At 39.3% G+C, this 72089-nt stretch overlaps 1 long non-coding RNA gene across 1 annotated transcript; it reads left to right on the top strand.

Annotated features, from left to right (window-relative positions):
* Positions 1-20040: 20040 nt before the first annotated feature.
* On the top strand, positions 20041-70951 carry LOC123936018. Its single transcript, XR_006817057.1, has 3 exons — positions 20041-20155; positions 69481-69552; positions 70892-70951. It is a non-coding gene; the product is annotated as an uncharacterized LOC123936018 (long non-coding RNA).
* The last annotated feature ends 1138 nt before the right edge of the window (positions 70952-72089 follow it).

Here is a 72089-nt window from a genome sequence, read left to right as displayed (position 1 = left end):
CATCTTCTCCAGTCTTAGGTAATCGGTACCCTGTCCTAATACTACAGAAGACTGGAAATTCCCTATCTAGGAATGTTGAAATCTTTCACCAAACAATATGAAAATTCTCCCAACTTCACATGTACATAATCAGGTGGGAGAATAGAGAATCACTGTCAGGGAAAAATCTGCCAGTGGTGAAAAAAAAAACTGGAGAAATACTGATATTTGTGTGCCCTTCAATGAAAAAGCCAGCTTATTGTTAAGTGATGTCCACCAGAGACTTATTCTGCTCATGCAAATTGAACTCTGAACACGAAATACAACAAGAAAATTTTTTAAAAAAAGCAAACAAACTATTTAAAAAAACAACAACAGAAAATGTAGGGGTACATGGGTGGCTCAGTTGATTCTCTCTTTGGCTCAGGTCATGATCCCAGGGTCCTGTGATCAAGAGCCCTCTGCTTCTTCCCATGCTTGTGCTCTCTCTCTGTCAAATAAATAAATAAAATCTTTAAAATAAAATAGAAAATTCCAGGAGGATCAAGAAACTTCAAAAGATATTTTAATAGGATCTTCACAGAGGTGCAAGATGATATTGCATCCACAAAACAAAAATGGAATGTTATTTAAAAAATTACCAAGCCTAAGAATGGGCTTTTGGACACCAAAAATACATGAGAAGTAGGAGGCGTGAAAGGTTAAGTCAGGAAAATCTTTCTGAAAATGGATAAAAAGGAAATGGACAATAGATGAAATTTAAATGGACAATAGATGAAAATTAAAACAAATTTAAAGATCTGTGTAGGAGGTCCAATATTTGAATGCTATGAGTTCCAGAAAGAAATACAGAGGAAAGTATGAAAATGCCTTAAAACAAAAAAATTCCTAGAACTGAGGAACACAGGTTTCCAGATTAAAATGACTCACTGGGGGTGCCTAGGTGACTCAGTCAGTTACACACCTGACTCCTGATTTCAGCACAAGTCATGATCTCAGGGTTGTGAGATTGAGCCCACATCAGGCTCTGCGCTGGCCATCGAGTCTGCTTGAGATTCTCTCTCTTCCTGTCCCTCTGGCCCTCCCTTTCTCTCCCCCCCCAAAAAAAAGAAGAGGAAAGGGAAAAAAAAAGACCCATTGAATGTGCAGCCATACGAATAAAGAAAGGCAAATAAGGACAAAAAAATCTTAAAAATTTGAGAAAGAAAAAAAAAATCAGGTACTATACAAAAGATAGATTCCACATGTCATTCATAGGAATTCTGAGCAGCACTGAGAAGCCCTGTGATTTAAGGAAGAGCACATCCAATATAGAATTTCTAGATGACAGGGAAATCCCTTCATGGAGGCCATATAGTAAGGAAAGAAAGGACGTGAAATGTGTCAGGAGTCTTGATTGCTGTGATACCTGAGGTAAGCAGTATTAAAAGGCATGATGAACTCATGACTGGCAATAGAATGGGCAATCAGCCTGGTCCTGATATAGCCCTTTGTATGGCGGGGCCTTGGCCAGCTGTTGTTTGTTCCTGTATCTCTGCTGAGGCAGACAAAGGTGGATTCTGTGCTAATGAAACTAAGCTCCAGCTATCCAGTGGAAATTACCCCCACTGGGATATAGTCCTCTCAAGTCTTATTTTTGACAGCTTTCTAATATGTGATCGCCAATGCCACCAAGAATTTCCTAAGGTGGAAACATTCCCTCATAGGAACTACCTATTCCACAACTGCCTTTAGTCTCCATAATTACAGGTTACATGGAATATTATACCTTATATGACATGGGATTTTCAAGCAATTGGTTGTTTTCCTTTGTGACAAAGGCACACATTCAAAGTCCTAATGGAATTTATGTATTGGGCTTATTTTCTTAACAACCGGCACCAGAGAGAGGAGTCAAGATGGTAGAGAAGTAGCAGACTGAGACTACATCAGGTAGCAGGAGATCAGCTCGATAACTTATCTAAACATTGCAAACACCTACAAATCCAACGGGAGATCGAAGAGAAGAAGAACAGCAATTCTAGAAACAGAAAATCAACCACTTTCTGAAAGGTAGGACTGGCGGAGAAGTGAATCCAAAACAACGGGAAGATAGACTGCGGGGGGAGAGGCCGGCTCCCGACAAGCGGTGGAGCAAGGGAGCACAAAATCAGGACTTTTAAAAGTCTGTTCCATGGAGGGACATTGCTCCAGAGGCTAAACCGGGGTGAAGCCTGCGCAGGGTCAGCATAGCCCCAGGTCCCGCAGGGTCACAGAAGGATCGGGGGTGTTGGAGTGTCGCAGAGCTTGCAGGCATTACAACAGGGAAGCCAGCTACAGAGACAGAGCTGAGGAGTGAGCTCTCAGTTCGGGGTTACCTTGAACAGGTCGCAGGCTGGGTGAGCTCAGAGCATGGCTGGAGGCCGGGGATATGGGAGTGATTGGGCGCTGTTCTCTGGGGGCGCACTCAGGAGTGGGGGCCTGGCTCTCGGCTCCTCCGGGCCAGAGACTGGGAGACCACCATTTTCATTCCTGTCCTCCAGAACTCTACAGAAAGTGTTCAGGGAACAAAAGTTCCCGAAAGCAAAGCCAAGTGGATTACTCAGCCGGCGCCTGGTGAGGGCGGTGCAATTCCGCCTCGGGCAAAGACACTTGAGAATCACTACAACAGGCCCCTCCCCCAGAAGATCAAGAGGAAATCCAGCCAGGACCAAGTTCACCTACCAAGGAGAGCAGGTTCAATACCAAGGACAGCAGCGGAATTCCAGAGGAAGAAAAAGCAAAGTACGGAGCTCATGGCTTTCTCCCCATGATTCTTTAGTCTTGCAGTTAATTTAAATTTTTTTTTCAATTTTTTTCTTCTTCTGCTAAATTTTTTTTAACTTTTACCCTTTTCTTTTTTAAAGTTTTTAACTAATTTTCTAATATATATATATATATATATATATATATATTCTTTTTTATATTTTTTCTTTTTTAAATTTTTCTTTTTTTTTATGAACCTCTTTTTATCCCCTTTCTCCCCCGCAGGATTTGGGGTCTCTTCTTATTTGGTTAAAGCGCATTTTTCTGGGGTCTTTGCCACCCTTTTAGTATTTTACTTGCTCCTTCATATACTCTTATCTGGACAAAATGACAAGGCGGAAAATTCACCACAAAAAAAAAAAAAAAAAAAGAATCAATGCACAGAAATCAGTTGCATTTCTCTACACCAACAACAAGACAGAAGAAAGATAAAATAAGGAGTCAATCCCATTTACAATTGCACACAAAACTATAAGATACCTCGGAATAAACCTAACCAAGGAGGCTAAAAATCTATATGCAGAAAAATATAAAGTACTCATGAAAGAAATTGAGGAAGACACAAAGAAATGGAAAAATGTTCCATGCTTCTGGATTGGAAGAATAAATATTGTGAAAACGTCTATGCTACCTAAAGCAATCTACACATTTAATGCAATCCCTATCAAAATCCCATCCGTTTTTTTCAAAGAAATGGAACAAATAATCCTGAAATTTATATGGAACCAGAAAAGACCTCGAATAACCAAAGGAATATAGAAAAAGAAAGCCAAAGTTGGTGGCATCACAATTCCGGACTTCAAGCTCTACATCAAGACAGCATGGTACTGGCACAAAAACAGACACATAGATCAATGGAACAGAATAGAGAGCCCAGAAATAGACCCTCAACTCTATGGTCAACTGATCTTTGACAGAGCAGGAAAGAATGTCCAGTGGAAAAAAGGTATCCTCTTCAATAAATGGTGCTGGGAAAATTGGACAGCCACATGCAGAAAAATGAAATTGGACCACTTCCTTATGCCACACATGAAAATAGACTCAAAGTGGATGAAGGACCTCAATGTGAGAAAGGAATCCATCAAAATCCTTGAGGAGAACACAGGCAGCAACCTCTTCGACCTCAGCTGCAGCAACATCTTCCTAGGAACAATGGCAAAGGCAAGGGAAGCAAGGGCAAAAATGAACTATTGCGATTTCATCAAGATCAAAAGCTTTTGCACAGCAAAGGAAACAGTTAACAAAACCAAAAGACAACTGACAGAATGGGAGAAGATATTTGCAAACGACATATCAGATAAAGGGTTAGTGTCCAAAATCTATAAGGAACTTAGCAAACTCAACACCCAAAGAACAAACAATCCAATCAAGAAATGGGTAGAGGACATGAACAGACATTTCTGCAAAGAAGACATCCAGATGGCCAACAGACACATGAAAAAGTGTTCCACATCACTCGGCATCAGGGAAATACAAATCAAAACCACAATGAGATATCACCTCACACCAGTCAGAATGGCTAAAATTAACAAGTCAGGAAATGACAGATGCTGGCGAGGATGCAGAGAAAGGGGAACCCTCCTCCACTGTTGGTGGGAATGCAAGCTGGTGCAGCCACTCTGGAAAACAGCAAGGAGGTTCCTCAAAATGTTGAAAATAGAACTACCCTATGACCCAACAATTGCACTACTGGGTATTTACCCTAAGATACAAACATAGTGATCCGAAGGGGCACGTGCACATGAATGTTTATAGCAGCAATGTCTACAATAGCCAAATTATGGAAAGAACCTAGATGTCCATCAACAGATGAATGGATAAAGAAGGTGTGGTATATATACACAATGGAATACTATGCAGCCATCAAAAGAAATGAAATCTTGCCATTTGCGATGACATGGATGGAACTAGAGGGTATCATGCTTAGTGAAATAAGTCAATCGGAGAAAGACAACTGTCATATGATCTCCCTGATATGAGGACATGGAGATGCAACATGGGTTGTTAGGGGATAGGAGAAGAATAAGTGAATCGAGATGGGATTGGGAGGGAGACAAACCATAAGTGACTCTTAATCTCACAAAACAGAGGGTTGCTGGGGGGAGGAGGGGTTGGGAGAGGGGGAGGGGGGTTATGTACATTGGGGAGGGTATGTGCTATGGTGAGTGCTGTGAAGTGTGTAAACCTGGTGATTCACAGACCTGTACCCCTGGGGATAAAAATCCATTATATGTTTATTAAAAAATAAGAAATAAATAAAAAATTTAATAAAAAAATTTCTCATAATCGAATATAAATAGATGTTGCAAGTTAGGTTAATCACTACTATTTAAATAGGGACTACTATTGGATGGGTTATCTTACAACTGCCTTCCAGCTCACATGTTTAATCCAGATAATTTCAATGTTATTAAACTATTCCAGATCACAGATTTTTTTAGATGATTTCTCATTTATGGTAAGAGTTCAGGTTAACTTTAATAATAAAATTTGTTAAGGAGAGCACAAAAAAGGAAAACTAGGGATCCAATGCTTTTATGAATATGGATGCACACTCAAATAGAAAATATAATCAAGTAGAACCCACTAATTTGGTACCACATTTTAAAAAATAAAATATGACAGAAATGCATACAAATGTGAGAGAACAGAATGTAAGAGCTGAGAGAATTCTGCCTGGGATATGCATATCCCCTTCCAGCTTTTTCTTTTTCACTCTCCCCACATCCCACAGACTACACATGTCAACCTGACCTGGGGTGCAACTGTAGAGCACTTTCAAAGCAGCAGCCAAACATAAGAAGTGGAAATACACAGAACCTCCTAGGGCTTCACAGTTGTTAAAGTGAGAAAATCCTCTCTGGCAGCTACTTAGGGAATGTATGAATGAGATCCTGGAGGCAATGGGACACTCTTCAGGGATCCAGATGTTTGACTTCCAAGGCAGGCCCACAGATCATTCTGGGTGGCAGGTATGGCGAGTGTCAGAACTCAGAGTACTTCCTAAAATTCTGGCTCCTCCACTGGACATTGACTTTTCTCTCTTTTATAGATGATTTTGCAGTCAGAGCTGTTCTTGTTACCCCCAAAACTACTGTGCTTCTAATGGCAGGGACACACAGTCTTTTCCAGATCACCTGTGAATTCTGTGCCTTTGCCACCAAGGTGGGGCCACATACTCTCCTCTTCTTCCCCGTTTGTCCTTTATTTCTGCCTCATGTCTTCTGTCTTTCCAACTTTACCTTTCGGTTAGACCTTCCCTATACCCTGTTCTCAGTTCAGTTTAGGTTGGAACGCAGTCCAGCACTTTGGCAGTAGCTGCAGCTCACGCTGAAAGTCATGATTACTGAAGCTATGGAGTAGTTTCATAATGTTGGCAGCAATGGCTTGAAGTAATGGCAGCAGCGATTAGGTAGACTCAAAGGTGACAATTCTAATAGTTGCAAGTTGGGCAAAGGTGCCAGCATTTCCATAGTGATAATGTTGGGTTCAAGAGAAGCAACAATGGATAATGGTCATGAACAGAAACTTTTCCAAGGTGAGTTACTAGCCTCCTCCCTCCTGTCCTAGACATTGTAATTGCCTCTGTAGCATCCCCTTTACTCCTACTCCACTGGTTTCCATGAGATTGAACCCACCCTCAGTGCTAGGGATGACCTGGTTTGACCTAAGCCACTCATGACAACTTCTTGCTACACTAACTAGTTCAAGGAAAAGCAAAAATTCAGCCCTAAGCCAATCAGCATACATAATTCCTTCAGTCACATTGATTGCTGAAGGAATGAATCTGTACCATTAAAATGGTCCAATAAGAGGGTCACCTTGGTAGCTCAGTTGGTGAAGCATTGAACTCTTGATTTTGGCTCACGTCATTTTCTCAGGGTTGTAAAACAGAGCCCCATGTCATGCTGGGCGTGAGCCTGCTTAAGATTCTTTCTCTCCCTTTCCCTCTGCCCCTCCCCCACCTCTAAAATATGTTCAATTAGACACAAAGTTCAGAACTTCTCTTAGAGGTTGCTTTTAAAAATCCATTGCTCAGGGCGTGTGGGTGGCTCAGTGGGTTAAAGCCCTTGCCTTTGGCTCAGGTCATGATCTCAGGGTTGTGGGATCAAGTCCCACATTGGGCTCTCTGCTCAGTGGGGAGCCTGCTTCCTCCTCCCTCTCTGCCTGCTTCTCTGCCTACTTGTGATCTCTGTCTGTCAAATAAATAAATACAATCTTTAAAAAAAAAATCCATTGCTCAAGAAAAAAAAATACATTCCAAAACTTAGTGACTTAAAACATCAAAATTTATTATTTTCTTAATTTTGTGAGTAGACCACGTGAGTGTTTCTTCTTCTTGTCTTGCCTGAGCTCTTTCATATGGTTGCAGTCATGTGACAGCTCACTTGGAACTAGAGTCCCAGATGTTATCACTCTCATGTCTGACAACTGATGATGACTGTTGGTTAAGGTACTTTGACTCTTCTCCACGTGGCTTCCAATCCTACAGTAGGTTACTCTGGGCTTTTGTCTAGATGATGATCTCAGGTTTTCAAGAGGGCAAAAATGGAAGTTATTCTTTCTAAGGGCTTAATCTCTGGAACTTATAGATCATCACTTCTATCACACTCTTTTGGAAAAGGCAATTCACAAGGTCAGTTAAGACTTAAGTAAGTGGGGAAAAAAGACTCTATGCCTTAGTGGGAGCAACCAAATTGTGAAATTATTAAATGGTGTGGATATAGGGAATTCATCAAGGGGCATTAGCTACCTACAATCGTTGAATGAGATCAGTTATGCTGTAAAATACCACATGTTGTGTAACCCACTATCTAGTATTATCTTTAAAAACTTATGTAGGGGCGCCTGGGTGTCTCAGTGAGTTAATGCTGCTGCCCTTGGCTCAGGTCATGATCTTAGGGTCCTAGGATTGAGCCCTACATCGGGCTTTCTGCTCAGCAGGGAGCCTGTTTCCCCCTTTCTCTCTGCCTGCCTCTCTGCCTACTTGTGATGTCTCTCTCTGTCAAACAAATAAACAAAATCTTTTAAAAAAAGAGCCATTTACTATTTTTTAAAAATTATGTAAACTCTTCCATCTAGTGTATTTCAGTTCCATAACTTTCCTCTTAGAACTGGCTATTTGTTCTACCACATCTTGTGTGTATACACTTATTTAAGTGTATGTATACATGTCGTTAATCAAGATATGAAGTCACCACTAGTTTTCTCTTTTTGGTAATACAGACTTTTTTTATTTAAATGTTCCACTGGCATCAGTGTTACATTGAATTTGAAATTTGTATTTATAGATGGTACAAGATAACGGGCAGAGGGTATGTGTTTTTCCTTAATCCCTTCAAACCCCCTGCCAACGTTAGGTAAGAGTAAAAGAAAACACCCATTTCTGCAAAGGGAATGAAATAGAAACATGAGCAGGGGAGAGATTTCCACACATTTATGAAAGATAAAAAGAGGATGGAAGATTTTCAACAAGGAAAAGAGAGTGAGGCAGGTGTAGAGCAGAAAACGGGAGAAGGTCGACCTAGAGGAAAGTTGAAAGGTGTAAAGCCAACAAGAGTGAGAAGAGTGGCATATCTGAGAAGGCTATTTGCACAGCAGCCTAATGTTTTCCTCCTGACATGCTCATTTCTTTGCTTCCCTTCTCTGTGTTTTCTGATGCTTAGTGTAAAAATCAAGCATCAGTCTCAGACTAAAAACACCTAAGGATTCTTCTCTAATAAGATGGAAGCATTGATATAGGCAGAATTGGAACTTTTGGTGCCAGCACCCCAGAGTAAAGTTCTCCCATTTTGGCAGTTGGAACCTCCACAGCTAAAGACCTGTTACCTGCCTGTACCCATTAAATAATTCATTTCATTTAGACAAGTCCTAGACACCTACATAAAGGTCTCAGTAAATGTCTATTAATGAGAGAAACCAAGTAGAAAAACAAACCCACATAAATAGAGGAAACACATCCCTGCTACAGAGAGAAACAATCCCATTCCCTTTTCTTAATTGGAATGAATATACTGTCAACATCACAAAAGGACTGGATAAAAGAAAGACAAGACAAAAGAAAAAAAAAGAAGAAAAAGAAAAAACCCAAAAAACCAACAACAACAGAAAAATTGTTGCTAGAAGAAACAAAGAAATTTCAGAGAAAGATTTGAGAAGGTAGTACCCCCGAGTACAAGAGCAGAATGCTACAAGAAAGAACAGTCAAGGTACAAAGTGGAACATTTATTATATATTTAATTATATGCCAAATGAAATATTTAAAGAAGGGTTAGAATATAATGTGAGTAGTTCTCGTACAACATAAAGAAAAAAACAAAGAGATTGAATGAGACAGAGGCAACAACAACAAAACGAGGAGATTGAACACTTGAAATAGATAAGATATTCAGAGTATAATTCTAAGAGATCCAACTCAACTAACAGGATTTCCAGAAAAATGGGCATACATTAACAAAGGTAAAGAAATTTTAATAATTTTAATTAAAAAAATTTCTATGCCTAGCATGGAGTTCAATGGGCTTGAACTCACAACCCTGAGATCAAGATCTGAGTTGACATTAAGAGTCAGACATTTAACCAACTGAGCCACCCAGGTGCCCCACTAAGAGAAAGAAATTTTAAAGAAATACTACAAAAAAACTTTCGCAGAAGTCAGAAAACACTATTCTGTTTGAGTCTATCAAGTTCCTAGTAAATTAAGAGAAAATTCACATGTAAACATATGCCTGAAATCTTTCTGTCAGAACACAAAAGAAAGAGAATTCCAAAAAACTTTCACATCGATAAAACAGGTCATTTACAAAGGATAGAGAGTCAAAGTCGCACTGGACTTCTAATCGCCAACACAACTGGTAAGAGAAAAATGAGCAATGGTATTTCCAGTTCTAATGGATAATAATTCTGAAGCAAATGCATCATGGCAAAATAACTACATTTTAGAGATCCCAGGACTCGGAAAATTTATATCTCATGCACTCTTCTAAAGGAAGTCATTTGAGATATAATCCAGTAAAATAGGTGTAGATATCAAGTGTTGTCAGTTGAATTGTATGCCCCCAAAAGATTTTGTCATTCTAGTCCCCAGTACCTATGAATGTGGCCTTCTTTGGACCAAAGTTTTTCAGATCAATTTAAGATGAGGTCATTAGAAGAGACCATAATCCAATATGACTGTGTCCTTCTAAAAAGGGAACACAGACATGCACAGAAGAAAAACAATGTGAAGACATGGGGAGAACACATCTACAAGCTAAGGAATATCTGAGGATATCCAGCAATAGGAGAGAGGGATGACCAGATTATCCCTCACCGACCTTAGAAGAAATCAACCTTTTTAACCTCTTGATCTTATACTTTCAGCTTCCAGTACTGTGAGATGTTAAAACTTAGTTATGGCAGCCCTAGAAAATGAGTATACCAAGAGAAAAGACTCTGAAAAGAGAGATGGTGGAATTCACCTGAAGGCTTTGGAAAAACAATCCCAGGATGACAGTTTTTGATCAGGTACTTAATCAATCAGTCCAGTGTGGGAATGCAATCAAGGGCTCCAAGAAGAATGAACAGAATAAAGACAAAACAGAGCAACAGATAGTACCTAAGGGGCTGGAGAATATTAGTGATTTTCCAAAGAAAGGATATAGTTCTTCTTTTCACAGAAAATTAGAATCTCTACCAAAAGTAGAAAATAAAACCAAAACCTAAGAGACTGTGTAATAAAGTCATGGTTCAGATATGAAAGAAACCCAATGTCATGCAGGTCTTTCAGCAATTGATGGTGTGTTATGAAACAGAACCCATTTAACCTAGAAGAGGTCCCTGAGTGTCCTGAGTGTTATGAATTTGGACCTAAGGAGAAGGAAGTACAATTTTATTGTATTACTTATTTATGCAATGAGCATTATTTAAGTAGTCATATCATAAATACACTGTTAATTGATTTTAAACTTTTAAAAAGAAACGTGGATGTCTTAAATGTAGTTACAGAATACAAGATAAATATTATCAATCCTGACAGTACAGAACTAAAGATACCAATTAAAAGGTAAAGGTGGAAGGTGGTGAGTCAGAGAAAGAAAGGCAGAATTGTTAATAGTCTCATGTAATAATACAGTAGGTAGTCAGGAGACATTGCATAACTTTTCTGTAACAGGAAGGAGTATTTTAAGTGTGCTGCTTATTTACAGATGTCGCCAATATAAGAATTAAAACAACTATCAAAAATGGGCATACCTGGGCGCCTGGGTGGCTCAGTTGGTAAAGCAACTGCCTTCGGCTCAGGTCATAGTCTCAGAGTCCTGGGATCAAGTCCCACATCGGGCTCCCAGCTCTATGAGGAGTCTGCTTCTCCCTCTGACCTCCCCTCTCATGCTCTCTCTCACTCTGTCTCTTTCTCTCTCTCAAAATAAATAAATAAAAATCTTTAAAAATAAAAAAAAGGGCATACCCTCTCTCAACTTGATAAAGAACATCCTTGAAAACCTACAGCTAATATCATACTTAATGGTAGCAACTAGATGCTTTCCCACTAAGATCAAGAATAAGGCAAAGATATGTGCTCTCACCACTTCTATTTTATATTGTATTAAATCCTAGCTAATGCAATAAAATAAGAAAAGGAAATAAAAAGTATACAGATAAGGAAGGAAGGAATAAAACTGTCCTTGCTGTAGGATGACATGATTGTCTATGTGGAAATCCAAAACAATAACAATAAAAACCTCCTGTTACTAGTAAGTGATTAAAACAAGCTAGAAGGATACGAGGCAAATATAAAAAGCCAATTGCTTTCTTCTATACTAGAGATGAATAATTAAAATTTGAAATAAAAAACACAAGACCATTTACTTGGTAAACCTCATGTCCACACAAAAACCTTCACACTAAAGTTTATAGCAGCTTCATTCTTATTTTTAGTACCAAAAAATTATACTTAGGTATATTGTTAACAATGTATATGTAATAGCTATATGAGAAATATAATGAAACTCTGATGAAAGAAATCAATGAAGATCCAAATAAATGAAGAGATATTCTATGTTCATGGATAGAAATATTTCATATTGTAAGTACGTCAGTTCTTTCTAACTTGATATATAGATTCAACATAATTCCAAACAAAATTTCAGCAAGCTAACTTGCAAATATTGAAAAAACTATTCTAAAGTTGATATGGAGAGGCAAAAGACCCAGAAAAGCCAATCCGATATGGCGAAGAATAAAGTCAGAGGAGTAACTTTAAGACATGGTATAAATCTAGAGTAATCAATACAGTGCGGTACTGGGGAAAGAATAGACAAATAGATCAAGGAAAGAGAATAAAGAGTTCAGAAAAAGACCCACACTAACATAATCAATTGATCTTTGAAAAAGGAGCAAAGGCAATTTAATGGAGAAAGGATAGTCTTTTCATCAAATCATGCAGGAACAACTGGACAACCAATGCAAAAAACAAACCAAAAAAACCCCACAAATCCAGGCAAAGACCTTACACTTCTCAAAAATATTAACTCATGGATCATGGGCCTGAATGTAAAATGCAAAGCTAAACATCTGAGAAGACAACCTAAGAGAAAATATGGGTGACTTTGGGTGTGACAATGATAAAGCCAAACATTTTTTGGATAGAGTGCCAAAAATGTGATCTATGAAAGAAAATCTTGATAAGTTGGACTTCATTAAAATCAAGATCTTCTCTGCCAAAAGACAACGTCAAAAGAATAAAAAGATGAGCCACAGACTGGGAGAAAATATTTGCAAAAGACACATCTGATAAAAGGACCATTGTACAAGATATACAAATAGCTCTTATAGCTCAGTAATAATAAAAAAAACCTAATTAAAAATGGACCAAAGACCTTAACAGACAGATTATGAAAGAGGATATACAGATGACAAGTATGCATATGAAAAGATATTCAGTCTTGTATGGCACTAGGGAATTATAAAATAAAACAACAATAGGATGTAACTACATACCAATTAGAATGGCCGAAATCCAAAATCCTGATACTGCCAAAGGCTGGTGAGGATGTGGAACAACAAGAATGTTCATTCACTGCTGATGGGAATGAAAAATGATACAGTCTCTTCAGAACAGTTTGGCAGAAATACACTCTCATCTTGTGATCCAGCAGTCATACTCCTTGGTATTTACTCGAAGGAGCTGAAATGTTCTATCTGTATAAAACCTGCCCAATAATGTTCATAGTAGCTTTCTTCCTAATTGCCCAAACTTGGAAACATTCAAGATGTCCTTCAACAGGTAAGTTGATAAGCTGGTACATCCTGATAATGGAATTTTATTTAGTGATAAAAAGAAATGAGCTATCAAGCCATGAAAAGACATGGAGGAAACTTAAATGCAGATTTCTAAGTGGAAGAAGCCTGTCTGAAAATGTACATAATGTATGATTCCAATTATATGTCACTCTGTAAAAGACAAAACTACAGAGACAGTAAAAAGATCAGTAATTGCCAGGATGGGGAATGGAGAGAGGAGTAAATACATAGAGAGCAGGGCACTTTTAGAAATTGTTTTCTGACCTGTAATGGTAGATATATGTCATCCATTTTTAAAAAGATTTACTTTTTATTGAAGAGAAAGAGAGCAAAAGAGCAAGGTGGAAGGGGCAGAGAGAGAGAGAGGCAGAGAAGCAGACTCCCCTCTTAGCACAGAGCCTGATGCAGGGCTCAATCTCTGCACCCTGAGATCATGACCTGAGCCAAAATCAAGAGTTAGACATTTAACAGACTAAGTCACCCAGGCACCCATATATCATACATCTGTTAAAATACACAGAATGTGCAACACAAGGAGTGGATTCTAATGTAAACTATAGATTTTCATTAAAAATAATTTATACACATTGGCTGATTAATTGTAACAAGTGTGTCACACTAATGCAAGATGTTCACAATAAGAAAATCTATGTTGGGAAGGTGGAATATAAGGGGGTTTATAGGAACTCTCTAGCCTAATACATTATATATCTGTTTTCAGTAAACTTGCTTTTCTGCTTTGGTAATGTGATTTTTTTTCCTGGATTTATTATCATATATTTCGTTCAGTTTTCCATGATTGGTTTAGGAATAGTGTATATGGATTTTAATTATGTGATTGCCACATTTCAGGTGAGATGAATGGTACTTCTTTGAGAATACAAGAAATGTAATATTTGTAGTTTCTTCTGGTCCCCTAAACAGGCTCATAATTCACAGACACAGTCATTTACATATACACCATTTTTCTCTGAGAAAATAAAAGGGTATCTATCTTGCCTTCCCCTGAAGAAATGATAGAGGAGAAGCAAAAGGCCACCTCTAAACAAAGACCATTTTTGTTTAGAGATAGAATGATTAAAGAGTTCCAGTGCAATTCATTCATTCATTTGATCAATAAATATATATTTAACAAGACTGTATGCCAGATTCTGGAGAAGCTGTGGTGACACTGTCTTTTCCTTCAAGATACTGTGGTCCTGTAAAGAATTCCGTCAATTGATCTGGCAATTAAAATGAACATAACGGATGCTATGATAAGGAAGAAGGACTGTGCTATGGATCTTGGCACTTAAGAATTCTGAAAGTACTCCTGCATGGCTGGGGTTCGTTTGCCAAGGTGGGAGTGGCATGAAATAAACCCTGAGAGGCTGGGTCATAAATGACATTTGCCTTTATCCTGAGGGATTTGAAGTAGATTCAAACCCTTCTTGTATTCCAGGAAAAACTCTCTTGACCTCTTCTCTTACTCTTGATGACCATGGATGCAGTTCCTCAAATGCCCTCACCAACTTCATACAGGAACAATCTAAGAGTGCCTCACCCTTCTTGCTTCCTGACTCCAGTTTTATCTGTGCAAACCTCTAAGCATTCATGCAAGGGCACCATGCAAGTACAAGGTCCTATGAATGCCTTATGGAGCAATCCTTGACCACCTGGGGATAGGAAATAATGATTAAATGCTTCCCTCTTTCTTCCCCCAGGATAGTTCTGAGCTGTATTTCAAAAGACTACACAGAAGGTCCTGTAGAAGAGAGCATCTAGTTTCCCACTGGAATGGTCAACTCTATTTTGTATTCTTGTATTGTTTCACTCTGTTTCTCTCCTTTCTCTGTTTCACTCCTTCTTCCCTCACTCTCCCCCCCCCCCAGGATCACATTACCTATATATTATCTTCACGTTAGCTATTGTCTCCTCTCTGCTTTCTAAGGAATCCAGGATAAGACACACAGGCAATGACATGAAAGACATATAATTTTTATAAATTTCATATATTATATATAGATATTGATAATAATAAGATACTATTATATATAATATATTATATATCTCATGTACATTTATATATATTAGAATGAAAACCTTGGAGGACACAAGAGAGGGTGTTCATAGAGGCAACAAGACAACCGGGTAGAAGTTTTTACGGGGATGAGAGAAATAAGGTATAGCTTGAGGTTTATGAGGTTGGAGAGGATTTTTAAAGGGAGCTAAGCAGGCAGATGGTATGATGTAAGAATGATATTCTTCTGAGATTAACCATAGACAAAAACTGGCTGCTTATTTTGCAGGCATGGCTGTGTAAGGGCATATTTAGCCAGAGTGGCTCCACTTTGGTTGAACAGCCATTTTGTTGTTTATGCAGTAAAACTTAAACTGACCCTGCCCCCGCCCCCTCCCCCCCCATGGGAACTTACTTAAAAGCAAGTCCAGGAAACCAGTAAAATATGGTTGACCAGTTCCTGCTAACAGAGCCCAAATACAAGGGTGGGTCAGATCAGGTGGCAATAACAGAGCCCGAATTTAGGGATGAGTCGGTCAAGTGGAGACATCCAATCAGTGGAGTATGCATATTGTCTCCCTAGCTACCAAGGAGTGTGGGCCCTGCCTTTTGGGCAACTTTTGGGCGCCAATTCTGACTAAGGAGATAGACTAGTTCAAATAGCTACTATGGGGTGAACTGTAATTCAATTGGCCACCCATGTGTGACCTACCATGACTGTGCAGCTTTCTCTGTGTGTTGCAATCTCATTGGCCACCTGTGTGTGGCCATGCTCAACCACATGGCCTTTGCTTTATAAAAGTTAGTCTGTGAGGCTGGGGGTGGCCGCCCTCTCTGTAAGAGGTGGCCCTGAACGGTTGGTTTGATTCTCAATGCTCGGCGCGAAATAAAGCTTTGCTTGACTTCCGCTTTGTATCAGTCTCGCTCCTTTGATTACGGACCTAACAGCTGTAGGTCAAGTTTCCATAATGAGGAAAGTGATTATCCATTACATGTTAGATTACGGCTGTGAGGATGATTTGGGTTTGATCAAGCTAGTGTAGAAAGGACCACACTTTTAAGAACTTGAGAGTCTTCCCAAAGGAATCCTATTCAAACATTTATTTAGTTTGCTATGCCATGAACATTGTATCTAAAATTAAAATATGGCTGTGAAACTAAATTTTGTCCTTTTAGGTAATACACATTCTAAAATCCTAAAGTAATAAGTATTTTTAGAATTATTTCTTGTCCAAGACTCCTAATTATGCTTTATACAGCTCCAACATACCTATATCTTTATACTAGTATAGTCTAGAATCATCTATTATAGGCTAGAGTAGTAAAGGAAATGCCAGAATCAATTTTACTTATAAATAAAAAAGTTTGACTCCTAGAATTCTCTGTTTAACAAGATGGCTGTGCAATGAAGTGATCTTTCTTTTTTTTTTAGCCAGTGCTATTGTCTTTTGATGACTTCCACATCAAATCTGATTTATTACTTCACCTGGGCAAACACTAGTACCGGAATGGCAGGCAAGCTAAAATGATCTCTATCAGAAATACAAGCTGGGAACTCTTTTTTTTAGAGAGACATCTTGGGTTCTTCTGTCCAGGAGTTGTTCTTCTCTAATTCTGACCAAGGAAAACCTACTGTGCATTGTACTTTGGCTCTTTGAACTGTATAATAATAGATTCTAACCCGAACAAGTTCATGCATATGAAATAAACTTAATGGCTGGGCTAGTTTACCACTTAGCCTTTTCTCACTATCTTCTTTTTTTCCCATCCCCTTTTTATTGGATGCTCCAACCTCATTACTATTTCAGGAAAAAACTGGGTCTTGTCCATCATTTTTGTTGTCGCTTTCTTTTTCCTGGCAGACAGAGCTTAAAGTTTCAATAGAGGAAGTGGGGAGGGATACAACACGTTCAGAGTTTATGAAAGACCTTATTTACCATCAAAGTGAAGGTTTCCAGATATGAGGGCCCTGTTTTCTTATGCTCTCAAGTCTTTGATAAGGAATTAAGAACTCCTGCCAGGGCTACAGAAGACACTGAGAGGCGCCTGGCAGAGGGCTCTACATGGTGTTCTGAAGCTGTTTATTAATTACAAATGGTATTGAGGAATAATACACCGAGGAACAGAAGAATGGGGAGAAACTGTTACTATCATAATAATTTCTATGGGCACTTTTGAGAGACAATTGGATGTGCACACTTGAATATTTTTCTGTTAACGTCCTTGCACTTTTTTATTTTTTCAAAGCATGCCTTGCAGCTTCCTTTTAACAGAATTACTTATATTTATAACACTCTCCTACTCAATTATAATTTCTTAGAATGGTGGCTCTCAAATATTAGCAGGGCTAAGAATAATATGAAAACCCGTCAAAAGAGTTTAGGGCTTGCATCTCTGAGATTCTCCTTCAATACATCTAGGATGAGGCCCAGAAATGTTTAACAAGACCTTCGTGTAATGGTCTGTGAAATACCTTCAGAAATATTTGCCTAGAGATCAAGTCTCTGTGGTCCTCAGGCCATAGGTCCATGCAATGCACGTAGAGTTACTCAATACACACGTTTGTAGATTCAAGGCAAATGGTTTGGGTAGGTAAAACCCCACTGGAGATTCAAGCTCAATATATTACTCTCAGAGATAAGGCTGAAGCTCTAGTGGGTTGTATATAAACTAATTATTTTTGATAGAAGGATAATGGCATAAACAGCTCTCAAACTTGGGGGGGGGCAATTGGTTAGAAATATATATAGATATGTATATATTTATCTATAAGAGTGCCTGAATGGAAAGCGTGATTTATTTACTCACTTTTTACATTGGAGAAGGGTGGATGTAAGGAGGAAATGCATTCATTCCTTGTGGTACATTGCGTAAAGGCTAAACCATGTTTGATTTTCCCATTCATTGCTGGATGTGTGTTTCCTTTGTCCTCCCTTGTTTCTTTTGTTTATTGTTTACTAGGGGTTATGAGATCTGCTCTTTAATGCCCCTCCTCCTTTGTTCTTCTGCCACAAGGTGTGACGCCATTTGCTTATTTGTCCTTTGCTCAGAGCTACCTGTAGATAGGCATGCACAAAACAAAGGAAAATCATATCTTGTCCATCAGCTCCTCACACATTCAAAAGCTGTGCCCTTAATAAAAGAAGAATATTTCACTCCCTCTTTGCTCTTTGAGGGATGTAGGGATTCATCATGCTCTGAAAAGATATCTCTGATAATTATTTTAATGTAAGTAATGTGGAAAATATCTTTTATTTTTAGAGTTTTGCTAATGCTTTCAACTATTGGAAAAAATTAACATGCTACTTTCTTTCATCAAAACCATTCACTCTTCAGTATATTTAAATGTCATTAGTGTGGAGTGCTTCAAGTTCTAAGTAGGAATAAAATGACACTGAAAAATCAATGTGGATAATATAAAGACAAAAATATATATGGATTATTCTGCTTGGAATTGTAAATGTTCAGTGCTCATTAGCTTCTGATTCTGTTTCCAAGTGAGAAAAGGCAATAAATATACACATTACAATCAGGCCATGCTCTGTGTTTCTCTCCTTTTTCAAATCCTAAGAATATATCTGTATCTCTATACCTTTACGTGTATCTACATATCTTTTGATAACCACTCAATAACAGCTTTAGACAAAGCTGCTCATTTAGTGACACTGTGTTAAATCATAGCACCTCTTAGAAACAAAATTGGCACGAGTATTTTTGCCTGTGATTAAATTCACATACCATCTTGCTATTGAAAAAAAGTCATAGGCATGCAAAGCACCCCTCCAAAACAGCACAGTGCAAAGGGGGATGCTTATTCTATCTGGAGTCTGTTTGTTTGGGCCAGGGCTGTCATTTTCCCATAGTGTCTTCATTTATTATGCTAACTGACTTTCCAAGGGCAGGCAGGAGGGTATCTGCTCTGTGAATTATTCTCGGTTGGGGGGCTTTTAAAAGCAAACCTATTTTGTGCCCAAACAAAACCAAAAATCAATGTGTTTCTTTTCAAAGATGGGAGGGTTAATACCATGGTTGTTTTGTTCCCATCCAGTTATGTAACCTTGGGAACTTGTTTCTTTGCTTTCAGGATTTGTACAAAACACATTAAAGCTAAACAATAGGCGGGAGTCATAGAAGCAACCCTGGAGCTGTGTCTTGGAGTTCCTCCTCTGGGTTTGGGAATCTCCAATTAGTTTTATCTCAAGTGCTGACTCTGTGTGTGTGTGTGTGTGTGTGTGTGTGTGTGTGTGTGTGTGTGTGTTTAGTTAGCTCCAATTAGTTTTATCTCAAGTGCTGACTCCGTGTGTGTGTGTGTGTGTGTGTGTGTGCTTAGTTAGCTCCAATTAGTTTTATCTCAAGTGCTGACTCCGTGTGTGTGTGTGTGTGTGTGTGCTTAGTTAGCTCCAATTAGTTTTATCTCAAGTGCTGACTCCGTGTGTGTGTGTGTGTGTGTGTGTGTGTGTGTGCTTAGTTAGCTCCAATTAGTTTTATCTCAAGTGCTGACTCCGTGTGTGTGTGTGTGTGTGTGTGTGTGTGTGTGTGCTTAGTTAGCTGGCATGCAACACACTTCCCCAGGGTTGTTTCCTTTTTCCTGAGATTTGGCGAAGGGTAAAGTGTCGGAGTCACATGGATACAAAGCATTTGATGAATGTCCAAGTCACCGCTGTGGCTGTCGGAGCTGCCTCTCCTCCAGCCCCGGCCGCGTGAGGCCAGAGCCATGGGGCTCAGCCTACAGGTCCCGGGCAGGAGCCCTCTCCTTGTCTGCTCAGAGCCTCGCGCCTCCCGCGCCGGAGTTCCAGCTAGCGCACTCTATTCTCCCAACACCCCAGCCTCTCCCCAGCATGTAAAGTCGCCCATACCTCCTCGGACTTCTCAGAGGCAGCAACTTTCCCCTCTGGCCGGCGCGGGGCGGGGCACCAGTCGGCACCGGCATAGCGCGCAGGACTGCAGCCTTGCGTCCCGCCGCCCACCTCGTGACCGACGAGAGCCGCGGGGATGCCAGCGCCGAGAGCGCCCAAGACCTGGAGAAACAGCTTCGCCTGCGCCTGTTGCATGCTCAGCGAGCTCCAGAAGACCGAGCGGGACTATGTGGGCACGCTGGAGTTCCTGGTGTTGGTGAGTGTGTCCCCGCGCGGCAAGGCAGGGGGTGGCGGGCGGCGCGGGGCGCGGATCCCGGAGAGGCCGCTGGAAGCGCGCGCGGCATTGTCTACTGGGGACGGGGTACCGCTCCCAGCGTCGCGGGACCATGAACCCGCGCACGGACACTATGCTCGCCCGCACGTGGACCCCGGGCGGGGCTGTTTCACGCCTGGACACGCAATGAGTTTGCCAGGGCCTTGGAGATAGGCGGGCTTGAAAAGTTAGCTCCAATGGGAGAAGGCTCTTGTCCCCGGAATCCCTGCTTACCCCATCTTTCCTCACTCTTTACCCCGTCCCCGGCTGCCTTATGTAATTTTTTTACCCTCTTCTCTTCCTCCCCTGGGATTTTAAGACTTTGGCTTGGTGATTAAAGTCAGTTTACCACATTCAGGCACATTTAGTTAAAAGAAAAAAAAATCCTTGATTGCTTTAGAGCTTGAGTTCATTATTCAGATTAGATGGCAGCGAAGTCCCTTGGTTATAATAATCTTTGAAACATAGGATTCTGGCGGGGGCTAGAGAACTAGCAGCGGGGTTATGATCTCTAGCGGCTGTTGGCTATTAAAGCCACCTGTGGTGCTTACCCTGTTCTAGCTCTGCAGTCTCCTACTCCCATCCTCCATCCCGGGTTTAAATTTATTCCCCGCTCAGCTTCTGGATTCTCTGTTCACACTGAGCCCAGGAGAGTAGTATAATAAAACTAGTGTCAAAAAACTTCAAGATTTCATAGAAAGAACTGGCAGGAACTTTGTTTCAAAGTTTCAGCTTGACGTATTGGAAGGCTGCTCTGGAAACGTTTCATTCATTTTAGAGCCAGAAGGGGCAAAACTGAGTGAAAGAAACTTCTGAGACATCACTCAGAAATTGAATTTTTTCTATTCATTGTTGCAAAGACAAAAGAGCATTGGCTCCTTTCCACGCAGATGCCTGGGAGAGCATAGGACTGAGGAGCTCTTAGCCTTTGCAATCTAACTCACATCTTCAAACCTTCTGCTCCTTCCACCTCCGTGTTGCGTGCCCTCGTGGTCCAAAGGGAAATGTTTCAAAGGCCAAAACTTTCCGCTCAGTGTTCTGTAAGATGTAAACTTTCTGCTTATAATTATGGTAGAGGAATTCACTTCTTTGCTATGTCAAGAAGGAGAGAACAATGTTTCAACACAGGTTGACTTCTGGTTGACTTCTCAAATTAAAATCAGTATACCTGAGCCCCTGGGGCCACATTCTTTGGAAATATTTAGATATTTGAGAATATATGGGTAATTGGTGATAAATTGGATTGTTGTACACTTCCATGCAGCAATGTTCTAAAAAGCATGTTTTTAAGATTTGACTTTTTTACAAAGTTATTACAATTTTATTGTAAATATTGTAAATATTGTAAATATTGTAAATATTATTGACTATATTCCCTATGTTGTATGTTTCTATGACATTTTATAATCAGAAGTGTGTACTTCTTAATCCTCTTCATCTATTTCACTTATCCTCCCACCCCTCTCCCTGCTGGCAACTGCTTGTTTGTTCTCTGTATTTATGAATCTGTTTTTCTTTGTTGTTGTTTGCTTGTTTTGTTTTTTAGATTCCACTGTAAATTAAATTATATGGTGTCTTTCTGTCTGACTTACTTCACTTGGCATAATACTATCTGTGTTGTCACAAATGACCAGATTTAATGCTTTTTAATGGCTGAGTAATATTCCATTGTGAATTTCATATTCTATTCCATACCACATCTTCTAGATCAATTCATCTATAGATGGATGCATAAGTTGCTTACATACTGTAAATAATGTTGCAACAAACATAGGTGTACATATATCTTTTTGAGTTGGTGTTTTCATTTTCCTCAGGCAAATGCCCAGAACTGGAGTTACGAATCATATGATACTTCTATTTTTAATTACTTGAGGAACTTCCATACTGTTTTCCAAAAGGGCCCCACAAATTTACATTACCACCAACAGTGCATGAGGGTTTCCTTTCCTCCATGTCTTTACCAACACTTGTTATTTCTTGTTTTTTTGATACTAGCCATTCTGACTGATGTGAGGTGGAGATTTGACTTTTAATAGCTTCAGATTTGCCTTTCATGAAACTTCATTGGTGACAAAGTTCTTTGACTTTTGAAAAATCTGAGCCACTTCTTAAACTGTATTAGTTACTTCTTTCTAGAGGTATATGAAAAAAGTACTGTGCAGAGTCCTGAATTGTAGAAATAGAGATCTAACCTAATCTACATCAAAAACTAATTTGTTGATCTTTATTTAATATATGCGTTTTTCCTCTAACCTTAGCACTTGATTATTAAAATTGAAAACTTATTGCTAGATAGAGTTGGGTAAGAAATTGTGGGAGGGGATACATGGGTGGCTCAGTTTGGTTAAGCATCTGTCTTTGGCTCTGGTCATGATCCCAGGGTTCTGGGATGAAGCCCCACATTGGAGTCTTTGCTCAGCAGGGAGCCTGCTTCTCTCTCTGCCTGCTGCTTCCCCTGCTTATGATCTCTCTCTGACAAATAAATAAATAAAATCTTAAAAAAAAGGAAAAAAAAGAAATTGTGGGAGGTATAAAGTAAATTAATTATATGTACCTATTTACAAGTAGTTCATTTAATGATTTCATTCTTCTTATTTCATTCAGAAATTATGGACTCTTCCACTTTTATTTTTCTTTGTCCATTATTTTGTGCACGTACATCCAGTACTTATGCACAAACATGTTCACACACACACACAAACACACTAATTGGCCTGTCATCCTAAACAAAAGTTTACCCTGACTTATTTTTAATCATAATCATTGAAAGCCTCAGATCTACTTGTAGTACACTTTTAGATTTTCTTTTCTGAGTATTTATTTTTTCATTATTATTTATAGTAACACTGAATATGCATGTATTATTACTTGTTCACCTTCTGTTGATGTAGTCAATCTAGTTCTAACTTTAACGTAAGCTAATAATATACCAAGCTTTAAAAATATTCAAACTCTTTGGCCTGGCGATTCTTTTTCTAGGAGTCCATCTTGAAGGACTGATCAGAAATGTAGACAAACCATAAAAGTGATTTTTAAAAAAAGTTAGCACTAGTATTAAATAAGGGATACATTTGTTGTAAAAAATCTGGTAGTGCATTTCTAAGTCAAATGTAAATATTTGTTAGATTAGTCATTGTTTTAGATTTCTGTCCTTGTTTCAGCCATTAACATGCAGGAAGGGTAACTCTTATTTTTATTATGAAGAGATAGAAAATGTATTTTTAGTTTTATCGAGAACACATTTTTGACTTACAAGCCCATAAATAATCAAACAAAATGGTATTTTTTCTCTTGATGAAATGATCATATGACCTGAAGGGGAAAACTTTTCATACTAAGATCTTTTATACTTCTTTTTCTTTTAAAGATTTTTAAAAATTTTATTTGAGAGAGAAAGAAAAAGAGCATGTGATCATGAACCAGGGGAGAGGTAGAGGGAGAAGGAAAAGGAGAAGCAGAGTCCCTGCTAAGGGGAGCCTGACTGGGGTTCTATTCTAGGACTCTGGGATTAAGACCTGAGCATTTAAGTCAGATGCTTAACTGACAGAGTCACCCAGGTACCCCTAAGATCTTTTATACTTCTAATTCCTTTCTGTTCTCATTTCCAACCCTTTCATTTTTTAAAGCGAGAACAACTTTCCCACCCCACAGATAGCTGGTATATAGAGTGATTCTCGCTTCCCATGGGATCTCTGGCTTCTTTTGTTTCTTACTAGCCCTTCTATCCTTTTGTATTCCCACTGGGCTTTCAGGGCTCCATTCCTTGAGGAAACTTCATAATCCTGTCCTCTCTGCTGTCCCCCCTACCCCATGCCAGGCTACAGTGCTCACTGCTTTGTAGTTTCTTCTTCCCTGCACCAAAGGAGACTTATACATGTATGTGTTTACTTTGGTCTCATTCTATTAGAATGTAAGCTTCTTGAGGACAGGCCCATATTTTACTTGTGTGTTTTTCCACAGAATTTTGTGCAGTGCTTGTGAAATCATAGGCCATACCAAGATCAGGATGTCTTCCCAGACCCATCTGAGTGAACAGAAGAAGGGCAGAGCAGGACCAGCTTCATGGGTGTGCATGCTGTGCGCTTTGCTCTGGGCTTCGTACTCAGAAGGACCTGGAACTTGGTTTAGAACTCTGCTAACACTGTCTTGAAATTTGTGCTAGTTTTATCTTTGAACTTGTGTTTTACAAGTGAAGTCCACTGGGATAGTAGAGTGTGAGTAGAGCTAATATATGAAAGAAAGAGAAAAGCTTTATATTTTAATACCTCTTTTTTTTAAAGACTTTATTTGACAGAGAGAGAGAATGAGAGAGGGAACACAAGCACGGGGAGAGGGAGAGGGAGAAGCAGGCTTCCTGCTGAGCAGGGAGCCCAATGCAGGGCTCAATCCCCTGACCCTGGGATCATGACCTGAGCTGAAGGCAGAGGCTTAACCAACTGAGCCACCCAGGTGCCCCTATTTCAGTATCTTTAATAACACATTTCCCCCTGCTTTTTGAGCAAAAGGCCTCACATTTTTATTTTGCACTGGGCCTGGAAAATCTTGTCGACACATTTCACTCTGGCATTGTGGCCGGTTGGCTATGACCATTTTTGTCTAAAATGGGACACTTCTGAGGGTGAAAGGGAGTGTTATTAATAATTACACTGGGAAACAGATGTAACCCTGGAGTGTTCCTGGTAAATCAGAATGTGCTGTTCTTCCACATTGCGGGCACATGAGTTACATGTCTTGTCATAAACAAAAGATTTTGAAGTTTGTTACCTGTCTAGGCGCTGACCTCAGATAGCCCAGAATCTGAGTCCTGTCTCTAATTTACTAGTTAACTTTGGACACATTCCTAAACCTTTCAAGCCCCATTTTCTTCATCTGTAAAATGGGGAACCAATAGCATTTCTCAAGGTTGCTGTAAGGATGAGATGATGGATGCTTTGGGCTCTGCCCAGTCCCTGACTTACAGGAGTGCCCTATATATGGTTACTGTTATTTCTTCTGATGCTACAGTTGCTACACAGAGGTACCCATACTGGTCAGCCTTAGTGTCTAATTTTTGCATGGGTGATATTCCTCTTTACACTTTCTGTCTCTGAGTCTCTTCTTTACTTCTTCCCCCAGTGTTTCCCCTTCTTTTCATGCAGTCCTTCTTCCCATGATATTCTTATTTTTTAAAAGATTTTATTTATTTACTTGTCAGAGAGAGAGAGCGAGTGAGCGCACACACAAGCAGGGGGAGTGGTAGGCAGAGGGAGAAGCAGACTCCCTGCCGAGCAGGGAGCCCAGTGTGGGACTTGAACCCTGGAATCATGACCTGAGCCAAAGGCAGACACTTAACCAACTGAGCCACCCAGGTGTGCCCCATGATATTCTTATACATACTCTGTTGACTTAAGACTGCAAGAACACTTTGCAGTCTATAAAACAACAACCATAATTAGTATGCCATTTTACAGTTTATAGTAAATAATTGCATATTTATTATCTGATTTGGGTTGATATATATGCCTCTTACTCTTTCAAATGGTGCTCCGTAGAGTTCCAGGGTTCTGTGGTTTGGCTTCAGGGTTCTGTGGTTTGGCCCTCATAGAGGGTGAGCAGGAACTGAGTTGGATGGTTTCAGGCTTTCCACTCAACCTCTCCTAGCACAGCCCCATCTTCTTCTGATTTGTGCCTTTGCTAAAGCAGTTAGAAAAGCCTCTTACCTAGATAGTAAACTCCAAGAGAACAGGAGTGGTGCATTTTTCTCTTAGGTACAGTTTTCTTGGCCTAAATATAGTGGTGTGTAAATAGGTACACAGGGAAACAAACAAATCAAACAAAAGCAAACACACAGTTTGAATGAGTCCAAAAACAACTTCCTTCAGTCACGATCTAACTTTTTCCAGGCAAGGATAAACGAATTTAACACATTACCTTTAGGTTTGTGCTATCCCGGCTGAATTATGTGATCGTCAAATTCATATGCTGCCATCCTAACCCTCAGTATACAAATAATTACAATGCCATGTGGGCGAGGCAATGATAGAGTAATAAGCAAAGTTGCATGGAGGCATTAAGGGGCCCCTTCAGTCCGGGGTCAAGGGAAGTTTTGGGAAAGAGGTGACGGATAGCTTCTGAGGGATGAGGAGAATATGCCAGACTGGGAAGACAGCTAACTATCCATCCGGAAAGAGCAGCGTGTTCCGTGTGACCTTCATATGACATTTTGGGGCTGCTGGCATGACGGTGCATAGGCGATGCTGACAACTCTTTGTTGACGGAGACTGATAAGTTCTACATGCTTTTTGGATACTTTTGGGTATTGGTAGGAGGTGAAGTAAGTTCAGTCCAGTTTGAGAAGGATTGTGTGTTTAAGAATTCTTTCTCCCTTTCTTTCTTTCTCTCTATTTTTATTATTTATTTGAGAGAGAGAATGAGAGAGGAAGAGAGAGAGAGAGTATGAGGAGGGGAGAAGCAGACTCCCTGTTGAGCAGGAAGCCCGATGCTGGACTCGATCCTGGGACTCCATGATCATGACCTGAGCTGAAGACAGTCTCTTAACAAGCTGAGCCACCCAGATGCCCCAAGAATTCTTTTTTTATTTTTATTTTTTAAGATTTTATTAATCTATGTAAAAGAGAGAGTGGGGGAGAGAACATGAGCAGGGGGAGGGACAGAGGGAGAAACAGACTCTCCACTGAGCATGACCTGAGCCAAAGGCAGACACAACTGAGTCACCCAGGCACCCCTAATTGAAGAATCCTGACTTTAACTAAAAGTAGTAGGAAATCAATTGTGAGGGGACACCTACTGTCCTGTTAGTAGTAAACAAATTTGAGAGCTCCAAAGTTGGCACCGGAAAGGGATGTCTTGTGGGATAAAGTTACTAGGCCAAGATTTCCTGAATCACCGTCTCTGAATTTCACCTTGGGATTCCTTCTCTCTGTTCCCTATGTCTACGACCTCTCTGGTCCTCAGCAATCCACTTAAGCATACAGCGAAGACCTTTCCTTGCTTCTCTTAATCTGGGACATGTTATAATCTTCAAAACATTATTCTTGAGTAGGGAAGAACAGAGGCCAGTAATCCTAGAAACAACGTGAAACACAAACATAGTCCAACTTGTATAATAGAGATTCCTTCTCCTAACCAAGTGGCCTTTCAGGGCCGGAGACTCGGACCTATTTTTATCTTAAGCCCCAATGTAGTTCCTAACTGACCCCCTGGCTGGGCACACTCCTGGGCTGACTTGGGGGAGTGCTTTGTTTTCTAAACATTAACTTGAACATGTATGTATGAGGATGGCCTCAGGACACTGCCCTTAGGATGTCTTGAGTCTCGTAGTGAATACACCTTAGTTCATTCATAATTCAGATATTTGGAATATTAATCATTATGGCCAGAGCCTACTCCCTATACAGAGGAATGTATTTTTAGTCTTATGGTTTCATCTGCATAGTTGTACCTTATTATAATGCCATTAATATAAGAATAGTATCTACTGAGATTAGCTTTGTTTCTCAGCAAGAGAATTCTGTCAGTAGGATTGAGGAATGAAGACTGGAGTCTGGTTCCCATTGGGAGCTTCTGCCATTGCATTGGTCCAGGTAAGAAATGTGGAATGTCTGATTTAAGACAGAATCAATGAAGAAGATAAACAAACCAAAACAGAATAAAACCCAAAACAAACCACAAACAGGAAAACAAGCACCCACCAACTAGGAGACATCCTTGGTTGGAACTTTTGGTAGGTGTGTTCATTCAGAAGTGGAGGTTTCTGTAGAAGGGAGAACATTGTGTGGAACTTAAGCCTGTAGTTTGAAAACAAGATGAATACAAGGGACAGAAGAGCATTGGGAGGAGGAAAAAGGTGAATTTGGTTTTGGACTCGCTGGGCTGCAAATTCTGCTGTTTTTGAAGATATGAATATGAAAGTTAAGAAAGAATTTGGGGGGCGCCTGGGTGGCTCAGTGGTTTAAGTGTCTGCCTTCGGCTCAAGTCATGATCCCAGGGTCCTGGGATAGAGCCCCATGTCGGGCTCTCTGCCCAGCAGGGAGCCTGCTTCCTTTCCTCTCTCTCTGCCTGCCTCTCTGCATACTTGTGATCTCTGTCTGTCAAATAAATAAATAAAATCTTTAAAAAAAAAGAAAAAAAGAGAAAGAAATTGGGGCAAAAATTAGAGTTCTAGAAATTAACTTATCATATTTTTTTGAAGTCATCAGGTGGATGAGATGCCCTAAGGGGATGAACTTGAGGAAAAAAGTCATATAGACACAGGGTAGGTTGTTGGAAAGCCAGCATTTGAAGGATGGAGGAAGAAGTAGATTGCATTGGTGACCCAGACTGAGCCATCAAAGGTTGAAACAAAGAACCAGGGAAGAGTGATCTCTTGAAATCCAAGGAAGGACCTAGTAGTACCCAGGAGAAAGTCTTCCTTAGAACTTTTGAGAAGTAGGTGGTGGGAAGACTGAAAAGGCCCCTGGATTTGGCAATTAAATGCCTATCATTGGGCTTTAGTTCAGGAGTGTGTGAGCAGAAGACTGACAGACAATGAGCTGAGACCCCAGTGGAAGCTGAGGGATGAAGACCAGTGGAAAAACTATACTGAGACTTTGTCAGTAAATGCAAGGGGAGAAGTAGGTTAGTAACAGAAGCAGGTGATTTTGTCGAGGGATATTTGAGGAACTGCCATGTCACTAGGAGATAAAGAAGATCCTTGGCAAGATTCACTGCCACGAAACACCCACAACAACACATCGTTGCATGTGTTGCACTGTAATGCCAAGAGTGGGCCGGCTGTCTTGGATACTTTTAAATTTCTGCTGCTTCTCTAGTGTAGCATGTGAGGAACTGCTGGGATGGCCTTTGTGCCTCCTTTTGCACACTCACCAGCATCCTGCTGGGACAGTAGGGTGCGGTGCATGGTACAGAGCATGGGTTTAGGGAATCTGATGACCTGGGTTAAAGTTCTGGCACTGAAACTTACAAACTGTGTGTAACTTTGGGCAAATTACGTAGCCTCTTTATGCTTGGTTTCATATTTGGAAAATACATTTAATAATATCTCACAGGCTGGCCTCAAGTTCAAATCAGCTTCTGTAGGTATAGTGCTGATAGGTAGTAAGGGTTTCCTCTTTTTCCTTTCTCTTCCTGCCTCACAGACAGAGTCTGGTGGTTGTTGAGGCTACCTAGCCTGCTTCTGGGCCCTTTCTCTTCCAGCCTGGAAGCATACTGGAGGTTTTAATAGATAAGTTTTAATAGAAAGGTCCTGAGGAGGCTGGAGGGGCCTTCAGGATTGCTGGTGAGGTGTGGTCTTCGAGGAGGAGAGGGAGTGGTAAGGGTGTTGGAGATGCGGGTTGGGAGTGTGTGGAAGGTGCAGAGTAGTTTGCCTCTGGGAGGAACAAAGGAGGCAATGCCTAGAGTTATTTTAGAGGAGAGGGGAGTTGGAGGTTTCTGCCTGGTGACCTTTACTTTTATATGAAATTGAACTATTGTTTTCTTTGTGTTCTGTTTTGTTTGTTTTTGCTGAGAGTAAGGCCTATGAAGACAGTGGTAAAGATTTGAAACATACACTTTCAAGAACAGTAAGGGGAACTGAACTCAGGTATCTGAGGTTGGATGTCTGACTGTCTTTGTGTAATCATTCTTTTATTTATTTATTTATTTTAAAGATTTTATTTATTTGACAGAGAGAGATCACAAGTAGGCAGAGAGGCAGGCAGAGAGAGAGAGATAGAGAGGAAACAGGCTCCCTGCTGAGCAGAGAGCCCAATGTGGGACTCGATCCCAGGACCCTGAGATCATGACCTGAGCCGAAGGCAGCGGCTTAACCCACTGAGCCACTCAGGCACCCTCTTTTATTTATTGTTGCTATGATTTTTAACAATTTTATTTATTTATTTGAAAGTGAGGGGGAGAGAGAGCATGAGCAGTGGGGGGAGAGATAGAGGGAGAGGGAGAAGTAGATTCTTCTGCTAAGCAGGGAGCTCAACGAGGGTAGAGGGGGGAATGACTCAATCCTAGGACCCTAGGATCATGGGATCATGACTGAGCCAGAGCCAAAGGCAGAAGCTGTTTAACTGAATGAACCACCCAAGCACCCCATGCGTATTCTTTTAAAAGTGACTTTCTTAATGCAACATATAAATTTAGAAGTCAAAATAGAGAAGTAGCTTCACCTGATTTCTTATATTATGACTAGGTTCAAATCTTGGAAATAATGACATAATCATTTTTTTAAACCATGACACAAATTGTGTAGAACTTCTGTATTATTACATTTAATGCACACAGCAATTACTATGCACATTCTTTTGAAAAGGAACATTGATTTATCTGACAACATTTTGATAACATTACATTTTTTTCTCAGTACTGTCTTTTAGCATTGTTCTGTTGAGTGTTCTCTTATTATATACCTGGTTTATACTTTAATTCCAAATAAAATTGTTATATTTGAGTTTTGAGTACAATTAGTTTAACCTAAAAATAGTTGTTTCTGTTTACATGAATTCTTTAAAATTATTATCTATAATATTTACTTTTCATAATAGATGAATTTTTATTCTCAATGTATTGTAATTGCATTAGCTATATTAAAATCAAGATTTCTTTGACTTATTATATTATTGCCTCAAACAATAACAAATTCAAAATCACCCCTTAATAAATGTTTCTTTGCTTAAAACTATGGTTGGGCCAATTTTCAAATGGTGTTCAGTATATTCATTCAAATCCTGAGACATCTTATAAAAACTTTTTTCAATTTTTTCCCATTCTCTGAATAATCATTGAATTTTATCCAAGAATTCAATGATTGTAATTTTAAGAAAATTGATATGTTAAGTTGAGGTTATGGTTTTTAAACATCTCTAGTTAGTATAGATAACTTCAGACTTTGATTCCATGTATAAATTTGTAGTATTCTAGCCTTACCATATAGCTAAGCATACTGTACAAAAAAGGACCTGTGTTGTTGGAGAGTAGCTAAGCCAAGGACATTATGTTCTGTCATCAATGTGAAATGAGTATTTTCCATTAAAAGACAACCCTTTCACTTGGAAAGGTTAAATGGTATAATACTTAAGAAATGATGGCATCGGGTTAAATTTAGAATACTGACATAAAAATATTCTCTGGGTTAATAGCAAAAATACAGTAATATAGAATATGAATGAGTAAACATTTTTATTTATTTTAAAACTTTGTTTCTCTGGGAGAGTCCCCTAAGAGTTGATGTCTGTGTTTGACTTTGCTTTGCTACTTTTGTTATTTTAATTATCTATTGAAGTTGTCTTCTTGACAGTAGAAGAGGCTTTATAGATGGTGACACATTTTCAGTGATTGTGCAGGAAATGTGGATGTTTTCCTTTGCTGCCTGGTAATGCTTCACCTTGGCCTCGCTTTCATGCTCCTTTGGTTTCTAGTTTTTTTCTTGTTTGAGACTATTGTCCCAAAGAAACAAATCTTAGGATTCCAGAAATAACATCTCCCATTCCAAAGTTTTTTTTTTTTTTTTTTTTCTGTCAGTAGCACTTGGGGGAGAGCTATGGAAAGACATTTTATCATCTAGATGTTAGTCCCATACTTGCATATTCCAAGATTGCTTTAATAGTTCGTTATTTCCCCAGAACTAAAATTATGGAAGCAAAGGGAATTTTCATTTTCTACACTGTGTATCTGTGTGTTGGATTTTGTGTGACTTTAATATATTTTTATATGTTATGTAGGAATATTTTTGTATTCATATATTTATTCTACTAAAAATTTTTGAATATTTTAAACACTTTATGCCAGGTTTTCTAGTATCTCTTGAATAATGAGATGTCTGGCAGAGATTTCTAATCGCTCCCAATGTCCAATATTCTTTTCTTCCATAGTGATAAAAGTTTTAGCTCAGGCCATGATTATCTAACTTAAGATTGCATGTCTCGGCCTCCCTTGCTGTTAAGTGTGGCCCTATGAATAGGGTCTGGGCAGTGGGTTGTGAGCAGAAGTGGCATGGGTAACTTCCAAGGTGTACCTTGATAATGGAGGAGTATGCACTCTCTCCCTTGTCCCTGGGTGGTGTGAGGATGTGATGGTAGGAAATGAGGCAGCCATTTTCGACAATGATTTCATTGAAATGGAGTCACATGTTGAGGATAACAGAACAACAAAACAGAAAGAACTGGTATCCTGTCAAAAATGGTCCTGTAAAAATAAGTCAGTATTTACTTAACTCTGGCCTAACATCATCTTTTTTGACATTTTTACATTGTGCTTCCAATTTTTCACTGATTTATGCAAATTATTAATGAATTGGCAAACTTTAATCGATTTTTCTGCCTTTGTCTTAACTGAGTAATCCTAACGTTTTAAATTTATTTCTAGCTTTTCTTTAATGAAAGTTCACCAGTGATTTCCCTGGATTACACTAAAACTACACTCTCTTTTGCTCTTGGTAAACTTTCTTTTTTTGTTGTTAGAAAAAGAACAGTATATTTATTTATTTTTTTAAAAGATTTTATTTTTTTATTTGACAGATGGAGATCACAAGTAGGCAGAGAGAGAGGAGGAAGCAGGCTCCCTGCTGAGCAGAGAGCCCGATGCGGGGCTCTATCCCAGGACCTTGATATCATGACCTGAGCCGAAGGCAGGGGCCTAACCCACTGAGCCACCCAGGCGCCCCAAGAACAGTATTATTTTTAACCTATGTTTCTATATTTTTTTTCCCTGAAGGCCAGGTTTTGTGTGTTTGTTGTGTATATTTATAAGAACATTTGTTCAGCTGCTTTGACTGAGGTTAAACAACAGTAGTTTAAACGACAAGGATTGTTTGTGACTATGAAAGCCGAATGTAATCAACATGGCTTTTTGTGTGTGCGTTCTGTCTTGGAGCTCTGCTTATTTAATTTTTCAATTCGATTGCCTAACAGTATTTCAGAGGAGTAAGCAGCTTGGCTCTATCAGGTCACTGAGTATCCCATTCCTTCTATCTTATTGCTCCACCATCCCCTAGGACCCATTAAATCAAAGTCTATAGGAGAGAAAGCCAGGCATCAGTATTTTATATAGTTTCTCCAGGTGGTTCCAATGTGCAGAAGGTTGGAGAACCAATACACGAGGGTCTTCTTGCCCATAGGGGTCGAAGCTGGCTTACAGATCCCTTTCTCATTCCAGCTCTAAGGGGACAGAGGCAAATTCCACACATCACTTTCAATCTCATCCCCTTGGCCAGAACGTCATTACATGGCTGAACCAGCTGCAGGGGAGACTGGAATAGTGCTATCTAGTTGGGTAGCCATGTATACGGCTGAAATTTGGGAAGTTCTGCACTAATATAAAGAAGTAGAAAATAAATATTGAGGAGCAAGGTGTAAAACTTAGGCTCCAGTGAAACATTAGGATTGGTTCTTTTTTTTTTTTTAAGACTTTATTTATTTATTTGACAGAGACACAGGGAGAGGGAACACAAGCAGGAGGGACGGGAGAGGGAGAAGCAGGCTTCCAGCTGAGCAGGGAGCCTGATGTGGGGCTCAATCCTAGGACCCTGGGATCATGACCTGAGCTGAAGGCAGATGCTTAATGACTGAGCCACCCAGGTGCCCCTAGGCTTGGATCTCAGAAAATCATAAAAATTAATTCTTGGGTTCCTTTACTATAAGAATCTGTTCTACTTAACATATAATTTGGATTATTTCCCCCTAAACTAATATATTCTTGTCCACATAGAAATCTATCTAATATTTTATCTATCTCTTCACATGTTTGTAAGAGCAATGTAAAGGGTTTTTTTTTTTTGTTTGTTTTTGTTTGGTTTTCATGCTTTTTATTTTTGTTTTTGTTGTTTTATTTTCCCATTGGTTTTCACTACAGGAAGAATGAAGAGAGGGTTTGGAAATTTTGTAATTTACATGTTTATAATTAAACATGTTTTTTTTTTCCTGAAGTCTCAAACAAATGATAAAACTGTCCCAGGAAAATCTGGAGATCATTTAATATGTCTTTGTTGTATGTCAGGCACTGGATATTCATGTATAACTCACAACTCCTTTCAAGGCTTGTATCATTTTAACAAATACCTAAGTATAGTCTGGTTAGTTCCTCAGTGAGAGAGGGGGGATTCTGAGCCAATCCATTGTGCAGCTATTCCAAGAGGTTCTGCTGGTATTTACTGGCCCAGGCATTTCTAGATTGTGGGAGCACTGTGATTAATCAGGACTCAGAAAACCAAGGCAGATGTTGGGATCAGGGCGCAGAACTTGTTGACTCTGGAAGTACACAGAAGCTAGAAGTCAGGGAGAGACAGTAGTTCATTTCAGGCAAAGGAACAAGAGCAAAGGAGCAACAAGAATCGCCTGGTCAATCCAAGACAGGGGTCAGAGCCAGGCAAGCACTCAGGAGCCAACAATTACCCAGAAGTCAAGAGTTTCCAGGACAGAAATGAGGAAATGCAATGAATCATTTAAAAATAGACAACCTTAGTTCTACTGTTGGATATCTGTTAGTGTGTATCATTGCTAAGGGTGATTTCAGTGTGGATCATTTTGGATCTCCATGTGCTTAATTACTTACTACTTACTCTTGGTTTTATGTGTTGAAAGTGGCTCATGGGTGTCCTCTATATGATTAAATCATATGCTATTTGAAACAGGGATTAAGTACACACACGCACACGCACACACAGACACACATCCTCACTCTTCAAAATGTATGTATTGTTCTGCATTCAGTGGATAGTGTATAATTGGCGTTGGTAGAAAGCATTAATGTAATTAAAACACAGAGAAAGTGAACTATAATTCAAATGATTGTTATTCCTGGAAGTGCTCTATTTGCCAGGACTACTTCTTTTGATGGGATAGACGAGGGAGAGGAACAGGCATTGTGGTAATCCCAGAATGACGTTTGATAAATAAGCCATGGTCTATAGGTGGGGCCATTTTTCTTAGCTTCTAGCAAGGACAGTTAGCACAGCTGTGTAATCTTAGAGTCCAGAAGGGAATCATGCTATGGATAGATGAATATAGCTTTCAAATAAAATATGAGAAGTTGATGTTTCTCATGTATATTTTGAAATAATAATTCTCACATATAAATTGTACCTTCTCTGTATGGTGAAATTTTCTGAGGATAGCAAATATTCTTTGGGCTTTAGGGCTGTTTTTTTTTTAAAAAATTATTTCATATTTAAAATTGACTTAATTATAAGGAATTTAATGAGTTATATTATCAGAAAAAATTTTTTTTATTTGTTTATTTTTAGCGTAACAGTGTTCATTGTTTTTGCACCACACCCAGTGCTCCATGCAGAACGTGCCCTCCCTATTACCCACCACCTGGTTCCTCAACCTCTTACACCCCCCGCCCCTTCAAAACCCTCTGGTTGTTTTTCAGAGTCCATAGTCTCTCATGGTTCATCTCCCCTTCCAGTTTCCCTCAACTCCCTCTCCTCTCCATCTCCCCATGTCCTCCGTGTTCTTTGTTATGCTCCACAAATAAGTGAGACCATATGATACTTGACTCTCTCTGCTTGACTTATTTCGTTCAGCATATCTCTTCCATTCCCGTCCATGTTGCTACAAAAGTTGGGTATTCATCCTTTCTGATGGAGGCATAATACTCCATTGTGTATAGGTACCACATCTTCCTTATCCATTCATCCGTTGAAGGGCATCTTGGTTCTTTCCACAGTTTGGCGACCATGGCCATTGCTGCAATAAACATTGGGGTACAGATGGCTCTTCTTTTCACTACATCTGTATCTTTGGGGTAAATACCCAGCAGTGCAATTGCAGGGTCATAGGGAAGCTCTATTCTTAATTTCTTGAGATTATCAGAAAATTTGAAAGTTTAGTTGATAACTTCAATAGATTCTTAATTTTAAACATTCACATTTCTATAGTTGAGTATTTGGTTCAGATTCAACTTTAATGGCATCAGAAAAATATATGCAAACTTAAATGAGGGGTCCAGGAAGTCAGCCAGGATATTTGAATAAAATCTTAAAAAAGAAAAAGTCTGCTAACTAGACTTAAAGAGAAAATTATAGCTTTACTATATTGTATTATATATTCTTTCTACAAACCATTTCTTTTCCAGCTTGTCAGTATTAAAGTTCCAATTATTCTGTGATATTCTAGAATTTTCTTTTCTAGAATTTAATTTTTGCCAAGTGAAATCTGTAGTAATTTTGTAATAAGTAAAGAGAGAACTAAGCAATCAGTAAAAAAAAAAAAAAAGGAATGGAATTGGAGTGATTTTTAAATTTATTTCAAAACCAACTTACATGTGAAAAACCTTTTAACAGTGCAATTTATGTCTCAGGTCAATTTAAAAAATACCTCTTTTAGGGGCGCCTGGGTGGCTCAGTGGGTTAAAGCCTCTGCCTTCAGCTCAGATCATGATCCCAGGGTCCTGGGATCCAGCCCCGCATCGGGCTCTCTGCTCAGCAGGAAGCCTGCTTCCTTCTCTCTCTGCCTGCCTCTCTGCCTGCTTGTGATCTCTGTCTCTGTCAAAAAATAAATAAATAAATAAATAATCTTTAAAAAAAAACAAAACCTTTTTTATACTAGGCCTTATGATTTAGTCTCTTCAATAATTGTTTTAAAAGCATAAGGTTCAGGTATTTTGATTTTTTTTTTTAAGATTTTATTTATTTATTTGACAGAGAGAGACACAGCAAGAGAGGGAAGAGAAGCCTGGGGAGTGGGAGAGGGAGAAGCAGGCTTCCCGCTGAGCAGGGAACCTGATGCGATGCGGGGCTTGATTCCAGGACCCTGGGATTATGACCTGAGCTGAAGGCAGATGCTTAACGACTGAGCCACCCAGGCACCCTTGATTCCTTTTTTAAAGACTTATTTATTTATTTGAGAGAGGGAAAGAGAGAATCTTAAGCAGACTCCCCACTGAGCACAGAGCCTGATTCCAGGATCAGTGGAGACCACCCCTGCCGAAATGAAGAGTCAGATGCCTAAGTGACAGAGCCACCCAGGCACCCCCAGATATATTTTTTTAAGATTTTATTTATCCATCTGAGAGCGAGAGAAAGCGAGAGAGGGAGAGAACATGAGTGGGGTGAGGAGCAGAGAGAGAAGCAGATTCCTAGCTGAGCAGGTAGCCCCATGTGGGGCTTGATCCGGGGACTCCAGAATCATGACCTGAGCCGAAGGCAGACACTTAACCAACTGAGCCACACAGGCCCACCAATTTTGATTCTTAATATTCCAGGGCATATTCATTAAGCACGTATTGCATGCCAATCACTGTTCTAGGCTGGGAGGAGGAGTTAAAAATCCCCTGTTTCATGGAGCTCCCTTTTTAAAACAGTAGATACAAGATAAATGAGTGAACTATTTGGTATATTAGCTAGTTTAAATGGCAATGAGAATGAGTGAAGCAGATGGAGAATAAAAATCTGTGTATGTTTTTACATTTTATATAGGTTGGAAAGGCAGAAAGTCACTCCTCTCTGCAAGGCTCTAAGAATATTTAAAAATAACTTTTTTATTTTTGTTTTTTGACACTCTTAACTCAGGCAGTACCTAAGAGGAAAGTGCTACTCAGGTCTCTTGTTCAGCTCTTCAGTATGATTATAATTTAATGATGAAATTAATTTTTTTAAATTTTTTTTTTAAGATTTTATGTATTTATTTGACAGAGAGAGATCACAAGTAGGCAGAGAGGCAGGCAGAGAGAGTGAGAGGGAAGCATGCTCCCCGCTGAGCAGAGAGCCCGATGTGGGACTCGATCCCAGGACCCTGAGATCATGACCTGAGCCGAAGGCAGCGGCTTAAACCACTGAGCCACCCAGGCGCCCCTAATGATGAAATTAAACCCAGATATACATTGCTAATAAATTTAATGGAACAGATTAGCAATAGCTTAGTGAGTGTAAGACTTAAGGCTTTAACTAGTTAATTCTTTAGCTGTCATTTCTCAGTACACTGACTTTAATAGAGTAGGCACATGGTTTTTTGGAGGTTCAGCAAACTAACAATATATCTACCTCACCCTGTCACTGTTACATGTTTATGCCATTGAGAAGCTTATTTTGTAGAGTGTTTGTCAATACGGTTTCACATCCTGGCAGCTTTGTGTCTAGTGGGAATTGTAGCCCGGGTTAGAATCCATCACTGGTGGGAACCAGCCAGCTGAGCAGTGCACCACCTCGGGGAAGCTTCTGCTGGAAATGAAGTGTCCTTCAGCCGTGAGTGGACGAGGTGTGGGGGTGACAGGTTGGGGATCCTGAAGGTGCAGCAGGATCTCAAGCCAGTTTTATAACTGTTACCTTAGATAATCCCAGATGAGTTAAAGCTAAGGTATGGAATGCTTTTTTCCGTTTTATCCATTAAGGTCTTCCCCTGAGAGGAAAAAGGAAGGGTAAGGAGTGTACCTTGTAACCCCTCCCCATTCCTTGTTCGGATAGTATTAGCTCCCTTGTGGCCCTATAGAAGTGACTCCCTGGAGAAGTGTGGACAGCTGGAGGCAACCCTGTGGCCTATAAAGTGTCATTGGGAGCCACAGCCAGAGACTGCGGGGGAGGGAAAGGGTCACTTCAGGACTGTGGAAAACGCTCCCTTTCCCCTCAGCATCCTAAGGCCTTGTTTCTTGTGTTATTGTCAGTAGAGTCTGGGAGCTTGGATTCTGGTGCTGAAATTTTTTTCCGGGTTAGTTCTATAAATGATATTTTTTAAGCAACCTTTTTGTGGAGTTTCGTTCTTTAGTTCACTGAATTTGTAGCACAAAGGAACGGAAAGAGATTTATTGCTATCGTCATTACCAACTTCAGAATAGAAATTGGTGAGTAATTATACTTACATTAGACTTTTAAAAAGTATAACTGAGGGAAAGGGATGCAGCTGGCTGTATTTTTTGATAAGGTTCTGTGCTTTCCTCTTCCGTTTCTCTTTAGAGACCGTTCTATGGCTAATACATCATAAATGTGAAAAGGAAGTGCAAACACAATTACCACAGAAAGTCAAAATCTCTTCCATTCACTTCTTTATGCTGTTTGTGACTTGTCTGCCTGATTGTTTCAAAGTAAGAAAAAGCTTGGGATTCTTATCTATCATTATCAGTGGCACTGGCTTTGAGTGTGTGGTGTGGTTCTGACAAAACTGGGACAAAATCAACCTTCATGCTAGCAGCCATTGTACCAAACTAATCACAAGAATGTGTGCAGAATATACACAGTGAGCTTTAAAGGCAAGTACATTTGTCTAATGAGATAATGCAAGATACAATGCAAGGAGGGAGATCAGATATAGAATGAACATTCCGTTAACTCTGTAACAAAATATTCAGTGCCATCAGTAGCTCTTCCGTGGGGGCTTTGAGATTTTCTGTTCCACTCTGCTCTGTTTCTTAGTCCTCATCCAGTCCTGAAGCCCCCAGAGGAGGAGCTGAGAGCTGATGGGGCTCCTTAATCAAGAATACAGTGAATGTGGATGAAATGATCCCTGGGAAACAAGGCTGGGTTTAGAATTTGGTCTAGGATAACATCTGGACATTTCAGAGGTCACAAAAGGAGCTGGGGTCAAGGATTAACACAGCTGAGGTCTGCAGTCTGTGACACAGAGCCAAGGAGCAGCTTCGGGGGATTTCCGCCATCTTTTACACTTGAGAAATATAGCTCCTACTCCTTAGCTCCTTCCCGTGCCCTCTGGTCTAGCCATACCCTCTCCCCTTTCACTTTCAGGTTCCTCTAGCAGACAGTTTTCCTGGACTGACCAGGTAGCTTTGAGTATGAGCTTCAGGCTTATGGTAACTTCTGAGGGGTGGATAATTCCATAATGATAAAGATTAGTATCAGTATTTGTAATCCAAGATGAGGTAGATTTTGACTGCTTTCATTAAACTTATTTCATTAGATGATTAGAATAATCATTTAAGCCATTTGGTTCATAGTTACTCCCTTAATGCATTTTTTTTCACCTAGAAAGGTTTACTAATGTTTTATGATTCTTGTATAATTTGAAGAATATTTATCAGACTCAAAGAACTTCCCTGATAACTCGAGTCTGGTCTTAGCGACAAACTGTGCCATTTGGAAATGCTTGAAAACTTTCCTGACCACTTGTTTGAAGTTTGCTGTTTATTTTGATCAGCAGGTTCACTTGGCTACCCCTGTGGAAATGTTACAAGGGTCTTCTTTCAGTTCATTTCTGGTCCCAGGTTGACACAGATGAAGTGAGTTGCTCCAAACAGAAGCAACAGAGTTAGAGAATCTTCTGCCTATCATCTGAGCCAGCCTTGCTTAGCATCTTACAATTCCAGTTTCTATGGCTTGATTTGTTCTAATTCCCAGGACCTGGACTATTTCTTTTCCTTTTGATTTATACCTTTGCTATAATTTGTTTAGAAATTCAGGAAGTATGGAAGAAAAGTTAAGAGAGAAATCAGTTATCTCCATTTTGGGAAACCAAAGAGCAAAGTGGTTTTGTTTATTAATTTGATGTTGTATGTTTGAATAACAGTTGTTGAGAGGTTAAGGTCTTTTTCACAGAGTCATAATCTCTGAATTTCACATAAAACAGTATAAGGTCCAGAGAGAACTTAGTTTTCAAACTGCCACCCCAAACTGAAAACAAAAATGAGTAAAAAAAAAAAAACCCCAAACCCCAAAACCTCAATGAGAGCTATTCCTATTGACATGAAGAAATACTGTAATGATCATCAGCCTTTCAACAACATGGGATTAATTATCCCAGTAAAAAGAACAATACCCCTAATCTATTTTCACGCTTCTATGTCTCTGATGGAACCAAGTCTTAAGAGGATTCCCATAGGGGGCTGATGTATTTTCCAAAGTCCTTTGTTGTGATGAAATATGGAAGGTTATTTTCTAAGTACCAATTTGTGAACATAAGCATATGTATGCCAAGGGAGATTTGAAATTCAAGAAACTGATTTATATGAAACCACTTGTTTGATGTGATGTCCTTAATGATTTGGTTTTATTTTCATCCCATCCCTATGTCTAAACACATAATTAAAGTTCACCATTGTGAGAGGCTCAGATGTCCTTGCTTTTGGCTGTAATAGTAGAATTTTGATTTCCAGTACCAGTAATTCTTATAAATGAAGTCTACTGGTGATCTCCACAGAATGTAGGCTATTACTATATATGAAGAGGCAGAAAAAGTGTCATTTTAGTTTATATTTTTCTATGGAAATACCTTACACTATGAGATTAGGCAGGTCTTTTAGTGTTGAAAAATATGAATGAAACCTCCTGTGGATTCCATTGCTTCTTGTAGCTGCTGTGGAAATTCTGTCGCAATGCTTTCAGACCCCTTGACCACACTGTTGTACATATTTACTGTTGCACTGACTGCCTTCTTGCCTTCTTTGAAGCCTTTCCCAACCTGGCTTCTTGACCCTTCTTTTCAGAAGAAAGACTCCTAACCTTTTCCCATGACCATCTTTTAACCATATAGTTTAACTCTGCCCCAGTAGGATCTCCTTTTGCTTCCCTGTGGCATTTGACATTGCTCATCAGTGTTACTTTTTTGAAATTTCCTCCTTGGGTAGCATCCGTTGGGTTCACTGATGAAAGTCTATAATATCCCCTTTGCTTTCAACTCTCATTCTTGGCTTTTCATTCCCCTTTTTATATAAATTTTATCTGTCTTTTTAATAAACTTATCAACTCATCATGACCTCTACAATTACCTTTACATAAAGTCAAATACATCATTCCAGTTAAGATGTCAAGTTCCAAAGTCATGTCTTCTATATACGGGACATTGCACCGTATGTTTCACTTTTTTTTTTAATATTTTATTTATTTGACAGAGAAATCACAACTAGGGAGAGAGGCAGGCAGAGAGAGAGGAGGAAGCAGGCTCCCTGCAGAGCAGAGAGCCCGATGCGGGGCTCGATCCCAGGACTTTGGGATCATGACCTGAGCCGAAGGCAGAGGCTTAACTCACTGAGCCACCCAGGCGCCCCATATGTTTCACTTTTGCCTCCAATTCTGTCATTATTTTTCCTCTCTTGGGCCCTACTACCTTCTTATAATTGGCATTTTCCAATTTCCCTAGACTGGAAAGCTCGGTGTCTTTTTGGTCTTCTTGTTTTTTATCCCCTATCAAACCAGTTTCAATGCCCTATTGATTCCCTCTTCTGATTGTCTTTAGACATTTCTAAATGTCTCCAGGATGCTGCTACTTAGGTAATGAATTGATCTTCCTTTGTTCAGGAAAGATGTAACAATGACAGAACAGGCAGAGTGATAACCATGCAACAAACATGCCCAGATTAGTTTTGCTAAAATACTATTTTCATCTTTTTATTTATTTATTTATTTTGCCAAAGACAGACCTTACCTCCTTGAGGCTCACACGTCCTAATTGCCCCAGCTGACATTCTAGAACCTTCATAAAAATCTCCTTACCATATCTGTTCACACTTACCATGGTAACAAATCTCTCCTGTAGGGTTAGTTTGTTTCTCAAGTAATCCAGTCAGTTATCTTGCTGACTTATCTGATTGCCTCTGCTTATGCTCTTCTTTCTGCCGGAATAAACTCTCCTCTCTTCTTGGACACCCATAGTTTACTTGCCTTGTAAGACTCGATTCAAATATCACATTTCTATAAAGACATCTCATACCTCTCTTACCGTTCATCACCTCCCAATGTTTTGTTATTCATATCACAAATTTCATCATTTTAATGCTACTTGTCTTGCATCATCATTTATTTGGTTTCTGATATTGCTATCAGCTTAGGTCATGATCCCAGGGTCCTGGGATTGAGCCCCACATCAGGCTCCCTGCTCAACGGGAAGCCTGCTTCTCCCTCTCTCACTCTCCCTGCTGTGTTCCCTCTCTTGTTATATCTCCCTCTGTCAAATAAATAAATAAAATCCTTAAAAAATAACAACAACAAATGAACTGATAGATCTGGTCAATGTTACGAGTGTATAGCCTGTGCTTTTCTGTCTCTATGTCCTTTTCATTGTGTTTTCTCTACGTATCTTTAAGCAGAAACTGTGCCTTTCTCCTATTTTTATTTTCTATAACTAGTTTATAATGCACTGCCAATCCTATAGTGAACCTAGAGAATGAATGAATGACCAAATGCATTGAAAGTGAAACAAATAAATGTTAGTATACATCTTTTTAAAAAATCTCTTACATTTCCAAGTACATAAGAGTCTGAATAAACTATAGGAAAAGATGAGGGCAATGGAATTGAACAAAGTGTTGGATGGATATTATTATCAATAAGTAGGGCAAGGAAGTAGTGCCTAAGTAAGTATTATATTTTAGCATGTAATTATATCTTTTCAACCATATCTTATTCATTTAATGTTCCCAGTATTTATCAGGAATTCAGTAACTGGTTTTTGTGAAATGAATACATGAATTGTGTCTCATATATTTTTAAGTATTTGCTTAAATAATAATGCACTGCCGCAGCTGGTTTCCAAAGTTGTCTCCCCAAGGACCTTTACCTCCCAGTGGTCACACCTTTTTGGCATCCTTTCTTTGACTCTGAGCTGGCCCTGCAAGTTGCTGTTGACCAAAGACTCCTAGGTCTAGGTCATAAGAAGCTGTGCAGCTTGAAGAAAGTTTTGCTTTTGTGATGCTTTGCTTTGAAGCCAGTCACCTTGTAGGAAGTGGACCTATTCTGAGACCACTGTGCCATGAGAAGCTTGAGCCATGTTAAGAAAATCACACGAAAGTGAAAACACAGTCACTGTACTATAGTGTAAAAATGTACCTGTAAGGAGAGCCATGCACTTAAACTCATGTTAAAGGTCAGCTGTTTTGTGTGTCCTATTTTTCGCATACCACTGTTTGTGCAATTTACCTGTAGTTTTTAAATTGCTATACTGTATCCCATTCTGTGAGTGTATCACAATTTATCCATTCTACTCTTGATGGAGGTTGGAGTAGTTTCCTCTTGTTGACTAATATGGCTAGTTTTGCGGTTAGCAGTCTTATAAATGTCTTTGATAAAAGTAGGTACCCCTTTCTGTTGGGTGGTTTTGAATTGTTTTATGGCTATTTTGCATTGCATTAGTTTTGTGTCTACAAGTAGCCTATATGCCATTTTAGAGTGTAATGACTAGGGTGTATGTGTTTCTCTTTCTTATCATAATGCCTACCAAGCAGAGTTTATAGTTTAATTATTCAAGAAATATACATTGATTGTTCATTTAGAAATTTTAAAGCACATCTGCTTGGCTTCTCAAAAAAAGTTCTAAATTAATCATGGAGTTTGTACTCCAGTCATTAAGGACAAAAAATAGGGAATATCTTTTTAATTAGACATTCCTGTTGAATAAATAGCAGTTTGTTGGAAAATATTTCATCTCCCCAGAGCTATTGTTTATTGCTTTACAAATAACATGAGAAAGAAAATCACTTTTCTCATTATGATAAAAGAAAGGGTAGTAATAAACAACTGAAGTTTCTGTGTACTATTATCATACCTTAGGGTTCTAAGCTTCAATAAATCACTTGTTAGGATAGAGCTTATAAATTATCAGTGTGTGTAACTTGAGAAGAGCGTTAGAGTACATATTTTCTATTTGATGAGCTATGTTTTAGAGCTGCATCATATCATTTATTATAGTATAAATTAATGGGTACTAAAAGTACAACATTTTTTCCTTCACAGCTAATCAACTTGAGGAATTTTCTTGTTTTTTGCCTCTTTGTCATAACACCTGGATTATTTATTTTAAAAATTACAATGATAAAACTATTCCAAATAGGCCAGGTCTGATTACTTTCCATTCCAGCAAATTTACTTTAAGTGCCAATACCATATGGAAAAGTTTGACTCTGATATACCAGACTTTTTTTTTTCTTTTTTGGTAAAGTGTAACTCTTGAACAAAAAAAAATGAGTGACATGGAGGTTTAAATTAGTTTCAGATGGTTTATAGTTTGTGGTTTGTTGTTGTTAACTCTAAAGAATCTGAAGGATATATAAAAAGATTAAAGAATCTTTTCAACTACCAAGCTTAAAATATCCGTGTTTATGAACAAATGCCATGCATTTTCTATCTTGGTTTATCCTTGTTCCTTTAATTCCTAGTATTTTTTTTTTTTTGAATACCGTGATGTCTTTTGCATCTTCCCATTCATCTATTTATTCAAACATTTACTGAGTGTTTTTTGTGAGGTAAACATTACTGTGGGCCTCCCATTTTCAGAGACTTGGCTCTTCCCTGGAGGAGATCAAGTGTACTGGGAATACCAGCTATATAGACGGATACAATATAATATCAGTAAACCTGAGGAAAGTAGGATCAGAGCAACTCGTTCTGCTTAAGGGAGTCCAGGAAGTTGTACACAGCAGATAACATTGGAAGGGAGACATGAAGAATGTATAGTAATTTGAGCAAAAAAGTGGAAGGAAAGATCTTCTGTGCAAAGAGAGTAGTGTAATACAGAGGCACAGATATGAGAGAGGTTTGGCATATTCAAGAAACAATGATAAGTGCGGTTTTCTTAGAGCTTAAAGCACACTGGGATAAAGAAGAGGGGGAAGACTTGAGATGAAGAAGGTTACCTTTTCCACTGCCAGACATGAAAAGCACAGCCTTCCCCCAGAATGACCTCCTCTTTTTTATCTTGGAACAGAACAGTAATATGGGAACTGGTAACCCTTGGTACAATTGGCAGGAATTGAATAAAAAGTAGGCTTTTTGATCAGCAAAGAAAATAGGATTGAGTTTTCTAAAAAAGTGTAAAAAGGACAAATGGGAGTAAAACCCCAGCATAGTCTCAGAGCAGTAAGTAATCAGTGGTCATTCCCAAAGTAGAGATGCTACAGATAAGAAGGAAGGAAGCCTCCATTAGAGTGCCTTTGAGCACCGGGCATGGTTTTCTTTATTTCTTCATCTTCCTTCATCAACCTGGGTGAAACCCCAGAGGGCAACTGGATGGAATTAGGTAGACACTAATGTGGTTGATAGCAGAAATAGGCAACAGAGTGATTATGATAGGGAGATGGGCTGGCCTGAGAGTGAGAAAGTAAAGTTTAAAGGCATAAATCCAAATTTCTGCACTTCTACAATTACTGGGAAAGAGATGTTCTGTGTTTTAAACAAGCCCCTAAAAGAGGGGAACAGTATTATTAGAAGACTGTTGGGAAAGTAAATGTGGTCTTACCAGGACGATGTTGGTGAAGACAGGTGACACTGGATGGAGGCATCACCTCCATTTCCCTTTGTCCTGGAGGCCATATTTTTAGAGATAATTACAGAGAAGAGAATGGCTGGGGAGGTAACCAGGGTGGTGAACGGTCTGGGAAGAATATTGCAGGCAAAAGAGACAACGGACCTGAAGCTGATCAATCCTCCCATGGAATAAAGGAGACAAGACAGTCAAAAGCAAGAATTGTCTACAGTGAAGGCAACAACCACTAACTGGAAGTCCGAGGAGTAGATTTAGTTCTATGAAGAATTTAGTTCTATGATCTTTCTTATGACTTTCATTGACAATAGGGAAATAAACAACTTTGGAAGAAATACCTCCAAGATAATGGGTTCTCTGTGTATTGGAAGTGTTCAAGCTGTGATGGGTGCCAACTTGTCAGTATTGCTGTGATTTGTAGGCATTTTGACTAATGACCTTGAGTGTCATTGGAAGATGTCTGAAAATGTAAAATATGACACTCTTGATAGCCTTAAGATGTATGTAAACCAGATGGCCTCAGCTGGATGCATTTAGGAGCCCTGATGCCAGCGAGCCCTGGGCATGTGGTAGGGCTGTGTGCGAGCTTTCATTGGAGATCTGACTGGTGGGAAATGACCTAGTTGCTAAATTGAGATGAAATAACAATTATAGCCATTAGGAAATGAATGCTTGCTAGTGCCCAATTCTCAGCTGGGTACTTTATACACACTGTCTGACTTAGTCATCACAACAGACTTGGGTGGTGGAGTTTATTAAATATCCCTTCTTTTATCAATGAACAAAGAAAGGATTGACTAGATTGATTCCAACTCCAACATTTGCCAGCTGTGTCACTTTGGAGACTTACGTTGTCTCCATGCCTCCGTTCCCCCATCGAAAAGTGTGGATAGTAAGAGTGGCTGCCACATAGATGAGAGTTAAATATGCTTAGTACATAGTAGATGCTTAATACAAGTTTGCTATCATACTTTAATTTTTACTATGGCTCCAAAGCTCATGTTGTTTTCCCTGAGTTGCAGTGGGTTGGGGGAATGTCACAGCTAAAGAAATATGAAAAAATATTAGAATCTTCATTCTTTACGGGGGGGAATATATATATTAAATATAATATTACCATATTATATTTTATATATATATATAAAATAAAAATATATTGTTCCACTTGGGAGTTTGGGAGAGAGCCAGGTAGCAGTTGATGATTACATGAGTAGTCTCGTATATTTATGTATAAGAACGGTGTACAGTATTGGAGTTATATATTCTTAAGGTTAACAACCTCTCAACACCAATCCAAAATGCTACTTACTTTATAAAATTTTTCCAGTCCTCAAACTGGAATGGGATTATGTTTTCCTTTAACTGCCCACCCCTGCACACACCCCCCACCCCCGACCCTGAATGTTCTTACTTGCTTATTATTTCCTGATTTATATCATGGTTACTTGTGTACTCTCCAAAGAACCTGAAGCTCAGTTTTGGCCTGGCCTTTAGCATCTCCTCTGTGGTATTTCTTGGAATACCTCAGTTCTGGTATGCAGGTACTCCAGTCTTTATTTGAATTGAGCCGCATTATTAAGTTTTCATTTTTATCCTTTTTTTTTTTTTTACTGACCCCTTTAGACAATACTGAAAGGCATCCACAGAACATTTGCTTTCTGTAGACCATAGAGTTTGTTTTTTTAAAGCAGATAGGCTAATTCCTAAAATTTTAAGTTTGTGTACTTCTTTAAAAACAAACATTACTTTAATGAAAATAGATCCTGAATCTGGTATCTGCATACCAATGATTATGAATCAGTGGGGGAGGAAAGAAACTTTATTTCACTCTGGCTTCAAATGGCTTTCATGCAAAAAGACTAAATGCTCCCTTTAACTGACTCAGTTGCACAGATGTGTGGATGTGTATGCCCCCCTTCATCACCCAGCCATGCTGGTGCAGTGATGCTCGAATGTGCACACGCATTGCAATACCTTCCACCTCTCCATCTTCACTGTCACTTCGTTTAAATTCTTATACCTGAGTTATTGTACTAGGTTCCTCATCGAGGTGCCTGCCACCATTCTGGACTCAGGTAAGCCCCCACCCTTCGTGATCATGAACGTTCTATGCACAGAGCTGACCATGTTCATGGACCTAGAATGCCACAGGAGTTTCAAGCAGTGAAGTTGGCCTCAGGGTCCTTCTGAGATCTCCCCCTCCCCCCAACAGATTTCTAGCAGCAGTCTTTCCCTGTCCTTTCCCTTCTGCCAGACCCCTTGGATTTTATGCTCAGAAATATAGGTCGTTTTTTGTTGTGTTATTCACTCTTTGATAACCCCTTAAATGTTATTGTAGTTATTAGGGATGTGGGCTCTACATCCAAATTTTATTTCCTTCAACTTCCACAACTGTAAGATGGGGATTATGTTAGTGCCTAAGTCATAGGATTGTTATGAGGATTGAGTTAATATTTGTGAAGTAGTACATCAGTGTACCTCTGTGCTCTGTCCTGCTTTGGGAATGTGTGTCATCATGCCTTTATTCCTGTTCCTGCTGTTCTCCCTATTTTTAAAAAAGATTTTATTTATTTATTTGACAGAAAGCATACACATGAATGGGGGGAGGAGGGGCAGAGAGAAGGGGAGAAGCAGGCTTTCAGCTAAGCAGGGAGCCCAATGCAGGACTTGATCCCAGGACCCTGAGATCATGGCCTGAGCTGAAGGCAGATGCTTAACTAGCTGAGCCACTCAAGCACCCCTGCTGTTCCACTGTCTTAAGAGTTCTTCTTCTCTATCCATTGCTTTAGAACCCTCCTCTAAAACATCAGTCTCTTAGTAAAGCCTTTCCATGTTACCCTTTACATGCTCAGAAAGATCTGATACTCCATCTACTTCTGAACCTTGAAAACAAATTTATATGGAACACACTGTGATGCAAATATTTTTATATATATCAGTGTCCTCTACTGAATCATCAACCCATGAAGTCATTATTGACTTATCATTGGTTCCTCAGAAGCTAGCTCAGTGTCAGGCACATCATTTTTAATAAAATCATTGGACAATTTTTTTTTTTTGACTGAACAGCAAAGCATTTTACAACAGTATGTGGTGGTAGTATTGAATTTCAAGATTTCGTTTGGACTTTGGTCCAGAGCATGGTGTTCTTGTGTGATTCTGATAGATATAGATACATATCTGCATATGTGTAGTTTTATTAGTGTATGCCTGATTGAATACAATCATTCCTGCCAGTTTGCATTTATTTAACTACTTCTGGTAGTTTATAAGAAATTAATCTTCTGACTTCCCATGTAAAAATGCAAGCCGAGAGTTGTGGTGATTCCGTGCCAAAGATCTGTTGCTGTTCACCTGGAAGACTGACGCGTCCTCTGGTTCAAGCTGTGCTTTAATAAACAGGAGCTCAAACACTTTGTGATGGGAAGTACAGCTAAGGACTCTTTGAAGTACACAAGCGGATCATGCTGAATGCTTTTCTAGGTCATGTTCATTTCATAAAAACAGTCAATTCCCAGCCATCCCAGAAGAGGAAATGCTGAAGGTCCCTCGCTGCACTGCGGGGCAAGGAGGAAACCAAGGGCTGCGAGCGGGAGGGGCCCCACCGCCTAGCCTTTCCTTGACTAGTAACTGGTGGGCATGGAGCCCAGTCACACAGGTCCCCACACACAGCAGCTTTCAGGCTAAATTTGTGCCGCTGCTTCAATGCAGAAGTTTTTTTGTTTGGTTTTGTTTGGTTCCCATGTTGATTTCCTAATCATGACTTGTTTTCAAAGCCAAACACGATAGCATCCTGAACACTCATCAGCATTTGGTCAGCTTTGCTGCCAAGCTAATTAACAGATTTTTATTTAAAGGGATGAGAATAAAGGGGATGATTTTGGTAAAGAAGTACCATCGTGGGAAATTTGATTTTTCTCTTCTGTTTAAGGATTGTTATTTCTAATTTTTGGACATTATGTTGTAAATATTAATTCCACTGGCCATGTTTGCTTTAATTTGAACACACACAGTTTTCAGATTCTGCTGACCATTGATGCTGACACATTTGTGATGGATATTACCAAGTTATCTTTTTTTTTAAAGGTATTTATTTATTTGAGAGAGAGACAGTGAGAGAGAGCATGAGAGAGGAGAATGTTAGAGGGAGAAGTAGACTCCCTATGGAGCTGAGAGCCAGATGCTGGACTCGACCCAGGATTCTGGGATCATGACCTGAGCCAAAGGCAGTTGCTTAACCAACTGAGCCATCCAGGCACCACCCCCAAGTTATATTTTTAAAAACCTGATGAGTTATTGAGAAGGTACCACTTTGGATCTAAATGCCAAGATCAGAGCAGCTACTTGTGCGCTGACAAAACTTATTTTTCTTTCTTTTCAAGGATGGGAAAACAACTTTTTAGTCTGGAATAGCAGGCCTCTCACTGCTAAGCCATGAAGCCTGAGAGTCCCGAAACCAGAGGCAGAGAATCCTGGGGAGGGTGCTTAGTGTAGGGGGTTAAAGGGGAATCGGGAAGGAATCTCTCTTCCCTGGCATGACCAAACATTTGGAAGGGAGAGGAGCAGCTAGGCCATTAGAGGCAATTTGAGTGCCATGTCCGGACAGGGCATTTGGGCTTGGCTAAGGTCCACAAATTATCTGGGGTGTGGAGCTGCTCCAACCTTGCATACAACCAGTGCTTCCCACCAGAAATATCCAGAATGATGTCTCTTTAATTCTGTTATCAGGACCATGAGGTTTCTAGCAGGGAACAGCTCTGCTGGAGGCTTTCAGGAAGCTTGATGAGTAAGAAGACTCATGTAGTGGTGGAAAGATCTCAGGCAGCTGTCACTTGGGAGATGGAAGTTCAAGGTTAATTTCACTTAGTTGGCAAATGTGTATTGAGAAAAAAGTTCATTTTCATAATGCTTCTTTTGGCTGGAGACAGGAGAAATGCAGGAAAGATTAACATTTTTCTAGGCTCTCTTTTGGGCTAATCAGGTTATACTAATGAAAATATTTTAGTGTGCAACGCACAGTATTAAGTGCACCATGTGTGTAAATTCTTTTAATTCTCACAGTAATCCCATGAGGTAAGTGCTCTTATTCTGCCTTTTTTACGGTTGGGATATTGAGGCACAGAGAGATGAAGTGATTGCCCCGGAATCACCCAGCTAAGTGGCATAGCTGGGATTTGAACCTCGTCTTAGAGTTGAGCTTCTGCTCTTTGTCAGGACACTGTACTGCCTGAGCATGCGGGGAGCATGTAGATGCAATAGTTGGCTTGGTCTCTGAACTCTCTGTAACACTTCATGGAGCATTGATTTATCTCACTGGGTTTAAGCTATTGATTTCCATTTATATTACTTCTCTCCTTCTGTAACCTTCCAAAGGCAGGGGTTTGACTTTGCATCCCTGGCACCAGCTTGCGTTCCTGGCACCTTAGGAAATTCTGGAACACGGTGCCAGCAATCTGGGGTCCAAGAAGAACAGCAAGGCTGGGAAATTCAAGTGACCCTGTGACCTTTCTAGCTCTGGTCAGGGGAATAGAGATAATGTGTCAGAGTTTAGAAGTCACTGAAACCAAAGTTAAAGATGAATAGAATCACTCATTTCTGATGTGTTTTTGTTTGCTCTCCTTTTATTATCAATATCTTCATCTTTCTAGAACTATGTAAAGCTGGTCAACATTTCCCAGAACATAAGCTAGAGAGACCGTTAGCTAGCAATGCTAAATAGATCAATTCAGAGCCTCTATTGACATCATAAAGCCGGATTCTTTTTCTCTGACCTGGCTGGGCACCTTTAAGATATTTATTATTTCTTTCCAACCTGCCATACTTCTGCAGGGATTCTGAGGTTATCTCTGAGGCAAGCTGTGTGCATTGGGAGCAAAGGTTCAGTTACTGAATGTGTCCAGAATGAAGTCGCAGACTGAGAGTTCCTCTCCAGGTATATTTCAAGTTCATCTCCTGCCTTGTTCCCCCAAGCCCCCATCTCGTGCACTGGACTGACTGTTCCCACATAGATCTGGTAGCTGCTAACCTTGGGTCTGGCCTTTTCGATCATTGCCTTTTCGAGATACCCGATACCCCATTTCTTCCTCGTTTTGGAAACCCTTCTCAGTCTGTGATGTTCAGACTCCACCTTTTCTAAGCATCTGTCTAGGATCTCCCCACCTGCATTTGACTTCTTCCTTCCCTACTCTGATCATCCTTCTTTCTAGACTGTTCTTACTAAGGCAAGCCTCATATTAGGTATTTGAATGTGTCTGTCTTTTTCATTGGGAATTTTGGAGGACCAGAAATTGTGTGTGTGTGTGTGTGTGTGTGTGTGTGTGTGTGTGTGTGTATACATGTGGCTACTCCCACGTACATAAATATACCCAATGTCTTTGCTGTCCCATAAGGCAGAATAGCAGGTACTCAAAGATACTTTTTCCATTTGAATGACCACCCTCCATCTTCCTGTTCACCTTTTGCCTCCACACATCATGGATGCCTCATTCTGATACCACAGAAAATATTTGAACACTTCTGCCTTCTAGTCATACAGTTTTTGGATTGTCTCTCTTCCCATTCTTTTCATTTATGAAATGCTACAGAGTGCACAGCCACCTAGCATCTGCCTGGCCTCAGTTCTAGCCAGCACTCCTCCACTTGCCCCTGCAGTGGGACGAGGACTAGAATCAAAGCAGTAGGGCTGCTGATGATAGAGGTTTGGTGAAAGTCAATCCACTCCATAGCAGACATTCTCCTGGCAACCCTTCTGTCATTACTCCAGGAATGTTGCCTCCAAGGAGGAAACTGAAGCTCATGGAGATGACGGAGTGCAGCTGGGATTCAAAGCCAGATTTTGCTACCAAATCCCATGTTCTTTCGCCTACCACTCCTTAAGCCTCCTAAGCCCTGAATGTGCGTGACACGGTGCACTCCTCATCACCCTAGGGACTCTTTACTGAGAGAGAAATTGGTAGCCCCATTATCCACAGAGAACGAGCTCCACCCAAGGTCCCACCAGTGATAGTGGGAGAGCCCATGATTCAAGCACAGGTGTTCCCCCCTCTTCTCTTTCCATTGAACCACACCATTTCCTGACTCCCCAAAATATATATATATATATAGGAGACTTTGCGTGTCTTCTTTCTTTCCCAGGGTTGTTGCCCGCCACTCATTTTTTTTGTCTTCTAGTCCCCCCCCACTTAGTTGTGGAGCCTTGGGCCCAAGTTAGGGGTCTCTTACTTGATTAGTTTATCCTTTTGTTGGAAACTCAGAAGCTTCCCAAGGTAAAGCAAGCAATGCATACATAACAAGCAGGTGGTGATAACTGGTCAGGTGGAGGGAGCCTGTGCCCCATCCAAAGGGGCAGCGATACTCACGTCCAGTCAACTGCTGCTGAAGACTGGGACCCCAATGTTCCAGAAGCTCCTGCTTTTCCAGAGTAAGCTGGGATTCTGGATTTTTATCTGAGTTTTCCAAATTTTTGAAATGCAGAACAAGCAAACCAATCATGTGTATGGACCGGATTTCCGGACTGCTGTTTTGTGGCCTCTGCCTGGGGACCTGACTCGTCGCCCATACTTTGCTGTTTGCTGTGATTTCCCTATCCTGTAGAGATCTGGGTTTGTGACCTTGTTTGGGGGAAAGGAGAAGGAAATTAGTACATGAGATACAGAAAAAGAAATTCAAAAGTGTTAATATTTGATTTAAAAGATTCATGCTAAAATAAGTGGGGCACATCTAAATTTACATTTAAATATACATGGCATCCTAATTTAGCGACCACAAAGAATATCAGATTTCCTCAAAATAGAGTTTTCCCCAAATTAGTTATCCCTCTACCTAAATTTTGCCTAAGAATGATCTTTAAATGTATTTTAAAAACATCTAAATCTTAGATATTTTAATAATTAAAAATTTCCAGATCTAATTAAAGACTTCTAAAGAATAATACTAATATTTTATTTTCTATACATGTAGTTTGATAAGCATTTAAACTGTTTAGCCAAATTAGCATAGAACTTACACATATATTAGCAACATTTTAATAATGTTGCTCTATATTTCCTGCAAAATTATTGATGATTTTGTTATTTTTAAGTAGAAAGCTATGACTTCATTATAAAAATTTAAGTTGTCTCACTATTAAGTAAAACTAGCTTTATATGTCAACCTTTAATTAATTACTGTGGTATTGCTAAATTCAGTCACCTTCCAAAGACTCAAAATTATTGTCCCTCAGTCTGTGGAATGCACTTAAAACAGGCATTTAAAATCACTTGTGTGGGGATACACTTGAAGAAATACCACATTTGTAAACAGTGATCTTCCTATTTTTAAAAAAATGTAAATCACTTAATCCATAATGCAGACATGTTTACAAAATGAATATTGTCTGCCAGATGAATCAGTAATTTCTGTATTTTAATGCTTCTTAAGCTGCTCATTTTTAAAAATGCGAACCCCTTTGTTGGATCTTTCGAGAGTCCTAGACATGGCTGGGGAGGGCTGGTGCTCTCTGTGTCATGGAACAGTGGTTCTCAAGCCTGTCTGTACGTTAGAATCACCTAGGAGCTTTAAAGATACATATAGATCTACTTCAATAGATCTGACTTGCTTGGTTTGGTGTAGGGCTTGGGCATTGTTTTCTTTAGTTTTGAAACTCTCCCCAGGTGGCTGTAAAGTGTAGCTAGGTATAAGAACAGTCCTAGGACTTCGAGGAGAATGGCAGCCATAACTGATACAATGCACTGAGTTTCAGCCTGGGTCCACCTCACTCAAGGTCCCCAGCAGCCTACCCAGATTGTGCTACTGGGGCTGTGGCCCGTGTTCCCTTGGCCTAAGGCTGAAAGCCTCCGAGGTTAAGCTCTATACACCTAATGCAGTGGGGCAGAGGGGGTTTAATCTAGCCCCACTCGTGTGTCTGTGTGTTTTCCTTAATAATAAGTGCATTTATGGATTCATTGGGCTCTGTACTTGATGTCCAAGTTATCTTTAATTTCCCCAACAACTCTAAAAGTAGTGAAAATTATTATAAATTTACAAGGAGAAAACAAAAGAGCAGGGAGAGGGAAGAAAGTAATATGCCCAGGGTCATACAAGAAGGAAGTGTTGGGATTTAAATCCAGGTATTCTAACTGCAGAGTTCACACGCTTAAACCAAAGGGTTTAAATAAAATGCTCATGAAGTAAGGCAAGGAACAAAAATGGCCAAAGCTGCTCAGGGGCAAACACTAGGGAGTGGTGAGGACTGGGGAGCGCAAGGAGGGCAGCACCCCTCTGCTCTACCAATTGCTGCCAGGCAGCAAGTATAGTTAGCTCATCTAATGTTTTAAGAGGTACTCTAAAAAGTCTGGAATATTAATTTTTAAAATTATTTATTTATTTAAAGATTTTATTTATTTATCAGATAGAGATCCCAAGTAGGCAGAGAAGCAGGCAGAGAGAGAGGGGGAAGCAGGCTCCAGGCTGAGTAGAGAGCCCGATGCAGGGCTCAATCCCAGGACCCTGAGATCATGACCTGAGCCGAGGGCAGAGGCTTTAACCCACCCAGGCGCCCCCCAAATCTGGAATTTTTAATATGAATCTTCCTCAACTTTTAAACTAGCAAATCTCTGTTACAAATTATGCAATCTTCACTGTTCTTCGTTCTCATTAAGGGAAGCCCTGGTCAAGGACAGAGATACTGAAAAGACAATATGAGCAATGCATTAAGTTCTGTGAAAAGAAAGCATGTAGATTCTTTTGGGGAGGGACTTGGCTTTCCACAGACAGGACCTGCATTGATCTACACAAGCTCTTTGTGTTACTCTTCTGAAACTGGTATATACTGTTCTTTGTGACACTAAACTAAGCTGCAGGTACGGGAATGTCTTATTGATCTGAAGGTCATAGCAAGGATATCTCTCCAGTTTCTTTGTCATCTCTGTGGTCTGTGGTTCAGCACAGATGAGGGTATCATGATATCATAAACACAAGTGTTAAGATATAACCTGCCCCCATCAACTTAATATCCTGGTTTTGCTTAATTTTCATGTATAAATTTCTCATTTTTCTGCATGTGCATTAATGAGTCTCAGCTGGGAAGTATGATGAACATTGTCTTAGTATTTATTCATTCAACAAAGATACAGTCTGAGAAGTATTTAAGAACTTGGAAAAATAAAGTGTTTTATAATTTAAGGAACATTGCTTCAAATCTGATTTGGTCAGATATTGAGCCTTTCTAAATAATACCTAAGGTTAAGGAACATTAGTTATAAGCAACTTTTTTTTTTTTTCATTTTATTTTTTCAGTGTAACAGTATTCATTCTTTTTGCACAACACCCAGTGCTCCATGCAAAACGTGCCCTCCCCATTACCCACCACCTGTTCCCCCAACCTCCCACCCCTGACCCTTCAAAACCCTCAGGTTGCCCCAACCTCCCACCCCTGACCCTTCAAAACCCTCAGGTTGTTTTTCAGAGTACATAGTCTCTTATGGTTCGCCTCCCCTCCCCAATTTTTGAGACATAGATTTCTCCCTTAGTGTTCTAATACAGCACAATAGTTTAGAAATTCTTAAAACAGTGCAGTGTTTTGCAAAAAATGTCATTGTTAAGGGCAGTATAACCATGGGACCTGAATTATAGCACTTTGATTTAGAAACAGTCAAAAGCTTATTTTTCATAGCCTCTATAGCAACGGTTCAGATTCCATGAGTTTGAGTTATTCATCTGAACGTAATAGGAACTGTCTTCTTATTAGAGGAATCAAACTGAGTTCTTTTAGGAGATGTAGGGGGTCATAACTGGTACCTTAGAAAAACAGGGGCAATGTAATTAGATATTCTTAAGGAAAAACTTCAGATAAATACATTTCTCTAGCAAAACCTAAGGTTATGAATAAAATTGCAATGTTTATTTTAAAAAATAAGTTTTGAAGATGATGGATTGTTTATTTCAGAACTTGAACTGTTCAAAATTATCCTTGGCTTAAGTTTGTAAACAGATTTCAATATATTCTGTATTTTTTTCTTTTAATGATGAGGAAATAATTATTAAAATTTGTTCTAAATTTATAAGTATTTAGAGATAGGTGTTCTCCTGTTTAAGAATTCTGTTTCTTTTAAATACAGGTAGGTCCTGAAATTAATGCCATGCTTCAACTCGACTTTCTAACCGTACAGCACATTTTATTGGACTGTGTTCTTTTTCCAGATAGTAACATCCATTTGTAATCATATGATTGAAGATGAAATGTTCAATTTGTACATAAAATTCTAGTTTCTTTGAAAGAATACTAATGTCTAACTTTTTGAAAATTTAGAATTACTACTTCAGTTTGGTAGCTACGTATTGAGTATTTTATCTAGTAATTCTATTGGTTATCTAATTAAGAAATAAAAAATATGGGCCAAAGGATTGGAGGAAATCTTCTGGAAGGAAGTGGGCTTTGATCTAGGCCCTGGAGGATGGATTGAAACCTTCCTTCACCACTGCAATGGTGGCTGCAGTTCTTATCAATGACACTGGTGATTGAAGGGAAATGACTGGAATTAGAGTATGACTTTGAGACGAGGAATGGCTGAGCGATAATATTTAAAAAGGCAGATGAAGTTCTGTAGGAATGATTTATATAATTTTAAACTGATTATTGCTCATCTACTATCATCTGGTCCTGGGTGATTCCACTGGTTAAAGCATACATCTGGTGCAAGCCAGATCATGCTTGCTGCTTCCTCTTCTTTTTTTTTTTTTTTCTAAGGTTTTATTTATTTGACAGAGATCCCAAGCAGGCAGAGAGGCAGGCAGAGAGAGAGGGGGAAGCAGGCTCTCCCCTGAGCAGAGAGCCCGATGTGGGGCTCTAACCCAGGACCCCTGGATCAAGACCTGAACTGAAGGCAGAGGCTTTAACCCAATGAGCCACCCAGGTGCCCCTCATGCTTGCTTCTGTCCCAAGGCTGTAGACTACACTTACTATCTCAGAAACCTGCAGCATGGGTCATCAAGCAGGTGGCTATTGACAGGCAACAGGAAAAAACCTGCATTAGCCAGCCCAGGAAACTTCTCTTTTGCCTTTGACAATTATTCGACATGGCATACATACCAGAACAAAAATTCAGTAGGAGTTGCCTTAATATTGTCACTGAATGTATTATTCTAAGTTTTCTGGTAGAGAAGAGAGAAGATTCTTTCACTGATTACAGCCTTTTGATGTCGACTAATTGTTTCTCTTAAATCTTGAACGAAATATCTTCCTGTACTTGCAGAAGATAATACAGATGACTCTGAGTTATTTACATATAATCATATATTAAGCAGTTGTTGGAAAATTGGAATTCAAAAAAGAACACTGGAGAAATGAAATCGTTATACCCAATGAATTTAACATGTTTTCATTACGCATCTGTTATGCGTGAGATTCTGGGCTAGATTCTGCGAGAAAACCAGGGAAACAGATTTAATCCTGGTCTTTAAGAATTTTATCAGTAACTACCATTGCTGACTCAGTATTCAGGAGAACTGCTTCACCATGAAGTCCAGATAATGAGTATGTGATAATGACATGTGTATGGAGCTTGTGCTATGTGTCAGACCGTATAAAATCCAGGATACATTAAGAGTAAGAGCTGTGCCTGGAGAGGACACAGGGGTTAGACCCTAGAGGACAGTATATGCAAAGGAGATCTATACAATTTGAATATAATTTGATAGGTATATAATTCTATCCTAAAACTAAATTTTAAATATTTTGAGGGGAAGAATTGTTTCATCTTTTTTCTTTTCTTCCCTTCTTCCTGCTCCATAGTTTTCTCCTCTTCTTTTAGACAGTTTACTTAGTACACTCTTTATGTTGATTGCCCTCCATACATAATGATATATAATAAAGTTTTACAGATAATGGGAAGTATAAGGTTTAGAGTTATTGTAAAGCTACCGAATAGAATTACATGGCCTTTCATGCTTAGATTCCTTAAAATTAGTATAATGCATAACATTTTCTTAATAAGCCTTTTATTATGGGTTTTAATTTTTTTATTTTCACTGCTTATGTATCACAGACAGACTGTGATATAAATTGCTCACCTGAAGATGATTGAGAATTGGCACTTTAACTTATTTTTAGAGTGTCATTTGTAGTCCTAGATAAAACCACATTCTCCCCAACACTTGGTATCGTTAGTCTTTATTATTTTAGTTCCTGGTATTAGTGTATCTTATTTTCATTTTAATTTGATTGTTCCTGATAACGGATGACCCAAGCTGCTCTTTTAAGCGTTTATTAGCATTTTTGTATCTTCTTTCTGTTCAAATGTTTACCCGTTAAAAAATTGTAAAGTATTTCTTTTTTTTTATTATTGATTTAAATATTTGTATATTCAACATAAGGAAACTTTGTCATACTTATGTATTACAGATATTTTTCCCCAGTCTGTGGTTTGCCTATTAATTACCCTAATTAATGGTGTCTGGGTGCGGGCAAAACTTAGATTTAACATCATAAAAGCAACAGTTAGCTTTATGGAGAATGAATGCTTAGGATAATTATTATCTTTATTAACTCCATTGGTCATCTTCAAAGGAGATTTTATGCTGTTTTGAATTCATTAGTACATTGTTTTGGATGTCTGAAGACTGATTCAGGGTTTCAGGGTTTGGGATGTATCCTATGTCCTAAACCCTTATAAGCTCCTGTATTTCTCTCTGTAGTAGTAATACAATAATTTTGGATGAAAACAAGGTAACTCTAAGTATTTAAATTCCCCAAATGGTGACAGGCCATTTCCTATATTTTGTAGGTGAAACTAGTGGGTAGTATGCTAACCAGGCAGACTTTGGTCTGCCCCTGGCAACTGATGGAATTCGTTAGCTGAAAGTAGGTACTCAATTGTATTGTGCTCTTTAATGTGGTCTTAACTTACATGCTATAATTAGGTTAAGAGGACAGGATTTTCAGAAAATTGTCTTCTGTAGCAATATTCTGTTACAGATACAAGAGCTTACTCAAATTCTGTGCTTTTTATTCATTTCAGGAAAAAGTCCCTACAATCAAATCAAGTAGCCTTAAGTGGAAGATTTCTGTGCTCAAAGATATGAGGGAGTGCCATCCTTTTCCAAAGCAGGGCTAGGAACTTTGGAAATCATATTTAGAAACTGAACTTTATTTGGTTTCTGTTTCAGCCTCTGCATGAGGTCTCCTGACCTGACTATTTTAATTTCCCTGTGGGGGAGTGTGGGTCTCATAATCCAGTGAGCCATGGGAGAGTTGGTGCTGAGTCAAGCAGGAATTTATTCCAGGCTCCCTCATATCCTGGCTGCTTGACCTTGGAGACGTTACTTCACTTCTTTGAGACTTAGTTTCTCCATTGCTAAAATTCAGCTAAGATTATACCCAAACTTAGAGGATTATGGAAACATTAATTGAATTAATTTATATAACTGGTGAAAAAAATGGACACTTTATTTATTATATAATTAATAAATTAAATATTATTTCTCTATCTGTGGTAGAAATAGTATGTTTGAACAGTAACCTTAATTTTTCTGTAACCTTAATTTTTCAGTAACCTTTCTTTTTCTGGTCATGTGGCAATGGCTAATTATTTCATGTCCCTTTATTCATATGTGTTCTTATTAATTAATTCTTTAGTGAATAGGCATCAAAGCAGTTATGTCTGTCTTTACTTAGCCAACTGAGAATTCAGAGTTGTTTATATTTCTTGCCACTGAGAAAAGGGCAATGCCAATTTATATGAAATACTCTTATTTTAGCTTTTTTAGTTTAGTATTTGGGCAATTTTCTTGATTCAAATAATGTTTAATATTTTTCTTAAACAGTCACCATCCATATATGAAAATGTATAAAACATTTCCCATTTCTGAACAAATATTCCAGCGAGTGTGGACTTTTGACCCAGGGAGTTCATCATTCATTTCTATCACTTTGGAATGAGAAAGAACCCAGTATGGCCACATCCCATTTATTCTTCACTTAATGAAGTGATACATAAGAAAGCAATTGTTGACAGAGTTTATAAGTCGTAATTTTTGATGGCTTCCTTAGTTCAGTCTACAGAACAGAAGGGAATATTTAAATGAAAAAGAAACAGAGAACAGAAGAAATAGCCATGCATCTATTCCTTAACTGGCATTTTAAATGATTTTGAGAAATAAAAAATGGGATTACTTGGATCGGTGTTTATTAATTGAAATGGGGTGTACTTATGTGTGTGTGTGTGTGTGTGTGTGTGTGTGTGCATATGGATATGTGAAAAACATTTATATTTATGGAGGTACTAACAAAATTCATTTCACCGAATGAGAGATGCCGTAGCTTCATCACTCATCTTCCTGCTTCTGAGCTTGCATCTCATTTTTTGTTATCAGAAAGGTACCAGAGTCCATCTAAAACATAGGCCAAGCCCTGTCACTACTCAGTTGGAAACCTTCCCCATTGCACTATGAGTAAACGTCGACGTTCTCATAATGGTCAACAAGGTCCTATACTCTGCCGTCTCCTTACCTCCTTACTCTCTGCTCTCATCCTCTACCTCTTTTCCTTCTCTATAAGGTGATACTATTTTTGGCCCCTGCTTACACATGAAGAAACAGAGTCTCAGAGATTTCTTAATCTAGCTTGCATTCAGTCCATTGTTCATTTATGAAACATTGAATTTCTACTTTGTGCACAGCACTGGCCTGTTGTTCTGGGTATAAAGGCGGTTAAAATACTGTGTTTATTCCCATCAGCTTCAAGCTAGTGGGGGAGAAGGGTGCATACATTTAATACAATCAAGTAGTACATGAGGTACAATCATGAGAAAGTGCACAGGGCATTCTGGAAACCAGAAGAGCAGAACCAACCCCAACCTAGAGAATTAGAGCAAGGCTACCTACAGAAGAGGACCCTGAACCACTGTTAGGGAGGAGTAGAAGTTGACTAAATTTGGAGTGGAGGAGGGCATTCCAGGGAGAGGGCATGGTGAGGACACAGGCACAGAGTACGAAACAAGGTGATAAATGGACACTGGGAGATGGCGGGTGTTTCAGGACCATAAACTTAACACAAGGCAATAAGCGATAAACAGACCGTATCGCCTCTTCCACCCTGGGAAGCAGGGTCTGGAATGAGTTTTACTGTCTTAGGTCCAGGGAACTGGGATGAGCAAAGACACCAATTCCTGAGTATCAAGCTGATAACCCACCTCTACAGTGTGACTCGGCACTATAAAGTCACGTGCTACTTCATTTCTGAATTTTATTCCAATTCTTTATCAGCTCTAGTGTCCAAATCTAAATCCTATTGCATTTGGAAGAGGCCATGACAATAAAAATTATTCCCCGGTAGGTGCCCTTTTCCCTTCCTCCCGCCTCCTCTTCTCCCCACTCCACATCAAAGAGCATCTGTATATACGTGTAACTTTCAGACCAATGATAGCAGGACACATGCTCCCGTCTCCCTGAATAATATCATTGCTGCCTGACGTCTTCTTGCTGGGGGCACTTAGGACTTCCAGACAAACCCCCAAATATTGGGTGTAGTTCTGATTAGATTTTAGTTTACTGTTTAGTTTGTTCTTTATATTGTTTGCATTTTCAAGCTCTAAGCTCTGCAAATAATTGCCCTAAACCATGTTAGTAATGTGCACTCAGCCTAGGGACAATTTCATGTACATCCCACTAAGGCTGCTTCTTGAGGATCTAGGATGATTTAAGTGTTCTGAAACACAGAAAGTACTGGTATTAGAGGGTGTTTGCTGTTTTGGAGCAGTAAGCAAATCTCTTGCATCTTTGTGGTTATATAACAAAATTCATAAAGTTTTGAATGGACATTACCTTTTTTTGTTATTTTACATAACCAAGGTCAGAAAAAAATGCATAAATTTTTGTTGTTATAATTGCTGTTTTCGTGTAAGGGAAGTTTTCTCGTTTACCTGCATCCAACTTGCTTCATGAATATTCAGCTGTTGATGGAGCTGCAAGCTAATATCTATGGAAATGAACTCATTAATAGTATTTTCCTGGCTCCTACTTGGTTCATGAAGTATACAGACTATTTATGATATTTCCTATTTCATTTTCCTCTTGGCTTTTGAAACATAGTGGGATTATTGATAATAATTGTTATCTCAGATTTTCAGTTATTTTTTCTCATATTTCTTGAGTGCATAAGCAAAATCTTTCAGATATTTGCCTTTTTAAAGATTGTTAATGTATTTTTACAAAGCAAATTATGAATAAAAATTATAAGTGGCTTAAAGACAAAATAAAGATATTTTACATATTTATACATATATGATGCTAATCCTGCTGTTAGTGCATTGATTATCACATGTTGTATAAAAAACTGATTCTTCTTGAACCTTCAAGAAGAATTAATTAGAGATTAAATGTACTGTTATTTAGAGATTAATTTAGAGATTAATTAATCTAATTTAATTAATCTAATCTAATTAATCTAAATTAATTTAGAGATTAATTAATCAGAGATTAAATGTACTGTATTTAATGAGAATAATATCTGGCAAGTATATTTGGTGATATAAAATAGGAAAAATTAGTAGTTCTAGCTAACAGTGATATATTGGTTTTTGATGTAATAGTTGCTTCACAAATATTAATTTATTTAACCTTTGCATGAAGGTTATAAGAATAAATACCATATTATTCTCATTTTACAGATATTGGGACTGCATCAGGGAGGTAAATGTACTGGTGAGATGTCTTGTATCTAGCATTTGGTAGACCTGGGGTTTGAATCCAGGCAGACTGGCTCCAGAATTCAAACTTTAAACCGCTTCACATTCTTTTTTTTTTTTTTTAAGTTGACAAAGTCTGCAAACTGGACTGTCTGTTGTCTCAACACCTGTGCATTCCTTCCCCACTGATTGAAAGTACCACGTGCTTCATGGGGCATCTGGGGGGTCAGTTGGTTAAGCCTCAGGCTCTTGATTTCGGCTCAGGTCATGATCTTAAGGTTGTAAGACTGGGCTCCAGTGGGGCTGTGGGCCAGCATGGAGTCAACTTGAGGATTCTCTCTCTCCTCCTCCCTCTGCTCCTCTCTCCTCTCCCCTGTGCATGCTCGCAAGTGTGCTTTTTCTCTATAATGAGTAAATTAATTTAAAAAAAAAAGCACCACTGGTTTCAGATACAGAATTCCCTCCTACTCAGAGTGTTTTCTGGGCTCTTTTCTGTTCCACTGGAGTGTACTAGCCCCAAACTAACTGTTAACATTACTATACTTTAGTTCCTTTTAGAAGTAGAGTTCAAATAGAATGAAAATGGAAAGGAAACAGAACTACAGACTGATAATTGGATGGTATGTTGAATATCTAGACATGAAGAAAGGAGAGAAGGGCGTATGGTAAGTCAGAAGGTGCAAAAGGATGTTGGTAGAAAAGTCATATGTATCTTAAGGATAGGAATGAACAATTTTAGGAGTTCTGAAGAAAAGGTAAAATAGATACAGAAATTTCTAAATAACAAATTTAAATTTAAATTTAAAATTAGTTCAAGCATATATGTATCATGAAGCAAATTTAAAAAACCTTTCTTCTCTACCTTGTGGGATTTTTATAGTGAGCTAGAACAGAGTGTGAAAAAAAAAAAAAAGAGGTCTGGATACCAGGCAGAGATGAATCCTTGTGTTGGGATCCTCAAGTCATTTCTCTGGGTTGTTTTCCAGCATTAAATACTTTTCCTTCCATCGCTGCTACATTTCCTTTTCTTTTCTTTCTTTTTTTTAAAATATTTTATTTATTTGATAGATATCACAAGTAGGCAGAGAGGCAGGCAGAGAGAGAGGGAAGAAGCAGGCTCCCTGCTGAGCAGAGAGCCCAACGTGGGGCTCAATCCTAGGACCCTGAGATCATGACCTGAGCTGAAGGCAGAGGCTTTAACCTACTGAGCCACCCAGGCGCCCCAGCTACATTTCCTTTTCATGGGAACTGAATTCTCAAATAACGACTTAAACAGGAATAGTGTTCTGCACTTTAAATTTGGGAAATGACCAGTTTCCTGTGCCAGAGAAAAATTTGTGCTTGAGAATATAATCTATATAGTGTGCTTTGTACTTCCTGCTTAGCCTTTTCTTTCATTGTGCTATGTTTTTTAAGTTATCTGATATCACTGTGAATTCCTGAGCAGCACAATGTGAAGTATTATATTAGAACCACAATAGTCTCCTGGCATCTCTGACTAAATATTTGTGCAATATTAAAAATAAGTTAATTGAGCCGACATTTTATTGAGGAAACATTTTCACAAGTATGTTCGTATAAGCTTATGAATGGCCCTTGGAAATTCATTTTATCCCATATCGATCACCAACACCGGAAACATACTTTTATCTTATTAAATGGCACCCAAAATTCTGAGATATTGGAAATACCCTTTTTTGTTATTAATTCAGAATGTAATGAAAGGTTCATTATTTTCATCTGACTTTGAGCTCTTTTACAAATATTATGACTTGTAATACATAAAGGAATAGATTTTAATTTTTGTTCTATAATCTCGCCTAATGCACCACATTTGTTTAATGGTTCTCTTGGTGCTATAAAGAGTTGATAGCATTCAGAAGAGCTAAGGCAGCTCCAAGGATATTAGTCTTCTTTTCTGTACCTGACTTTTCTGTAGAACTTTTTTCAGATTGGCCTGTCATTTTACTTTATTTTAAACTATTAAATATTTTTTTAATAAAGTGACTTTTGGCAATAAATTTCTCTTGGCTTATATATTCCAAGTATCATTTGATTCATGATGATCTTGTGTTCCTTATATTGTTTTGGGTGATGTCTTTTTCCGGAATGGTCAGTGATACACCAAACTTCAGGAAAAAACCAACTAAATAAATAAGATTAAGAAGTGCCCAATGTTTATAGTCTGCTTTTTTGAAACCCCTCAGAGCTAATCCTCCTCAACACACCTATAAACACCTACCACACACCTATGCAGATACAGGATGTCTCATAGGCAGGGAATGCAGCCAAGGCTCTGAGCCTTGGTTTCCTCACACATTAAATTAGGTTAATAATAATAGTACTTTGGGATGTTTGGGTGGCTTAGTTGGCCGAGTCTCTTCAGTCATATTTTCTACACATTTCAGAAATTTAAAAACTAACAAATGCAAAGAAGGTAGAAAAAATTAATTCAAGACCAAACTGTAAGGTGTTTATAGAGACTGCAGCCCATCTATCATCCTTGAGAGGACTTAGAGCACAAAGTACTAAGAAAAGTTGAACAATGTATGTGGAGTAAGGCCACACTATGGCTTTGATTTCAGTGATGTGCTTCATGATCTTGGTATGGACAGAACTCACACAGGCTGATAAAGTAAAATGACAGGCCCATCTGAAAAAAAAATGTAAACTTTATGTTAGAATTAACATCTAATATAATTGTTAATGCTTTGGAAAAACAGACGTTAAGTCAATAGGCTCCAGTTTACTTCGTGCTTTTTCTTCAAGCTTTTTCTCTTCTCATTGGGGGAATTTTTCACTCTTAATACTTTAAGACCAAGTGCCATTTTAAAACTTAGAACTCTAGGGCTCAGTCAGGGGACCATGCGACTTGATCTCAGGATGCTGAGTTCAAGCCCCATGTTGGGTGTAGTGATTACTAAAAATAAGCAAACTTTGAAAATAAAATCAAATAGAAGTGCGGAATTGTAAGGGCCTGGTTGGCCAGAGAGCGCCATTTCCTTGTGGGCTTGGGTTGACCCTGCCCCTCCCAGAGGAACTTGCTTGCAGGCCCCGGATATGGGGGCGGGCCAGGTTGGATGGAGACATCCAATCAGTGTGGTGCACATATATTTGCTGTGGTGAATTGGGATTCAATTGGCCACCCCTATTGCTGACCCAGGGTGACTGTGCAGTTTTCCTTGTGTGTTGCATTCTCATTGGCCACCTGTGTGTAGGCCGGGCTCAAGCACCTCTATAAAGGTTAGTCTGTGAGGCGGGGGAGTAGTAATAGTCTTTGGGGTAGTAGTGGTAGTGCGCTAGTCCTCGGGAGCATGGGGTCCTTGGGACCAGCATCATCGGGAGCATTGTAATCCTCAGGAGCGGAGCGTCATGAACCTCGCCTGGGAGAGGCCTCGCCGCCTCCTTTGCTGGGGAGAGGCCTAGCTGCCTCGCTTCCCCGCCTCCCTCGCTGCCTTGCCGCCTCACCGGGGAGCGGCCTGGCCTGGCCTAGCCTTGCCTCATAAGAGGAGCAGCCTGGCCTCGGCTCGCCTAGCCTTGCCAGGTAAGGGGAGCGGCCTGGCCTCACCTCGCCTTGCCTCGCCTGGTAAGGGGAGCGGTTGGGCCTCGCCTCGCCTCGCCGCCTCGCTGGGTAAGGGGAGAGGCCTGGCCTGGCCTCGCTTCACCTCGCCTGGTAATGGGAACCGCCTCGCCCTGTAAGGGGAACCTCCGGAGTCGGTGTCCTTGTTGTGGTCGCCTCTTTGTAAGTAGGGCCCCCACTGGTTGGTTTGATTTTCGATGCTTGGTGGAAGTAAAGCTTTGCTTGACTTTCACTTTGTGTTGGTTTTTGTCCTTTGATCCCGGACCCTAACAGAATGATTACTATTAAAGAAAGCTTTATAAAAGGTAACAGGGCCTTGACAAAACCTCAAGATTATGTGCTGAAAATTTAAAGGGCTACAGAGATTTCTAAGTCACAAAAATCAGTAAAATGAATTTTATATAAATTAGATGACAATATTAGTGTTGAGAATAAAAAACAATTGCCGTTCAGTTTTGGTCTGGGGCTAACAGGGAATAGTGATGACTGCAGTGGGTGAAGGGAACTAACTTGTGGTTGCTTTTGCTCCAGGCTATTGCTACCATTCAGGAATGTGGAACCTGGGTTGATTTTTTTTTTCCCTAGCATTTGAAGAGGGACTGTAATGATTGATTTTTATGTAAATGTTTTTATTTCCTTAAAGGGTAGCAGTTGAAACAATATTTTAACCAATTGTGTTACGTTCAAAATACCTCTACTGCTTTCTATCTCCGCTTTAGACTTAACTCACTGCCTTAAGTCAATGGAAGTTAAATATCCAAGAAAGATGGCTATTATTAATCTACTTTCATGGGCTGAGCGGTGAGGATGAGATGTAGGAATTGAAATCACAAAAACACACAAGAGAAAACCAAAAACTTAACAAAATAACAAAAATTGGCAAAAAACACACTTCAGAAAAGCTTGGTATGCTTTGAAATCACTTAATAAGTATTCTGATTCTTACTCTCCTTTCCATTTTATGCATCTCCGAGATTCCATTGATCATGGTTTTGGTTTTTCCTTCATCCTCTGTCCATTTTCACTAGTGGCTCTCTAACCACCTATTAACCATCCTTGAAATCTTGTGCCTTGTATGTGGTTAGATTACTGATTACATGCTGATCCTTCATGAATTCTTGCCCCTGAGAAGTCCTGAAGAGCACAATTCTGTCATGCTGCCTTTTAACACATTGAGGTCAAACAGAAGACACTAAATAATTTTTTAATTATCCTCAAATCCTGAAGAAATTTCAGCCAAGGAAGTTTAAAAAGTATCATTGTATGGTGAAAAATGATCTTCGTCTAGATGTTGGTGATGTTAATTTTGAAATAATAGTTGTTTTGAGAAAGAATAAAACATCTTTTCGTGGGAAATTGAGTACATATTGACAGGCTCTCAACAAATAGGACGTAATAAATCCTTTTGGTTCTGAATCATGAAAAAACACCAACATTCCAAGATTTTTTCCTCTGGATATTGTCTGGATATTGACATACTGTTTGGTATCCCTGTGATCTTTTTAGGCATCTATCTGAGTAACCCAGAGTGACATGTATTTTCCTTTAATGGTTTGTAGAGAGATAGATGCCCAAGAGAGAGAGAAGCAGACTCGCCGCTGAGCATTGAGCCCGATGCGGGACTCGATCCCAGGACCCTGAGATCATGACCTGAGCCGAAGGCAGCGGCTTAACCCACTGAGCCACCCAGGCGCCCCTTGTCCCCAAATTCTGAAGGATATATTCCCAGGGAGAAACTACTGTGAACCAGGGTTTCACCTTTTACAACTAAGCTATTATTCTCAGGAGTTACTGGGTTTTAAAATTCTGGTTTCCTATAAAAAATTTAGTTCTAATCAACACCTTGTTATTTTATTAACCTAATGTTGCCTTCACAATATCTTTTTTTTTGTTTTTTTTTTCATGCAGGTATTCTTACACTGAATGAACCAGTGTGCTGCATCAAAAATTGATCAAAATGTAACAGAAGAAACAGTGAAGGTGAGAAGAGGCACAGTCTGCCCTCAACCCAAGCACACATTCCCTTTTAGTTAAAATTTCTTCTGTGGGATGTTACTCTAGGCTCTTGAGCTTCTCCTCAGTTCCACTATAAGTTCTGTGCCAGTCACTTGTGTGGACGACCCTGAGATAAAGGGAAAGAGGGTTTGGGAAAAGAAACAGAGTGATGAGGACGTAGAGGCGTAGAAGACATGGAACAATTTTTTGCTGAGGCCTTTGGGCAGTTGGAAAAGAGGAAGAAAAACAAACACATGACCAAGAACCTCAGTGTCTGTGAGCAGGGGGGAACAGAGCCCTAAGTGGGAGCATTGCCTGAGGTGGCTTAGGAAGCAAGATGTGGACAAATGTGACTTCAATCTTTGATCACCAAAGAGTAAATGATTTGGGTGGTTCCGTGGTGCAGAAAATGTCTGCATAATGTCTTCAACTCAGAAACACATGTATAAGCCTTTCCTTTTAGGCTGCAGGAAAGGAAAATAATGAAGAGTTTTGTAAAGGGGGAGGAGGTAAATGAAAATTAATTGCACTACTGTTATTATTCATTTAAGCTGCCTAAATTATTATTGATGTTTATTTTTGGTGCTGATTTGCTGTTTTATTTACAAAAAAAAAAAAATTCCCAAGGATTTTTATAGGCTCTTCTATTTTTTTATAAATTAAAAATGAACTTTTAAATTCTCTTACCATGGGAGCATTTTAGTTTGTGTGCTTTTGCTCCCGAGCAATAGACACTTATTATTCAAACAAGTTGAAGACACATCAGCTCTCATTTGGGGACTCCAGACAGAAGAGAAGGTTCAGGACTTGTGACTCAGGGAGGTCGATAAGATTGCCAGGTTCTGTCTAGCTCTTCACTTTCATCCAGGTTATCTGCTTTGCCCCAGGGCTGGCTCTTCTCATCCCTGCAAAATGACCTTGTAGCTGTCCAAGCTATCACTTCCAGACACAGAACCTTTCCAGAGGGGAAGCTGTCCATTCCAGGATACTGTTCCAGAGACCAAAGAAGCCTTTGCCCCCAAAAGCCTGCCAGCAAATCTGCCTGCACTATGTTACCTGCTGCCCATTCTCACTAATGGGTTGGGGACTGTCACGCTTGGATTTAGTTATTCAGGCTTTTCCTGAGAGCCAGGAATGGGTTCCTGGTTCCCAGAGCTGTGTAGGAGTAGAAAGGATGTCCAGACAAAATTGGTCCTCTGCCCTCTGCGTGGGTAGAAAGGATAAGCATGCCCTGAAATTTTCAGCTTGCAAAGAGAATACTATCCTCTCATGGACTTTTTTTGTTGACCTGCTTCACTATTGCACTTATTATATTTATTTGTAGATGCTGTTCTCAAATATTGAAGGTATCCTTGCTGTACCTAAGGAATTTTTAAAAGGCGTGGAAGAATGCCTGCATCCAGAACCTAACACTCAACAAGAAGTGGGAACCCGCTTTCTTCACTTTGTAAGATCAATTTCTGTTTATTTTAGAAGCTCTGCCCCATCCCCCAGATTTTAAGGTTCAGCTTTTGGCACAGTAGCGTGTGAGAACTCAGTGTAGAAGTAAAATGTGACACCGAAAGTTTGGGGTCTTTTAAGGCCAATGAAATCTTCCACTGAGAGCCAGGAAAGGGGTGAGGTCCTCACATCATCCATTTTATTCAGTGAAGAACAAACAGCCTTTTCTTTTTTCCAGCAAGTTAGTTCTTGGCATCCTCTGTAGCTTTGAATCCTAATGAATATTCAGGCTGTTCATAATGAATGGATTTTTATGTTTCCCCCAAACATAGAGCATTTCCCTTTTGAGGCAGAAAATCCTTACTCTTACAATGGCCTGATGAGCCTTTTGTGAGTCAGAATGTTGCCTTGTTCATGGGCTGGTAACAAGCCTGCAGGTGAAGGAGCCCTGTCACTCTAGGTACACAGATGCAGGAGTCTCTTGTTTTTCAAGGGTAATTTCTCAGAAGGTCTTACTGAGTGGTGCAGAAGAATAACCAGTCAGTCCTCTGTTGCTTCAAATTACACATCATGCTCGTGTAATCATTTTCGTCTCTTTGGACAGGATAGTTGAAATTATTTGTGCAATTGATTTATAAAGAAGTCACCTATAAAATGAAAATTATTTTCAGAACTGAAGGGCATTCATAGCAAAAAAAAAAAAAATAGTGCTGCTATTTATAGCATTCCACTGATGCTAATTTTCACCCACCTGAATTCCTCTCTGTACCAAAATGCCATAAAATTGATGTTTTATTTAAAAATGCAAAAGAGTATTTTGTCACAGAAGTCAATTTTTGTTTATTTTTATTTCTATTTAGCCTTTAGAAAGTTAACGGTATGTAATTTTTAGGTCTGTAATTCTGTCTGGAGTGGGCAAAGCTGCATATGTTCTTTTTATAATCAGGAAATATTTCATAAAGGTACTTAATATTAAATGGAGAGAGGCTCCTTGGCGCAGGAAGATCAAGCCGTACTTTCCTTGGGTATGACTGGAAACCACGCATGTTTGTGTGCACTTACTGCAGACTGTTCCTCTTCAT

Source organism: Meles meles, unplaced genomic scaffold (genome assembly GCF_922984935.1).
Source record: "Meles meles unplaced genomic scaffold, mMelMel3.1 paternal haplotype, whole genome shotgun sequence".
In the NCBI taxonomy this organism is placed as follows: Eukaryota; Metazoa; Chordata; class Mammalia; order Carnivora; family Mustelidae; genus Meles; species Meles meles.
This window is presented reverse-complemented; position numbering and strand designations above follow the sequence as displayed.